The following is a 72,089-nucleotide window of genomic DNA, read 5'->3' on the forward strand; positions in this document are numbered from 1 at the left end:
GTCAACTGAGTTATTTTTTAATCTGGAGATCATTGCAACTGTTAAGAAACAGTACCACTGTGTAGCGTACATGCCATCTTTTGTAATAAATTTAAATCTATATTTAAGCATTTATTGCTTTAATCAGTTCACACAATCTGCTAGTTTTTGTGCAAAAAGATTACCCACGTAGATTTTTAATATTTTGTTTAGAATATGATTTATAAAAACTGTACATAAATGTTACAACCTTGAGACCATGACCCATCATTGGTTAAGTACTAATCTTCCTTTTGTCTTATCCTACCCGTGTTTTCCCAATATATTGCCTTTTTCACCAAATAACGACTTGCATTGAGTTAACTATACATTACTCAAGGCCACCTGAGTATGTCCTACAGGAGAAACTCTCTTTGGCTGGCCATTCATATTATAAATAACTAATGGGGTTATTTTCTTTTTCTTTTCAATCCGTTATATATAGTTTTTTTTTCCTCTTCTCAAAAGAGGATGGTATTGCCGATATCTGTCAAAGTTCTCCATACTTGTATTTGAAATTGGGATCACATCCATGATTTTAGTACAGGAGACAAGTGGAGTTTGAATGATTTTAGTATTTATATATTATTATATAAATACTATATATAATAATATTATATATTTATATGATTTTAGTAGTAATTTGATGCAGTAATTAAAATGGAGCTATTAATACAGAAAAGTCAAGAAGAATAAATAAGAAAAATATAATGCTTTATATAGTGCCAGCCACAACCCTCAAAAGCTTCCTTGTGTTGCATATAAACGTAATACTACCCACATGCCAGAAATGCTGAAGCCATACTGGAGTTATTGTGTACTTTTCATTAACGATTAAACAAACGTAGCCAATTCATTGCGTTTTTGTCTTGGCGTTATACTGCTTTTTGGACGGTGTGTCTCATGCTACAGAACGTGGCCTGCCGTTCGTTTTCCTCGCAGTAAATACTAAACGGCGCAGGAGACCACTGTTCCGCTTTCATAGCTTTCTGGAGAGATGCTGGAGGAACCTTTGTTAAAATTATTACATATAGAAGAGATATTTTTGGCACTTAAAGCACAATGATACTTTCTCGCACTTTGAGGACATACCCAGGTAATGTCAGTCACAAAACAGTTACTAGAAGGCATGTGGTGGAGATACCACTGAGACCAGCATTTTGATACTTTAGCTGCCTGTGCCCCTTAGAACGTTCAACGTACCGGAAACACACACAGGTTGGGGTAAAAAAACACGTGTGCCATGGTGCCGTAATCGTTATGCTCCCGCTCAATTGGATTTCACGCCATGTAACTACCTCCTTAACTTTTTGCCTGCTCTGAACATCACAAAGTTCTGACCTCCACAATGGATAAAACATATTCTGTGGAAGACTTTCGTACAAAACACCTCGGTAACACTTGTATAATAGACGGTTGTTAGATGTCCTCCCCTCTTTTGTGTATTCTGCTGTTTGATAATCCTGTTCTCCTTTTTATCAATTTACACATTACGTATAAAGAAATATTAACTACAAATATTGTCGGAGCATGTAGTGATAGATACTTATAGGTGCATCTGTTTTTTTTATTTTTTGCTTTTGTTCTATTCTAGTTTCATTCTTAATTTGTTATTCCTCGTTGTATGGCTGGAATCCAAAGCCTACCGTTCATGCATTTACCATATGCATTCTTCTTCTTCTCCAGGAGTCCAATTCCAAGTCCCACAAAGTCAGCAAAGTTTTGTTTCTGGGAACCATGAAAAGGCTGCTATCCACGGGGACGTCCAGATGGAATAATAGACAGATTGCCCTCTGGGATCAAGTATGTATAAAAATGAGAATATGTAATGAATATGTTCTTTAAGTCAGGAGACACTGGCTAATCACCTTTATAATAACGTGATTGCAATTGGGATTCTATGTACACCAAGCAGCTAGGTTCAAAGTGTTGTGGTATTAAATGTGTCAAGAGTTTTCCAGAAAGGAGCAACTTGCAGAGGTTCTGACATCAGTTTCCAGACACCCTGGGCCATGTTGGCTCATCAACCATAATACCTCCAGATCAAAAAAGTCCCTCTTGGTTATATTCCCTGAGCACATAGCGTTTTGTCGATTTAACTCTATTACTGATTGACAACGATGTAAAATCGCACTGTCCCTTCCTAGTAATCTTGTGACTTGTATAACACATTTCCCTGCAACATTAGTTTTAAAGTAAAAAAAAAAAAAAAAAAGGCAAATTATAGACACACATCTTTATTGTGTCCAAGAATTTATGGTTTCGTTTAGTTGGTCACTTTAATCAGATCATTTGCAGTTTTCAGGTCTATTTTTAGCGCATTTTTTTTGCTAATATGCACTTAACTTCATTTGATAGCTGTGTGGCCCCTATTTTTGGCAAACAGATCTCCATGCGCATGATATACTTACCGCCAGTCAACAAAAGGGGTCTATTTGCTAAAAGAAGAGCTGGCAAGAATGTTTTGATTTCCACTCCAGGCCAATAATATGAACTAAGAATTTCTTTTTATATAAATTGTACCAGCATTCAGTCATTTCTTATGTATGTATTTTTATGCGTTCCAGGATAATCTCTCTGTGCCTTTACATCAAGAGGATTTGGATGGATCCTCGGGTCTGCTCTTCCCATTTTTTGACACTGACACAAATATGCTGTACGTGGTAGGAAAGGTAAGTTCGGGTTTATGTATGTTTTCTTATAAAGTACTAGTTGTGCCAGGCTTCATACTGGAGGTGAGATCTCCCTAGTATGGATTGTACTTTTCTAAATGAAGGGTTTGTTTTTGCTGTGAGTGCCTCTAAATTGTATGCATATATTATAATTTTGGCAGGTGTGTGATGTTGACTCTTAAAGAGTCAATAGATACTTTAATTTTGGTCCCCATACTTGCTTAAATATATTTTTGGTATAAGCAAGAGTTCTTGGGTACATTCTGAAGCAGTCCAACAGATCATAATCATGTCTAGAAGTTCTAAGATATGTAGGTTCAATATGTGTGTTGGTAAATTGCTGATAACTTTCCCGTAGGGAGATGGTAATATTCGATATTATGAAATCAGCACTCAGAAGCCTTATTTGCACTACTTAAATGAATACCGATCCTATCTGCCTCAAAAAGGAATTGGTGAGTGTTTAATTTATTTTTTATAGGTATATATAAAAAAATTATATATGTCTATGTCTATATGTCTATCTCAAAGAAAGACATGTTTCTGTAAGATTCAGCCATATAGTATGGCCTAGAAATGTGATTCTTGTAAAGAAAGCAGTCTTATCACCATAGCAACCAGTAGAGTGATCCAGTTAGGAGGAACATTTTATTCCTGGTTATAGTCGATACTCTTTTTCAAATATGGCACCGATATCAACTTTTATATATCATCCCCAATGAGTATATAAAAAAATGCACAAATCTTAATAGCAATAACCATGATTACCACATAACCACTGTGATGAAAACATTGTCAGGAGATATCGGTGGTTGATGGTCCATGATTGGTAGTTTAGGTTACTTCACTATGGGGGGGACAGTGTTTTTTACACCAGTAATTGTTGATTTCTTGAACCTAAAGGCTAGCTGTATGTGATAATTGTTGTAACCAAACAGCAGGTTGTCTCTCCACATTTATATACCTGTAAATATCTCTAATTGAGGTTGGGTACTGTACGGTCCATAACGCCTATTGTTTAATGGCTGGCATGTATAAGTCATTTTGTAGCCATGGCTTTTTAAACTTCAGAAAAAAAGTGCCCTAAATGTTTTTGTTCTAGGTGTTATGCCAAAGAGGGGCGTTGATGTATCGTCCTGTGAAGTCTTTAGATTCTACAAGCTAGTAACAATTAAAGGCCTGATCGAGCCTGTTTCTATGATTGTGCCTAGACGGGTAAGTGCTTGAAATATTCAGTAACATTATTTTGCTTTTAATTAATATACATTTCCTGTAGATTTTTTTTATATGCTTTTACATCGATAGCTCATTGAAAATGGTAAAACACTGATGTGCCTTTGATGTCTTTTATATTTTGCAGTCAGAATCATACCAGGATGACATTTACCCAATGACAGCTGGAACCCAGCCATCTCTCACTGCACATGAATGGCTGAATGGAATTAACAGAGGTCAGACAGGGCACTTATCCAAGCACTTAACTTTCTTATTTTCTTTTTGCCTTTTACGTAAAAAAGATGTCTCATTTTTAAATAGTTATCAAAAAGGATATGAAACCAAGGAAATGGATGAAGAAGACTAGCGCTAAGCTTTGTAACTTATATTCCACACACTGCTGAACATCAGAAAAGGGGATTAGTTAAAAGAAAGCATTTAGATACTTTGAGTAAAGAAACTACATGTTCAACGAATGAGACGGAATTCTGAATGCGGCACCTAATGGAGCATGTCATTTATCGATACTGAGTGGAACTCTACCATTGAATGCACACATAGAATCTTGTGGGTTAAATTTCCAGCCGAAACGGCTGATTCGTAACATAAAACCCATCTGTGTGTTTGTATTAGTAATAACTAGTACTTTATTTGCATCTGTGAAACCCATTGTTTTAAGTAACATTCTAACGGTAACAACAAGGGGCTTTAAAAAGTATATAAAATACTAAAGCTAAGCCCCTGAACGGTACATGCTCACCACTCACAGCACTTCTTTTGCTACGTGGGCCCAATAAAAGGTATTAACTTAAACTAAAGGCTCCACGCTCTCTTGGGATAATGCTGCATTCTTCATCTTTCCTCATCTTATGACAGCCCTTAATTGGGCGAGGAAAGAGGACTGCCCATAACACATATGCGTCTTGTAGCATCACTAAGAAAATGGCTTTCTAGGAAAGAGTTTTCCCCAAAAGAACAAGTATAGGTTTGGGAAGATGTGACAGATCTGCTTTACCGAATCCAGCTGGGAAATGGTTAGAGGGGGTTGTAATGGTTGTTTTTCTAGCTTGTGATGAAAAACACATCCCAGCATTCCAAGTGGTGAAAGAGGGACGCTTTTTTGGGAGGGTGGTTAGAAGCGTAGCTGGGATGTAGCTTTACCAACACTGTTTATGGGGGACCGGTTGAAAGCGGTTTCAGAAAGGCCAACATGTCATTAAAAGTTTCCACACCATTACTATGCCTTGTAGGGCTGTAGAAAAGTGTAGTTTGAAAACTCCTAGAAAGGGGTTCCTGTGTGATCTGCACATTTCAGAGATACATAGGTTCATTTAATAGCATTCAGTTTGAGGAAGAAGGGGAATTGAGATACAGGAATACAAGCAGCTTGTGGCGTGTTAAAGTGTACCTGCATGATCGCATCCTTCACTGAAGCAAGAGGCGGTAAAAGTAAGGGCAAGAAAAAGTCATTGGTTCTCTTTCAGTGTGATCTCGGTGTGGCCGATTCTGTCCACATTACATTAACGGTGCATGTGGGAAAAAATCATGAGTCTGACTTTCAGGCTTGGGTACTTTGTTTCGTTATTGACCTTTGGTGGCCCTTTAACCCCTTAACGACAATTGCCGGTCCTGGCACGACACGGAAAAGCATGTGCTTTACGACAATTGACGTGCCAGGACCGGCACGTCTTTAAACGGGTGCAGAAAGCGATCTGTTTTCGCTTTCTGCACCCAAAAAACGTTGCTGAATGCCTCGACCTCGAGGCATTCAGCAACGCCGCTATCGGAACAAAGGGGCCATCTCTGGCCCCTCCACGGGGCGTCAACATCCGCCATACTTTGTATGGCGGCGGACGCCCGTATTAAAAGCGTTTAGGAGGCGATCGACGATCGCCTCCTAAACTTAAATGGTGTCGCTGGAATGCCTCGATCAGGAGGCATCCAGCGACACCAAACACTTACCTTTCGATGGGCTGTGACCGCTCCGGAGAGCGGTCACAGCCGCAGCTGCCGATGATCTTCGCCATCAAGCAAGATGGCCGCTGCCCTGTAACAGGAACAAACAAATTTTAAAAGTTCGCTAGACGGTCCAGACCATCTAGAGAACTTTGGCTCCACTTGCAGGTTGAATACAGGTACTGCATTCACCATGCAAGTCAATGGAAGCCAGCTTTCTAATCACAGTGTGATTAGTAAAAATAAATTAAAAAATAAAATAAAATTTATAATAATTAGAAAAAAAATAGTAAAAAACTAGTAAAATGTAAAAATCATTTCCCACTGATGTCACTATCAGGGGAACCTCCAAGTTGAAAAAAAAATGTTAAAATTTTTTTTTTAAAAAGACAAAAAAAATATATATATATATAAAAAATATATTTTTGTGAGCAAGTCCTAAAATTAGCATATTAGCTTAAAACAATTCTCGCATGGAAAGAGTTAAAATACTGGCATATTAAATGCCCGTGGGGTGTCTACTTTTAAAAAAGGTATGATTTGATGGGGTAAATTGAATTGGCCAGGTTCAACAACGTCCCAATTAACACCGGGGGAAGGATGGCCACACACCTAATTTCCAATTCGAAAAATGCACACGTACCAAATGTGGCCTTTTAGTTCCCACAAAAATGACACACCCATGCATGTGGGATATCACTGCACTCAGGAGATGTTGCTGAACACATTATGGGGTGTCGTGTGACAGCGGCATATACCAGGAGCTGTAAATTCATACATAAAGTAGGTGTGTGTGGGAAAAATACACACACAAAAATACTACTGCAAACTTTGAAAACATGCTGGTGGTAAAATGTGTGCATGCAAAGAGTTAAAATACCCTGTGGTGTCTAGTTTTGAAAAATATATGGTTTTGTTGGGCACACTGAAATGGCCCGGCTCAAAGATGTACCAAATAGGGCATGGGCAGTGGATCCCCAAATGCCAAAGTTCAACATTGAAAAATGCGCATGCCCCAAATGTGGCCCTTTTGCCCCCAAACGGCCAGGCAAAATCCTTCATGTGAGGTATCGCTGTACTCAGGAGATGTTGCTGAACACATATTGGGGTGTTTTGTGATAGTGACATATACGAGAACTTTTTAATTCATACCTGAAGTAAAATGTGTGTGGAAAACCAAATGCAAAAAAATGACTACCACAAAGTTTGACAAAGACTGGTGGTAGATATGGTGCATGGAAAGAGTTAAAATACTAGCATTTGAAATACCCTGGGGTGTCTAGTTTTCAAAAATATATGGGTTTATTGGGCACACTGAAATGGCCCGGCTCAAAGATGTACCAAATGGGGCATGGGCAGTGGATCCCCAAATGCCAAAGTTCAACATTGAAAAATGCGCATGCCCCAAATGTGGCCCTTTTGCCCCCAAACAGCCAGGCAAAATCATTCATGTGAGGTATCGCTGTACTCAGGAGATGTTGCTGAACACATATTGGGGTGTTTTGTGATAGTGACATAAACGAGAACCTTTTAATTCATACCTGAAGTAAAATGTGTGTGACAAAACAAATGCAAAAAAATGACTACCACAAAGTTTGACAAAAACTGGTGGTAGATATGGTGCATGGAAAGAGTTAAAATACTAGCATTTGGAATACCCTGGGCTGTCTAGTTTTCAAAAATATATGATTTGATGGGGTAAATTGCATTGGCCGGGTTCAAAGATACCCGAAATGGCACATGAGGGGAAGAATTACCAGATTTGGAAAAAATGGCTTTGAAATAGCAAAACGCTACCTGTACTTATTGCCCCATAATGGGTAGAAAAAAGCAAAAAAACATAAAAACATTGGGTATTTCTAAACTCAGGACAAATAGTAGAATCCATTTAGCAGGTTTTTTCATTACCTTTTATAGATGAGTAAAAGATTTTTCAACTAAAAATTCTAAATTTCTAAATTTTTCACCATATTTTATACTTTTTTTAGTAGTAAATAATATGATACAATCAAAACAATGTCATCTAAAGAAAGCCCTTCTTGTCCTGAAAAAAACAATATCTAATGTGTGTGGGTTCAGTAAACAGGAAAGAAGAAAATTACAACTAAACACGAGCAGCGCAGAAATGTTAAAACGGCCATTGTCACGAAGGGTACAAAAAGTAAAATCAGCCTTTGTCACGAAGGGGTTAAAACAAGCTGTTCTCCCATACCGTTCATTGTTTACAATAAAACGACTGTTAATGCTTTCTAAGCCGCCCATAAACATTCTATTTTGATCCAGGCTGATTCAGTGAATGTTCTGCTGGAGCATAGTGCCTCTTAAATGACATGGATAATGTTCAGAAATTAAAAAGAAATTAAAAAATTGATGTGCTTATTTTTAACATGCTGTTTATTTTCGTAAATATGGGGGGGGGGAGAGAGAAATCATTGCACTTCTGTGCTTCTAAAGGTACTGACCGTTCCTCGCCTATCAACAATAGGACCCTGAAATTGAGTTATGCGTACAGTAGTCAATTATTCTGAATGTAATCAATTTAATTCCAAAAATGATTGAAACATTTAAAAATTGGGAAAAATGTGGCACAGCATTTGGTTTATCAGCCGTACATGAGCCTTGCGCGAGGTGGCAGCAGGCCTGGGCCTGTACATTTTTCTTTTTCAAGGCACCCATAAACAAAAGGATTACCCCTGGGTAGAATTTAATCTGGGACCAGCTAAAAATGCCTCACATAGACTCAATGGTCCTGTCTAGCCTGCTCATTTTTTTCTTGCTGTAAAGACTAAATGTGGTCCTTGGTCTGGTCTTATATTCAGGAAAGTCTTAATAGAAACATAGAATATAGCCTGTACCTATCTAATATTAAGACTGACTTTTCTCTTGCGCGGTATGTGAAAAAGACTTAATATTAATGCACTTTATTTTTTATTTTTTTTTGTTAGGTCCCGTGTTGATATCTTTAAGGCCAGGATCAAAATTCACTACTTCCCAAGTGGAGAAAACTAAAGAACCACCAACAATGCCTGCTAAAGAGTCAAAAAAAGAAGAAAAGATGCTCGGAAAGGCAGTGGTGGAGATTGAATACAAAACGGAGATCTTTAGGGAAGATCAGGGAAGAAAAAGACCAACAGGAAGAATCCAAGAAACCAGAGATTCTGTGATATCCAATGGCTTTGAGTGTCCACCACCCAAGACCGAAAACGAGGTACGTTTCATTTAAGACGCTTGGCTGATTTTGCACAGCTGAGCTTCATAGAATCTGGACAGCGGATACGCTTCCTAAATAGTCTTTAAAATTACACATGAAATCCTCAACCTCCCCGGCTCCATGAGGAACCAGCCTAGTTAGCATTAATGCCGTGACATACCAAGCTATGTGTATGTACATAATCACGTAAGGTAACGTAAGGTACGTTTTCTTATTGCTTGATATTCCTGCTTTTAGACAAATATACTAATCTCTGGTTGGGTTAGTGACGTGCTGGACTGGCTAAAGGATGTAAACCTCAAATATCTAAAGTATACATGCTGTTTTTACTATGCCTTTCTAATCTGAGCTAATGAACCCTTTAATGTACACGGCTGTTTGTGTTTTTACGCCTAAGAACCAAAGCATTTTTAGAACTTTTGCAATGTCCTTCAAAGCGATTCCCGTCTCAATCTTTTAATTTTTTTGTTCAGTTTCTTTCCCAATACGCAGTAGAAAAAAAAAAAGCCAATTTTTGGCAAACCACACCACAAAAGTATGCTTCTAAAAAAAAAAAAGTACATTTCAGCAAGGCTTCATCCTACCAACAGCCATTTTTTCACTGCCAACCTCATCTACAATGTATGGCAAAAATAAAAACTGATTTTTGTGCAATCTTTGAAAACTTCTTGCACGGGAAAGCCAGTATTCCTTGATTATAGCAACAACTCAAATACATATGGTTTTAGTTTTTGAAGGATATTAAAGGGATATTTAAAAAATATTTTGGGTTGATGGGCAGTTTTATTTTACTGTCTACTGTAAGAGCTGGGGGGGCATTACACCCTATTGTACACTTTTTAAAAAAAATGTATTTTTCACTGCCCTTTCAATTGGCAAATAATTGTGATTAGATATCTCTTGTGGTGTTTGTAGACCTTAGAGATCATCTTATAACTGGAATGTATCCCTACTGGTGTCATAATGACCTCAAAGTGGTGCCTTTTAAGTTTTTATATAAAAAGTGTGTATATATATATATCTATTTGATTTTTTTATTTTTAAGATGGAGAAAGATATCAAGATACCCAGGTAGAAATAAAATAATGGTAACAATCTGCTGATCTCTTGTTTTTTGGGGGGGCGTTTGTTTCTACAGTTGTTGCAGACGTTCTACAAGCAGCAGGAAGAAATCCGTAAATTGCATGAGCTACTGAGCCAAAAAGATGTCCAGATCCGACAACTTGAATTGGAAATCAAAAATGCACGCAACAGTGCAGCCGCTTATTGACTATACTGAACCTACGGCCACCAGAATGTAACACGCTAACTGAAAGCCTCCAGAGAATGTCTATTATGTCTATTTTATTTTTATGTAAAGGAAGAAAGAAGAAAAAAAAAAATAAAAATAAAAAATATACAGAAATGTAGCAAGGCTACATGGTGCACATGCTATTTATCATCTTTTATTATCTGTATTTTTAACTTAATTTTTTAATTGTAATTGTGGCTTGTTAACCCTTGGGGGATCTAACTTTAAAATGACGGATGTACAAATAAAATATCACTTGCCTTAAGTGAGCCAAAATCGTTCTAAGCAGTTGTAAACTGGAGTGGGCGTCTCGCATATGACTTAAGAAATCTAAAATAATGACTCGAGCAAAGAGGAGCCGGAGCTAGCGAAGGTTTTTCTATCCAGCTACAACCTAGAAAAAACACTGGCTGTGCAGCAAAACGGGTGTTTAAAAGACTTCTGTATGAAATTCAGTCTCTGCCCAACTTTTTACTGCAGCAACCTTTACTTAGTGCCTGCTGTGTTTGATGCAGCCTTACGATATATAGATTTACTGCCTGGCAGAGCGAGGGTCACATCTGTATCCTACAATAACAACCATATTAAAAAATGCAGCTTTAAACAAAGCCTTTCTGGCTTATTGGAACTGGTTGTACAAACGATGTGGCCGTTGACACCGTAAGCCAAAGACTGAATATTATATTCTACTTGTGTATAAAATTTCAACCCCTGTGACCATCCTGCCAAAGTATTCTGTTGATTTTTCAAAAGCTTTGTCTTTCCCTACAGAATGTTTTTGTTCACCTACTTGGCACCCAAATAGTTGTGCAGTCAACAGTGGGGTTTATTTGCTAAACTGTGAGTTTGCAGGCAAGTTGAACATTTACTCCTATCTGATATCGCTACATATTTTAACAGGGCAACCCAAGTGAGCTTCCCTTGCTGTAAATAGAGCGCAGGCCCTATATGATGCATAGTCAAACCAATGAAACGAGGCAGCATTGTCACAGGTTCACATAATTGGTTGGGGCATAGAGAATTGTGCGTTAGAACCAACCATTCAGCAAGATTCCTGAAAAACGCCCAATCAGATATAGATTAACTGTAAGCGTATTTTGTTCATAAACGGTTTTCTTTGCACTGTGTGTGTTTCTCTTTGTTTATATGAAGCAGATCTACTATATCAATCTATATTTCTATATCTGATGTCTTAGATTGGTAGAAGCTGCCAACCAGATATTTTCATGACAAGAAGGGCCTTGGTAAATCCCCATTGTCCTGGAGAACCTAAAGAAGTGTTTATAAGGTGGCTTCTCTGTGTTTTTAGAATAATTGAATTTATTAAAATGGCTGCACAAAGATTTTGTTAATTTTACTGCATTTCAAAATGGCTGCCAATAACCATTTCACTCTGATGCACTGTGTAGTTATTATGGATCCTCACTTGCGCCATCAGCTTCAAATAAAGATAAAGAAATGATAGCCACATTAAAAAAAAAAACCAAACACTATTTATAATCAAGCATGGTCTGTTCACTTTATATATATTTGTCTCTAGAATAATATATTTACATTATTCTTACTCTGCATAAAAAGAAAAGAATGTGTATTTTTTAAGAATTCATCGTGATTGCTTTATCATAAAATCTATGCCTTTATGATACTGAAGTAAAAATAAAAACAATAAGCCAATTATACATGTGCTCAGTTATGTTAATTACTTGAAAAAAAAATTCCATTGTTTTAATATATAACCTTTTTAAGAACAAAGACAATGTAATTCGCACTTGACTATATTTGAGAGATATCTGTGTATACAAACATGCTTTTAGACACGGTTTATGTACGTCCCCTTTTTCCTGTTTATGTTCTGCCTTTTTCAGAATTGCAGTTTGAGTTTCTTAAATTGTTTTTTTTTTTTCTTTTTTTATTTGTACAAAGAGTAAACAAAAATGAGAATAATAAATGACAATACATTTTGTGAACCCTCCTATTGTGAAATTTGTAATCGGCATACACCAGTTTTACGGATTGTGAAAATCTCTTCAACGCACATGTAGTCCAAGAAGCTGAGCTAACTTGTCTAATATACAACATTTTTGGTACACCCCCTTCATCAGACACAAATATTAGCCTGTTATATTAGGGACCCCTTTGTAGGAGGCACTGGCTTAAGCCCTTCTTCCAGTCCATGAAGTAACACAGAGCCACGAACATGTGAAAGCGCTGCTCTTGGTATACCATGCCACTGGTGGCATGGTGGCCACTGGTCAAACCCAAAAGGCTGGATGCGAGAGAGCGCAAGTCATGAAAATATACAGTTTCGGATGCTGTGATTTGCTGATGGTTTAGCTTACATACATTAAACGTTACATTTGACGGATTTAGCTTGTTATCCATGTAGAATGGCGACAAACTATGTGATCATTTAGTTCTAAGCAGAGGCCTACATTTAACAAGTAAGGACAGTCTTGAAATAAATGAGAATTATAACTTTGTTTTAGATGGTGAAATATTTCCAGTGCACACAACTTTTAAGGCAAAAGTTAAAGAATCTGTAGAGAAAAGCTTTAAAAATAAGGTCTAAAGTCTGGATCAACATGGCAAATCCCTACTCTAAGCAACTAAAATTTATCCACCACCACCCGTCTGCAAAGAGATACCACTGGGCGCAATTTATGAAACAAATTAGTAGCCAACAGCAGGGATTCACGTACTTTTGCATCATAGGTAGAAGTCAAGATATTCAGGCAAGGCCGTCCGTACCTGAGGATAGAAGAGGTAGGCAACCCAGGAGGAAATAATGATGAGCGGAACAATAAGATTCAGTAGTAGTCATGTACTGAGTCAAGTGCAAGAAGGTCAGGTCAACTAATCTAGGCTCTAAGTCTGAGCTTATATAGAACCGAAGAGGATGCCAAAGTGGAAAACACGACTAGTAACATATAGGCTTTAGGATGGCAAAAGATGAAATTGTGCTACTGAATGAGGCTGTCTAGTCACTAACACCAAACAATCTGATGCGCTTGTCTTTTGGTGGATATTATAACTGGGTGGGAGTGCAATAATGCATGGTTACCCCACTACCTCCAAAGTACCAGTTGGATGAAAGCTCAATAGTTTTTGGATGGGGCTTGGGAAGATCTACAGTATAACTGATCTAGTAAGAGGAGGTGCCATTCAACGTAGCCCTATTATATCAGAAAACACAAAGGCTGTTTAGGAATTCTGTCCACTTGTTGCATACTTGATCGATGATTAAACTTTTTTTTTTTTCTTCTATTTAACAATCTATATGGTTTTTACATTTAAATCTGCATAGTACATTTGTGTTGCAAAAAAAGTGTTCCAGACTTAAAAAATACATTACTGGTTTAATTTTTCTACCTGTGGTATTTTTGTTTGTTAAAACATGAACGTTATCAACCTGGAGCAATGATCTAAATTTCATGACAAACTAACACACAAGTCCCTTCTCTTGTAATCAAAGTTCACACCAGGGAACAAACACACAACATACAGGCTTACTAGCAACCTACACAAACACATGTTGCACGAAGGGCCATCCTCTTACAATCAGTTGATCTCTGCCCTACCACCTCCTCCTTCTGCTCTGAGTCCACCCGCAGCAAGGCGCAGCTGTTTGAGCGAGCCAGGCCGGATGATATAAAGGTTATGAGGGCATTTATTTCATGTAAACTTGGGATACCAACTTTTGTCCCTGTCTGCAGGAGGATCCTGATGTGTGCCCCAGCAAGTATTTCAGGCTCACTCATACATATATATATACACTATGGGGCATAGAAAGTTTAAGACTCGGACAAAGTCCTGTGTAAAGTCCCATAGAATCTTAATTCGCCTACAGGATAAGCAGCAACATATATAAGATAGATATATAAACAAAACATATGAAGATATATGAACTGAAGCTGTGGCTTAAACGTCAGCCAAAGTGTTGAATTGGTATATTGAAATAAAGCAAATGAGAGCATACAGAAACCATACTGACTCGGTAAACTGATCGATGGAGGGAATCTTCATGGTGTGGTCATCGGGCATCACATTCCTGCCAGTTGATGGTAGCAGGACTTATATGTGACACCACCCTGTGACCCTGATCTGAAGGGACATCCAATGTCTTGAAGCTTGGATGGATCTAAGTCTTGTTTCATGAATATGCCAATTAAAGGGACACTCCAGCCAAGGTTTCCTGCCAATAATTGTCTGCTTCAACACTTGCAAGGAATATAGGACCACAAAAAGGGGCTGTGCGCAGCAGCTTCTCCTAAACATAAATCAGTTTTTGTTTTTTTTTGTTTTTTTAAGGTTGAAGAACGCATATTAAAGATCTTGCAGCTGATGATGAGGCTCCACTGGGGTGACTTTTTTGGTATCAGTAACATCTTCTGAGACTAATGAAGCAATACCTATTTTTGTGGCCTTACCCATTCCAACAATGCATAAGAATTGGGCTGTCCGGTGCAAATGTTAGGCCACAGGATGGGTAGAGATAAATGATGTGCCAAGTTAGGGATCCATGAAATTGGCGGGCAGGGACATTATCTTGTTCTTGAGCTGCGTCCAGCATACTTTCCCAGATTTGCTAAATGGAAGTTATCCAAGTAATTCTGAACAAATTATTTAAGTCCATTTTGCTGCTGACCTACTGAACACTGTAAGTTGGCTCTATTGGATATCCAAATGAAAAGATTAGTTGGGACCTGAAAAACCTCAGAGGGAAGCTAGAAACCAGGTGCATTTGAATAAAACCTCGGTTAGATAGGATTCAAGGAAGCAGGGGTTAACTGTGTCAGGCGTTGTCGCTAGCAGCATGCCAGTGAGGCAAATGTGAAAAGGGGTATAAAAGACAGGTAACCATAGTTGCAGCTATCTGGATGTCAAGGGCTACCTTGGCGATCTAGGGCTAAGCTACGATTCCCAAACAATGTGCCACCGTACGGTGTTAGTATCAGCATGTGTCGGAGGGGAGTCTATGGTTTGCTGCATCTGGGAAAAGAGAGGGTTAGTTTGTGTGTATGGTTTTTGAGTGAGTGCGTGGGTTTACCATAAAGGGGAACTGGGCGCACCAATCTGCTCTCCTTCCAGCTGTACACGACAGAGCCAGGGACACCTGGGTAAACCTGCGACCTGCCCATGATACAAGAAGAACCACTCTGATATGAGGAGGCAAGCCACAAAGCATGCTAGCTGAAAAGCAGCTGGGTAAATGTACGAAGAGCTTAGGAAATAGTGCCGTTTTTATTTTAGCTAGCATAACTTTATATCCAAACAATAATGATACTAAATGTGAAAGATAACGCATATATATATATATATATATATATATATATATATATATATATTACATATACATCAGTCGCCAAAAAGATTGGCACGCTGCACAAAGCACAGCACCTGTTACAATTACTATTGGGACTTCTACCACAAGATATTAAAGGGATTAAAAAAAACCAAAAACTGAGTATAATTCTAATTGTGGCAACCAACTTTGGGTGCCATCTTAATTTATACTGAACTCTATGGCTTGATACATTCAGCATACATCTCCCCAGCCCTGATATTAAACTACAGGGGCAATATGTGGACGAAAGCCAATCTGATATTGTAGACTAATAATCAAAATATCAATATGAAGATGGCTATTGAAATATTTTATGGGGAAGCACCATAAGACACAATGCACTTGGGTGGCAGTTTTTGGTTGTTTGTCTCCAAAACTAAGGTTACATTTATTTTTTGTAGTACAAAAAAAATAAAAATATTTCATCGGCTTTCCAATTGAAAGATGTATACCACAGAGAAATTTAATTTTCATTCAGAAATGTAAACATACAACTAGGGTTTACCAAATAGTAACATGTTTATTTCACTCAGGTTCTTTAAAAATACTTTTTAATCTGCAGTTGTTGCAAAAACATCCTACTGTAAAAAATATTCAACTGTTAGAAAAAAAAAAAAAAAAAAGGAAAAAAAGCAGAGCATGAAAAACAGACCAAAAATGTTAAGATTTTATTTACAAAGGTTTTTTTTTTTTCTTTTTCTATTTTTCCGTTGTTGTACAGAAAGTAAAAATGGTGCTCCAACCTCAGCTTAACGGGTAGCCATTGACATTCATGACTCACTATTCACACCCTCAGCGTTCTAACTTGAAAAACCCTTGAGAACCCCACCAGAACAGCAAGAGCACTGTCCCGGTCTGTTTAGCTGAAAGCTTTGTATATACTTTATCCATATACATATATATATATATTTTTAAATTTTTTTTTTGCCTTTTTGAAACTTAAGTATAAATCATGTTGTAAGCTTCCAGAGGGGGTTATTGGCTGTAGGAATGTCACAGTAACAACTCTTTGGCTCTTTGGGTGTTCAGGGATGGGGGCCTGTTATGTTTTAATTGCTACGACGCTTGCAATCTGCGTGTCAACTTGCTTATCAGAAATCCATGGGTGGGTCAGTTCAATCAATACTGTATTATCCATTAAGGTCCTTTTTTTCTTTTTTCTTTTTTTTTTAATCTCCTTTTGTCCATCTTATTCATCCTCTTCATCACCATCATCATCTGTGTCTCTCTTTCTTTTCTCTCCCTTTCCAGTTTCTTCATCTTCTGTAGATGAGAAAGAAAAAAAAATTGGGAGGTTTTTCATATTACCCCACGTTAAATGTGCATGCTTTAAAATTTGGCACTAATACAACCTTGAATACCCTTCAGGTGAACACTAGGTGGCACTGTAAATACAATGTTACGCAAAACAAAGCAAAAATATATAAAGGCAAATAATTTACCTAAAGAAAACCTTAAGCCACTCTAAGGTGAATAAATCACTAGAACAATGTATAATAATGTATTAAAAAGACAACTAAGTATTGAAGCACACATACTATGTATGTATATGCAAAAAAACCCCTCCTAATTATTGGGTTTAGGCATTTCAGACGCAGCCAAAACAACGCAAAAAGGCAGCCATCGCCATAGACAAAAATTGGCAGTAGAAGAGCTCAGTGACTTTCAACGTGGCACTGTCATAGGATGCCACCTTTGCCAATTGCATGAGTGGGATCACCATGCGCGTTCCTGTCTGTATATGACATTTCACACAAGGACTACCGGTGACCAGTACAGTAGAGCATTAGGCACAAAAAGTATCAGCAGCAACAGAGGACAAGAGGGCAATTAGCAGCAAAGTTTGGGCAAAGTTCATCCCAGACCCCTGCCCCACCGAAAACAGGAGGGCATATCAGATTTAATATGGAAGTGGATCATTCTTGTTAACCCACTGCGCACCGAGCAGATTCACAAATCACAGGTAAGATTAATTTCCGTGTTATCCGATGTCGCTTGCTGGCATTTATTGTGCGCGGGGCTCATATTGGAGATTTATGATGAATGTAATCACACATCCAATAACATTACAAGAAATTAAAGAATATTTATACATGACATTAATTCAGGTGTCCTGATGGATATTTTCACAGCAAAGGAATATTTGTTTGTCTTATAAACAAATCACAAGTGTGCCCCTTATATCCGTTAATGGTTAAACTTTAAGTAAATGAAAATAAAAACCTGATTAGAGGGAAAAAAACGACTCCTAGACCCCAACTACATTTGTTTCCCACTATTCTGGTGGTCACACTGTCAGCAGAAAGAACATCTTCATGTTATGATTCTACTATGGAAACTTGTCATGCAAATGCCTGGTCCTTGTAAGATTTTATGGTAACCAAGACATGACATCTGCTATTCTTTAAAGATGCCCTGCTCGGGGTGCTCTTTGGAATCCATTGATTATTATACAACGGGGTATGGCCAGGTTTTCAGATAACATTTACGGCATTTTGCATGACACAGGCCTTCTCATCAGTGCCTGACCTCACAAATGCTCTTTTGGCTGAATGGGCCCAAATTACCATAGACACACTCCACAATCTTGTGGAAAGACTTCTTTAACTTTTTAGCTTTTATAGCTCGAATGGGAGGTCTATATATTTATATACCATTTTTTCTTAAACCCCAGGAGTCTGTCATTAGGAAGGTGTGCCCTGAAAATGACTAATAATAACGCACACACATATACACATATATATATACACACATATATATATATATATATATATATTTGTCTTCTGTAGCCCTGCATTTCTAAACTCCGTGTGATGAGCTGCAAATTGATCTTTTCCGTCATCCCTGGTGGATTGCTGCTATGCAGCACTTCTCTGCCTCTCCCCTACTCACAGAGAAGACGGACAGAAGTTAAGACTAATATTGAAATTCAATACTTACCAAAACACATCACTACTATGAACATGCAAACCCCTTAGTGTGAACCAAAACTCCCAGGTTCTTAGGATATATCCGTCTATATGGTGGATATAAGTCAACCACCAACGAATAACATTCGTACTGCAGTAAATGTACTAAAAGTGCACAGAGGAGGACTATATACTGTGAATACAATCTGTTCAAATCTGTATTATATATCATTTCTGTTGTATACTTTCTATAGCTACCTTCATCATCGTCCTCCTCTTCTTCATCTTCGTCTTCTTCATCTACTTCTCCATCATGACCAAAATCCTCTTCCTAAGAAAGAAAAATAACAGTTCATGCACCTATTGCCTGAAATACATTCAATGCCTGCTTCCAACATACTCTTCCTCTACTGCCACCTGTTACTAAAAGATCACAAACACTCCATGTCACAAAGTTTAGTGTGATACACGGATATTTTCAGCCACTTTGCGGGTTCACAATAGCAAATTTAAAGTGACAGGCCACCAACAAAACATTACTATCCTGTAATAAGTATAATCCCGAGGAGATGTATTCACCAACACTACAGATGCTATTGTTTAACACAAAAACAAATTTAAAAAAATATATATATAAATTGAGAGATTTCTAAAATTGTTAGATTTGATTTGCGTTGCAGAGCTTGTAGTCTCGAACCAATGGGTCAACATTTTATTCAAAGGTGAAGTATTCTTAAATAAAGCATATTTTAAAAATTGGATTTATTTGATGGGGAAATTTACTGAATTGAATCTTATCAGGTAGGGGTTCTTTTTCAAAATGTCCAAACAACAGCATTAAAATCTTAGTTCCACCAACCTCATCTCCACTGGCATCCTCTTCATCATCTTCTTCCCCAACCTCCTCCTCATCGTCATCTTCATCTTCTTCCTCATCTACGTCTTCTTCCTCTTCACCCTCCTCTTCTTCGTCTTCCTCGTCCTCCTCCTCCCCCTCTGTAAATAGAACAAAAAAAACAACAAACTAATCTGCAAAGGCTGTGTAATGCCACAAGGGAGGTACACCTGTATAGCTTGCATAAGTGAAAACCCACTAGTGGGCACGCATACAGCAAATAAGTAGCGTAAAGTGGTCGGATCTTGGGTGAGACTTAATACCAACAGGCGTAAAAAGGGGGATCATTATATTGAGGAATATTAGGGGTTAGTCAAACACTGAAGAGCTGATTGGTTCCATCCCTTTTTATGCATTGAGAACTTGCATTTACAAGATAGTAAAATTAAAAAAAACTACATGTGTGGGTACATATATACATACACATATTATAAACCATGAAGTACCTTCATCTTCCTCCTCTTCATCGACACCATCTCCATCAGCCTCTGCATCAGAGTCTGGGGCCTCCTTGTCTTCTTGGTCATATCCATCCAGGTAAGTGAGTTGCGGAAGGAGTTTAAACACACTTTCTCTGTAGTCGTTCAGGTTTGTTACTTCACAGTTAAACAGGTCGAGGCTCTTCAGATTCTCTAGCTTTTTCTGAAACAGAGGTTAACAATATGTGAATCCCAAGTTTAACAGAATCTACAAAGATATGCACAGAACACAAACAAAAAAAAACAACATACCTTCTGAACAAAAAGGGCAAGAGGGAGAATTGTAGGGACTGAATTGGGAAGAGATTAAGGGCGCACTTAACTGGGGGCAGCAACTATGTCTTTACATTTTTTAAGGACATGTATTTAGGCTAATATCAAATCAAGAGCACGCGGTGAATAGATAAAACCCTCAAGATCCTGAACGTTGCCGTTTTATTTTTATTTTTTTCATTATTTAAATAAAACCGTTGTAGACAATAAACAGTGAAGTGACAACATTCCCAGTAAGTATTACTTCAGAAAGGTAGAACATGAAGAACGTTCAGCAAAAACATCTTACAAAAAAGGTATATTCTGCCACATACGCCGATCAGTCATGACATTATGACCACCTAATAGCGTGTAGGTCCCCCTTGTGCCGCTAAAACAGCCCTGACCCATCGAGGCATGGACTCCACTAGACCTCTGAAGGTGTGCTGTGGTATCTGCACCAAGACGTTAGCAGCAGGTCCTTTGAGTCCTGTAAGTTGTGAGGTGGGGGCTCCAGGTAAGCGACACACAATCACCCGGCCATCTTTTTCAATCGCTCCATGGTCCAGTTCCTACGCGGATGTGCCCATTGTAGGCGCTTACGGCAGTGGGCAGGGGTCAGCGTGGGCCTCCTGACAGGACTGCGGCTATGCAGCCCCACATACGCATCAAACTGTGATGCACTGTGTGATCTGACACATTTCTATAAGAACCAGCATTAACTTTTTAAGCAATTTGAACTACATTACCTCGTCTGCTGGATTTGACCACACGGGTCACCCTTCAACCCCCAATGAGCCTTGGATGCCCATGACCCTGTCACCGGTTCACTGCTTTTCCTTTCCTTTCCTTGGACCACTTTTGATAGGTACTGACCACTGCATACCATGAACACCCCACAAGAGCTGCAGTTTTGGAGATGCTCTTACCCATCAGAATTTGGCCCTTGCCAAAGTACCTCAGATCCTTACGCTTGCCCATTCTTCCTGCTTCTAACACATCAACTTTGAGGATGAAGTGGTCACTTGCTGCCTAATATATCCCACACACTGACCGGTGCTTTGATAACAAGATTATCGGTTTCCCACATCCTAAACCTCTGCCACATATTAGATTGTGTAATTTAAATTATATAAAAAAAAAGGGGATTTGAGAATGAGATCCAAAAATATAACTCAACACCGCATCTCTTCACTGAGAATAACGAGTTCACAAGTCATTAAAACGAAACACGTATCGATTTCAGATTATATGCAAATCAGCAAACACACATCTTTTTGTGCCGTGTTGAGAAATACATAACGTGTTGGCAAGTACATGGCTTCCAACAGAACTACACAAATGCGCCCATCTATAAATAATTGATTCTAGTGCAAATTTTAAAAGTGGTATTATTGAACAGAAAAACCAAAAGGTTCCTTCTGATTGATTTATCCCATGTGAATACCATTTTTTTTTTTCTTTTTTCACACACCAAAACCATCTCTCCTGAACAGACTGTGTTACATACACAAGGGGGTGACCTCAGCTTGTTGAAGTGTGCAATTGTTAAGGTCTTGGTTCTTCCATGCATAGATTTCCAAGATATAGTCTTAATCTATTCATTAAATAAGAATGCCACAAAACACTAACCAGCGGTTCCAAAGTGCTAATGTCTTTTAATTTGTTTCCACTGAGATTTAGATGTGTCAGGTTGGGTAGTTTTTCTGCTAGAACATCCAGACCTCCAGAAATTCTGTTATCACTCAGCTCAAGCTGAAATAAAAAGAAAAAAAACACTAATAAACATCAATGACAACTACTGTTGTATTCATACATATGACACACCACAGCAGCTTCCATCAGTCGTACCCAAATGTTTCATGGCCCTTGTTTGTCGAAACCAAAACAGCATTTCAACAAGAATTTCTGGTGTTGCATACGGTTAAGGCTATACTGGGAGATTGAGCGTGTACATTCTCATTCCCCGACCATTTTCCCCAATTAGGTGTGTTCTGGATTTAATAAAGTGCTGTAACAAGCCTTAAAATGACTGTTTAACAAATCAGTTTTGTTCCTTACCTTTTTTAACTTTGGGAGCTTGGGAAGATTTGAAACAGACATCAATAACACATTTATTAGGCTTAGGAACTCTAGATTGATGAACTCAGCTGTTAGTCCCTCAATTTTGCCTTCATGTGCTCTGCAGTTGTCCAAAACCAACTCTCGTACCTGTTGAAGGCAAACATATAGAAGGAAAAAAATGATGGACCACTGAAATCATAAAAAAAGTACTGTTTTTACGCATTAAGTCTGTTTTGTTCCACATAACCACCAGATGGCAGCACTGAGTTGTCACAAGCCGCTCTTGTGCAGAGGACATCAGGTATGGCTCGGCATGAGCATGTGTTCAAATACCACGGCAAGTTAGAAGGATTCTGACGCCGCTAATAAAATGCAAAGGTGTCCAAATCCAAAGGTTTTAAACAGCCTTATAAAATAGTAACGTCAGGGCTAAGGTACCCAAAGGTCCAGAGAAAAAGTGTGCCTCACTAATCTAACTGCTAGTTTGGGACCCATTATCAATGAGCAGCAGCACACCATGGAGCTTTCTAAATGAACTCACACCCCAAACAGCACATCAAAACTAGCTATATTCACCACAGGGAGTTTTGTTTTCATCACACTCACTTCACTACTCAAGGGCCGGCACTGCAAGTTTCCATGTTGGCCCTGCATAATGTATAATTAATTGAATGGGTGAGGAGACCAAAAAAAATAAATCTCACTGATTTAACAGGACTATTAAAGATCTTCCAGCGATCTTCCAGCTCTTCATAGTGTGTGGTGAAGCGAGGGAGCTGAAGCCACAATTCTTCTGCAAGTTCTCCCTTTAGTGAACAGACCCAAAATATTCTATTCTGGAGACAAGCTAACAATTCCAATCAAATGCCCCCACGAAGTCTACTACTTCTCAAGAAGCTTCTGGATTCAAGCAACGCCAACCGCAGTAGGACAACAGTGCTTCAAAGCTTTTAATTATGGTAATTGAAAGTGGATATGTCACACGCTTCAAGTTCAAATACATGTGGAACATAAATATAAACATCAAAAAAGGCATTTGATGAAGAAAGAGCAAAGGATCACGTTTGGTCGATGACAGACTGCCAGAATCGCTCTGTAAGGTAGCCACCCAATGTCTTCCTGAGATTGGGATAACCACCATCTTGTTGTTTCCACGATCGTCAACAAAAAATTCGCCAGTGTGTATTTCCAGTATGCTTACAAGCAGGAGTAATGAAATGTGATGCGGCAGGTGCCCTGCCAACTCGTCAAAGCATCACCCAGAAATAAGTGTCAAAAATAAAAATAAAAAAAGGATTTTTTTTATTTAGAAATTGGGCAGGTGAAACCTTGTTGAGCACTCATGACCAATACCCAAATTGATGATGTGTGCCATATCTAGACTATGTCTCTTGGGTACTGTCAACTATGTGGGATTTGTATACAATCTACATGCATATATCACATTTATTAAAGGGGTAGGTCCAAAAAATAATCAGCCTTTTATTTGGCTTGGGATCAACTGGAAAAAGGGGGGGGGGACTTTTTTTCTCTCCAAGTCATGGCAATTGTACTTAAGTATGCTTCCTGCTTTCAGAGGAGGCTGTTGATTGGAGGAATTAAATTTTTGTGCTAATAACTTGATAATGCATGCACCATTCTGCATGCGGTAAAAAACACTTGAGTCCACGCAAAAAGGACTTGGTATGTATTTTACATGAAAAAAGGCCTAGAGCGTTCCTTTAACATTTGGGGAAACAAAGTATGAAATTGTACTAAATGAAGAAGGACATCCTAACCGCAAATCAAAGCTGGTTAAGGTTTTTTATATTTCGGTGTGCAGCCGTGTAAAAAGTCAACATTTAACTTAATTTCTGGAAAATCCTCCCTAGGTGTGAAGGAAAATTCCAGAAAATGGGGGGGGAGGGGTTGGTTGCCATACAAATGTGCTCTGTGGCCAGGGCCGGCCCTACAATGGAGCCGACTGGGGCAATTGCCCCAGGCGGCACTTCAGAAGGGGCGGCACTTTGCTGCCCCAAGCGGGTTTTTTTTGTTTTTTTTTTTGAAGCGGAGGAGAGAGAGAGGGGCACCGAGTGGTTTTCGCTTACCCGCCCGGCGCCCCTCTCTCTCTCCTCTGCGGCGAGTTTCCCTGTTCGGTCTCTGTGCCGGCTTGTGATGCAGAGCGCCGGAAGTGACGTGAATTTCCGGCGCTCAGCATTACAAGCCGGCACCGTGGCAGCACAGGGAGACTCGCCGCAGGACTGTTTAAGGGTAAGTACCGGTGGGGGGGGGGTAGATAATGCTGCCCCCCCCCGGCGTCGGCGGGGGGCGGCATTTTAAACTTCGCCCCAGGCGGCGTTAAGTCTTCGGCCGGCCCTGTCTGTGGCTTTGTCCCTAAAACAACCCCTCATCTCCACGGGCCTTTACTCCTAGTTCTCTCTATGCAGTATCCAGTCACCTTTTTCACTAAACAAAATCTATTCATACCATTACAGGACTACACTTCACCAGCATAGCATATGAAGCGAATATATATATATATATATTTTATAGCTTCTACTGAACAGACAGTTAACATGGTAACCTTAGGAAGAAAATGAAGCTGCTAATCTGTGGCAGGAAATTGCTCCCACTGAAATCAACGGGAGCATGTCCTGCGCATGCGAGTATCAGTCCAGGGATACACATCATGTTAAAATACAAAATGCAGAACCACACATTTGTGATATTTTAAGAAATCAAACACGATTCTGAACCCCAGAAACTCAGTCTCTATGGGTATAATAGAATTCTCACTTCAAGATTGCAAGCTCGTTACAGGGCCCTCCTAACCTTCTGTTTCCAGATTGGTACGTGATGCACCACTTCTGCTGTGTACCTTCCGTAAAGACAAGCAGAACATGATGTCACTATATAACTTAATAAATATTATTCATAATGCGACATTGACTATAATCATAGCTTTCATAATCTGCTCTAGCAATACCAAAATGGCAAAAAAATGTCTACCACCACACTTTTCTCATATGCCGCAAACTGCTCTGGATTACGTAGAAACGTAACATATCACTATTTGGATCAAAGCAGAGCTGCATTCATTGGAATCACACTATTTCTTTTTCACGTATCGAGAGGTTACTTATTATACCTTGTAGGTATGACAGGTGGAGCTTGGAGATGACAGAACATTCAGTCCAGAGTAGACCAAACTCTACATCTATGTTTCAAAACATCCAAACAACTGGACAGCAATGGCTGCCAACAGGGCCTTCCTGCCATCATAACACCACATCGTAATCAATTGTCTAAGCGATTCTCCAGCTAGCATTTAGAAGTGTGAGGGAAACGCTACTCATTTGCAGGTCCAACTATTTTTGGAGGCATAGAGTAGGTTTTTTTTTTTTTCTGTTGGAGACATTTCCACACTGCTCTACCACCAGATTAAAATACCAAGTAATGTATTATTTTTCAATGACTCACAAAACCACAACTGTTGAGTTATGTGAGAATTAGCAGTCAACATTCCATAAGAAGACGGTTACCTGAACTCTGCACATAAGCCATGGAAACTGTGGAAATCAGAACCACTATCGACAATGTGTGCTGAAAACACAGCCTAATCAACATTAAGAATTTTTTTAACCTATGAATTTCCTTCTGCGTGTCGAAAAAACCCTAAATACTCTATATTGTGGATTTATATAGCACCGTCATATGCCACTGCTCTTGTATGATGGACACACAGGACATAAAGTAACGCATCACATAATGTGGACTTAACAGAAACTAAACAACGAGACCAGGAACATTCATTCGGTGTTAAATGCTGTATATGTTTATGTAGAAGGCACCAAAAGATGGCAGAGCACTAGGTTTTATACTAGCGGAAGAATGATTTAAATGCTTCTGTGTAGGTCTTGTTAAGCTTTCAGAACTAAAGCTGATAACCTAACATCTGAATCTGGGTTAGAGAGCAAATCCACTGAAGATTCTAACATATTCAGACTCACCGCCTAAAAGCTAGTGTTACACGTCAATATTTCTCTGAAACCCATTTTATAGGCCATTCAATTCCTTATTTCAAATAGCTACAAAGGTTTAACCGACTCATACACTAAAAACCCCACGTTTAGAAAACTTTGAAAGAAAGCGATATCATTCGCAAGGGAGCTTTATATTATACCCAAGGTCGTGCATTATGTCATTGCATTAGCAGATCTGCCAACACAACTTTAGGCCCTTCTGGTTCTCCCTCTGTTTTTTTTTCTGGTTAAATTGCAGCTTTTTTAAGGAGAAAACGTCAAGCAAATATTGATTAGATCCCGGTAGTTTTGCCACCATATGCCACAGATTTTTGTGTGCTCCTCCCATGACCCCGTACGGTCTTCCAGGTGCATACAGTAACTCATTCCTGGGTTCCAAAATGAGAAAAGTTAACAGCAGCCTTCACATTATCCCAGATATTGAAACATTTTTTAATAAGAGCAAACAAAAGAGGATAAGTGGCATGACCCGACCTCACTGGAAGATACAGTGCCCAGGGACAGTGAGCAGGTAGCGCCAAGTAGGAAACAGGTCTTAGAGAAACTACTTGTAAACTGTTAATCCTTTCACACTCTAGGGGGTTGTATAATAAAAACAGGGAATACATCCGACATTCAGTTTTTCCTAGTATTAACTAATCATTTGCATATAAACAGTGACGCATTTATCTTGAGCGATGCACTCGGCCTGCCCTATGGCAGCCCCCAGCCAACACCTCTACATCAGTCGTCCTCACTGTGGAAAGCCCCACGGTGTAAACGGGCCTTCTGGGGAGATTAAAGATCTGCCTTGTAAGGGGCCCGTTGAGCGGCAGGACACCGGGGGGCTGTTTTTGTCAGCATAGGCTACAATACATTGTTGCAAACAAGTGCTCTACAAAAAAACGTTTCAACCGGTTGCATCTTTGAGGACAAAACAGTTATTTTAAATCCTATCAACAATTATTTTAACCACCGGTTGGTTACAATGATACATTTTCTTCAAACTAATCAGAATGGTTTACGTAACCTCCACTGTGCCATCACGGCCTTGTGGCAAAAGGAATACCATTTCTGAATTACAGCAGTGCGGGAGACGTAGTGCTCACATCCAATGTGCCCACTACTTCTGCACAGGACTCCTTCAGCAGAAATAGCACAAGGAAGAGAAAAAAAAAGTGCAAGAACTACTAGGTTTTATCCAAAAATGACACTTTGTAGCCACCTGGTTTAAAAAGAAGCAATATCACTTGTGTATCAGACATTTTACAGCCCGATGTGTACCTCGTATGCAATAGTAATATAATGGAATTAGGGCTGCAACTAACGATTATTTTCATAATCAATTAGTTGGCCGATTATTTTTTCGATTAATCGGATAAAAAAAATAAATGTAAATTTTTCATTTATTTAAAATAATGTAATAAACAAATGATGTTAAATACAAACAGCAGAATAAAAAAAAAGAAACTTTGATAAAATGCATTTCTTGTCTTTATTTCGCAACCAGCCCCCCAATTTATGCACATTTGAGCACAGGCTTGCCACGCTGCCTCCCACATGTCACTCCACGCTGCCTCCCAAACATGCCACGCTGCCTCCCACATATACCACTCCGCGCTGCTTCCCACATATGCCACTCCACGCTGCCTCCCACATATGCCACTCCACGCTGCCTCCCACATATGCCACTCCACGCTGCCCCCCACATATGCCACTCCACGCTGCCCCCCACATATGCCACTCCACACCCGCATATGCCACTGTGCCTAATACACCCTATACCCCCTGATACACCACTCCATCCTCCCCAGACATGCCACACTGCCCTCTCCACATATGCCTTATATATACTGTATATGCCTTTTACCCCCAGATATGCCTTATACCCCCCCCATATCTCATAGTCCCCTCATAGAGTCACAGACCCATTCGCATCACACTGACACCATACTTTTATAAATAAGTACTGGGTTAATCTTCACTGCCCCCAGGATTTAGATTCCCCTTAGTTTGCCCCCCTTTATCTCTAACTGCACCTTAAGTTAACTTTATTAAATTAATTAAATTAACCCTCAGTCCTCATTAAATTAACCCTAAACACCCCATTAACCATAACTGCCCCTAAATTAACCCTAAAGACCCCATCAACCACAGCATTCCCTAAATTAACCCTAAAGACCCCATCAACCACAACAGCCCCTAAATTAACCCTAAACATACCATTAACCAAAACTGCCTCAAATTAACCCCAAACACCCCATTAACCACAGCTGCTCCTAAATTAACCCTAAACACCCCATTAACCATAACTGCCCCTAAATTAACCCTAAACACCCCATTAACCATAACTGCCCCTAAATTAACCCTAAACACCCCATTAACCATAACTGCCCCTAAATTAACTCCCACCTCCCCTAACTTTCAGTAGCCCAAATATTAATTTTATACTTAGTTAGATGAGTGTCACAGCCATGTGGTTCTGTAGAAGGAAGGGGCGGGGCCAGTTGTCACAGTGATTACAGGGAGGGACTGGTAAGTAGCTGTGAGTCACTGAAACGGATTATATAATGAGGGGTATTTTTCCGAGCGTTTGCTCTGAAAAAACACTCATTTTATAATCGATAAAAATCGATTCAACTAATAGATAATGAAATTCGTTGGCAACGATTTTCATTATCGATTATATCGATTAGTTGTTGCAGCCCTAAATGGAATTATTATATCGGGTCATTGCTGGTAATTAATCCTATATTGCATGTATTGGTTTGAGCCAGACAGCATAACCCTCACAGTTTTCTAAATTATTCATTTGCATTTCTTCATATAAAAATAATTTTATAGTAGTCTAGTATTTGGTCAGGAGTAGAATAGCAATGTTAGAGGGACACTTCAGCCATCAAATGCACTTTAACGGATAGGATAGATGTGCGGTCCCTTTAAATGTTTGTGTTTTCAGTTTTGCAATATTCCCCCAAAATGCATTTGCCCCTTTCCACACCCAGCTAAATGCTCTACAGGAGGCATGTTTGGCCATGCTGTGATATACCCGCCTCCACTTACGGTGAGGCCGGGGGCAATTTCAATGGGAGCACTTTGCTGCTACTCAGGCCCAGACTGGCCATCGGGCAGGGCCGGGTTAACTTAGGGGCTGATGGAGCTGCAGCTCCAGGCCCCTACCTTAAAATAGGCCCAGCCAGGACCAGACTGACTGGGCCTATGCGGCCGCATTAACGCAGGGCATAAGGGGCACCTGCCCCTTAAGCCCGCCGCAACTGCGACCGGGTCCGCCACTCTAAGGGGCCGGGAAGCCCACACCAGGGCCAGCCTTACGGGTGTGCGGCCGCACAGGGTTTAAATTAAAACATCGGGGGTTTTTTTTTTTTGGTTAACTTTATTTAACATCCTCCATGTTAAATAAAGTTAAAAAAACCCCCGATGTTTTAATTTAAGCCCTGTGCGGCCGCAGAACCCCCAAGTCCGGCCCTGGTGGGGGCTTCCCGGCCCCTTAGAGTGGCGGACCCGGTCGCAGTTGCGGCGGGTTTAAGGGGCCCTACGTTAACGCGGCCGCATAGGCCCAGTCAGTCCGTTCCTGACTGGGCCTATTTTAAGCTAGGGGCCTGGAGCTGCAGCTCCATCAGCCTCTAAGTCAATCCGGCCCTGCCGCGGGCCCGGTCGCAGTTGCTGCTTGCTCCGGCAACAAGGTAAGTAGGGTGAGGGAGCGGGATGCAGTGAGAAGGGGCAGGAGGGGGGTTAGATAGTGAGAAATGGGGAGAGGGGGATAGATCGTGAGAGGGGGTACATATTGAGAAGTGGGGAAGGGGGTACATAGTGCAAAGGGGGAACATAGTGAGAAGGGGCAGATAAGATGGGGGAGAGGGGTTAGTGTGAATGCATACGAGAATGAATGAATTCATGTGTGGATGAATTGCTTGAATGATTTGTGAGACTGCATTAATGAATGTGTTAATGATTTGTGTGAATGAGTGAGTAAATGCAAAGATGGTACATAAAGGGTAGGCTTTAACAATAAATAAATAAATAATAATGGGCTGCTCAGGCTTAAATGCCCGGGCCTATTTTTTGTCCCAGTCCAGGCCTGCTGCTACTGATTGGCTGCCAACCAGGGGCAATAATTGTCAGACCAGCCGATGAAAGAAAACTGCCTGTTCTGTGTCAGGTATTTTTATGGAAAATGCATATTTAGGCACTCACAGAGTACATTAGCATGCATTGCTCTTTACACGGTGGTGTCAGTGACATTAGACTGTCCCTTCAATGAAGGTAATACGTCTTTGTTTTAACTCAATACTGTACATCAAACATTCAGTATTATTTTTTGTATTACAAACATAGTCAAAAAATACATAAAAACTGATAAGGAAACGAGTTCTTATTTCTCTCTTCTATGAGTTTTTGAGCACTAAGTACATCCAACAGTTCAGTCCACAGGAAAGAGTCCAGTGAATCTGAAGTGATTTTTATTTAGTTCCCAACTTATGCTCAAGGAAGGAAAAAAAAAAATACTGCTATAGATTATTTGCTTTTCAAAATAAATAAATATCAACTCGTATTTTAAACCCCTTAAAGACCACAGCTTTTTACACTACAGGAACAGAGCAGTTTTCATGCTTTTGCCATGTCGCCCCTCTCTCAGGGCTATCTACAGAAATTGAAGTACGTGATTGTAACTTATTTTAAAGGTTTTTATTATTATTATTTTTTTTTTTAACTCTAACCTTAACAAATTGCCTACACCAAGAAAGCGTATGATATTAACCCCTTAGGGTCAAGCAAAAAATAATTTAAAACATTCCTATAAAATTTGGACTTGGCACACAAGGAAGCACGGTTTTATCACTGTTCTCTAGCCCTATCCAGCTCACGATCCGAGTGAAGAGGTAGAGGACAGAGACAAAGGCAGGGTTTACCAGCATTGCCTCTTTCATCCGACTGTATCAGTGCATGTGATTGGCTGTAGACTTTTAGACGAATATGTAACGGGTAGGTCACAGGTCCTGTAGGACTTTTTTTTTTTTTTTTTACACACCCGGTATATCATCGGTCGCAAAGGAGTTAAATGTTACAAAAGCTACCCAGTCTTCTGCTTGCCACCAGTGATTTGGTCACACAGTAACTCATTGCTCCTGCAGCCACTGACTGTTATGACCTACGCCAACAGAGGAGATCTTAAGCAAATCTCAGAAGATTCACCTAAGTTTCTAGAAATTCCTGCAAATGAATCGTGAATTAACAACAGCTTTGGCTTCTACCACTGAATGCCTCTTTATAAGGAAGAATAATTAGCCATTCAGGAAACAGAAGTCAATTACATCTTTAGAAATATCTTCTCGGCATAAAGTAAGCAAATATCTTAACCTATTAAAAAGTTTTATTTAAAAAAAAAAAAAAAGTTTTCAGACAAGTAGAGCATAATAAAAAAATAAGGAGATGTGTATTATTTAAACTAACTCAGTGGGCCAGGATTTACTTTGTAAACCATGAGTTTGCAGGCAACTTGAAACATTCTTACTCGTCAACTCTGTTATGCAGTAAGCTAGACCAACTCAATAATTGTAGCGAGAAAAACTAGCGGGAGCTGGCCCAACACATAATGAAGTCAACGAGTTGAAATAAAACAGCTCGCTTGCAGACTGTTTTGAAAATATATATATTTTTTTACTACATATAAAATTGATCATTGATCTTATGTTTTTTTGAAAAGAATGAAAATTTCCTGTTCCTCCTGTTAAATGAGGTTTCATAAAATCTAGCAATTCAATTTATATTTAATATATTTCCATCTGACTGATGAAGTGCCGATAGCTATCTTAGGTTAGATTTAGATGACTCACTAAGTATCTTCAGCTCTATTTGAGGTTTTTGACCTTCTATGTTTCCTAGTGAACGCAAAAAAGAGAAAATGGTCAGCTAGTGGTTGTTCTTGGCTCATTTTGAATAAACCATTAAGTTACCAAAGTCAAAACATGGAGGCTTTTCATCCATTGGTTGTAGGAGTTTGCGATTTATATTCATTTCCACATAATAAATAAAAATGAATAGCCTTGCCAAAGTAAATTTTTTATTGGTTAGAACAAACACAGCGGAGTGATTTATAATAGAGTTGCAAGTTCTAATTTCTGTCAAAGTAGCACTTGCAGCAAGTTCTAACACTAAAATCCCATCATGCAACCACCTGCTTAACCTGATGGACTTTTAAGCTAGCCTAGCTTTGCTTCAACAAGTGAGACTTTTGAAGCAACATATACTTGATATATTTGAATCTGGCATTTGTTCCTACAGGTACCATCGCAGGCAACCCTCCCAGGCCTGATCATTTGTGGTTAAACTGCTTTGTAAAGCAAGCAACAAATAACCTCAATAAAACTAATCTTAAAAATACTATGTATGTTTCTGTATTCCAATGGTAGAAATCAAACTGGAGATTATTATATTATTGATTTATATAGTGGCATCATATTCCGCAGAGCTTTACAATGTGTAAACAGGACACAGGCCTAATCACTTGGGTCATTCATGAAACAACCAATATGTCATGAGCTGAACTTGGTAGAATACATGAGCACTTGAAATTAAAATTGACACTGACCAGATAAACCTTGGAGACGTGTCCTCCAAAAGTATTGTGGCAAGTTGAGCCATGACAGTTGGACTGGGACCCAAAAAATCTGGAGGTGCAGGTCCTTCAAATTATTTTTGTGCTCCTCACATTGTACAAAGAAAAACAAGTACCCAGTGTTACCGATTGCCACCAGAGAATATATTGGTCTACAACTGGCCCATCAACAAAAATGGATAGAGCTGTATTAGCCCAAAAGAATATGGAAGGAGGGGTCTCTGCAGACACTTAAGTTTCTTATCTCTAGACTTTTTTCTTTGGGCCCAACAAACCACCAAGTTCAGTCAAAAATACCATGAAGTTACGATGTTGTGGTGCACTCATAATATGAGGCCAGTGTTTCTATTACAGTTAGGACACACAATAGGTCTTTTGCGCCATGCAACCTTGATACCACCTACATAAAGCTGGGCAAGTGAGAAAGTTATTGACACGTTTGCTTTTGGACACCATGTACACATGACTAGCTCCTCCAGCGTATCTGTAAAAAAGGAAACTATGCACATTTTAAACAGCGCTTGTCATTTCAAACCAAGTGTGAGGGTGGGGAAATATAATCCATTATTTATACTACAAATAACACTAGGCTTTCTTATCAAGCACCAGCTTTCCACGTGGATCTGGTTATCAACTCACTGAGAGGTCCTGTTCGAAAACGTATATTAAATTGAAAACAGTGCCATTAAGAGGCTGAAGGGACATAGTTCACAAAGGTAATTACACAATATAAACAAAACCCATGCAACGGGGTTGAGGTATTATTTTCTTGTTTATTTTTTATATATGTAAACAAAGAAAATTATATATCAAAAATGAAAGGTCTGGGAGATAAAAAAAAACAACAAAAAACCTCTCAATTGAAAGAATATCAAATGCCTCAAAAAAACCGAAAAAAAAGCAGTGTTATAGATTAGAAATATAAGTAAAAGAAATGTTATGAAACAGTTATATTAGGTTTTAATGGCTGTACAGTAGGTGTGTAAAATATTTGAAGGTTCTGAGGAGATTTTGTGTAGCCATCAGACAAAGAGACAGATACACAGAGAGGAGGGGGATGGGGGTTGATGGGAGGAGGAGAAGGCAGCCGCAAAGCCGAGGAAGACAGGGATGCGAACAGCCTGCTGAACAAATACCCCCAGCGCCATGCCGGGCACACACCGAACTGGGGCAAAATGGAGGGTGGGAGGCGGGCACTGCAGCTGTCACAAGAGGAGGAGAGCACGGAGAGCCCAGGCACGTCCAACATGGAGAGTTGAGAGGAACACAAGGACGACAACATGGCGATGTCTCCTCCTCTGACATTGCACATCGATTGGGTGGGGGAAAATAACGCTGGACATGGCCTTCGCGTTAACGCACATTGACAATAGCGTGTCTGGGTGATGTTTACCAAGCGCGTAATAACCATTTCTGCGTTTACAGACCACGGTGTGTATGTCAGGCGGGGAGGAGGCTGTCCCCCTCCCCGCTCAGCGCTTTCCCGCCCGACCAACAAGGGAGGAAGAGGAGGAGGAAGAAGATGTCGCCCACAAGCCGTTTACTCTACAGATAATATGGACTGTACTTCGTAGCAGAGAAATGCTAGTTACGTAACATCGACTGTGTTTATCGTTAGTACGTCACAGCGCGATGCCGCGGACAATGAAGCTCCCGCCAGCGTATAGGACTCGTATTAAAACGCGAGTTTCTCTCTTTAACTGGTACGAGCTATGCCCGTGAAATAACAGCATGCCGGACACGCAGCGCGTTTATACAGTGTATGTGCGAGCGAACACAGTAACGGGGCCACGCTGTGTGGTATGGACGCTATGGCGCACAATGGGAGCGCCCTGTGTGCACTGCACCCTGAGGTGACACATAGCTGGGGGAGGGGGCTGCTTATTGGGGTCAGTCTTGTACACATAGCCTTCCATTACACAGACAGGGCTTGCGTACATAACACCCCACTCTGTGCAACGCACTGCTCTCTTGGCTACACACGTTGCAACTGTTTCCATGTACACAAATGTACATGACGTGTGGCTCCATTATGTGGGCAAATTACACACATTTAGCTGCATTTTATTAATGTATTTTTTTTTTCCACACTAACTTTGGTGTTGACTTTCTGCCTGTCCATAAGCTAATGAACCTCCACGTCCTGATGCAACTATGTATACTGTAGTTAAATAAATAAAATTAAAAAAAGACACATCTGCATGTTTCGGGTGTCTTCTAAAGCACTAGACGGGCACAAAATGTAAACGTACAATGTGCTAGTCTGACACACATTGGGAATTCAGCCCCGATCTGCCAAACTGCCGCTAACAAGCACAAGGGAAAGGTTAAATACAAAATGATAAAGCGTTCAGCGCGCCTGCCCCTTAGACAAATCAACATGACAAATCACCTTAAAAACCACACCATGGAATAAAAAAGCGGCTACCATTCCCAGACTATCCGATCTCTCCCCAACTAGGACAAACAGGAGAAAAGATGTGCATTTTAACAGCCCAAACACTCTGCATGGTGCCTGAGACTGCAAGGGTGGAAACAAGAGCAAAACTAAGCACAAAGCTTTGCTACAAATGCACGATCATTCAAAGAAAAGAAAAGTATCATCATATATCAGAAACATGGCTACCATCCTGCATGCTAAAAAAAACCCAAAAACCATATAAAATAACTTCAAACTCTGAAAACCATGCTGGTAAATTAAATTTTCCACAACGCCATCCATCCCCACCTCCTCTTTTCATACAGGCAACAAACTCACACTTTGAATGATTTGCCCTCCTCGTATAGATCTCTCTCCCCCCCCCCCCCTTTTACAAAAAAATAAATAAAACAGGCTGCGAGTCAAGTTTTCAACATTTCATTCTGGAGTCCAGCAAGTGTTATAGAAAGGCAGGCACAGTGGGGCCATACACCGCTTTATCATGATATCACATTCTAAAAGAATTCTCCGAATTATTCAAGCAAAAATCTGGGGGACACGTAAAGTCATGGCTCGGAAATAGTGTGTGTGCGTGCATTATATATATATATGTATGTATGTATATGTGCTCCAACAGTCACTATTCTTTTAAACTACATAGGTAATAACACTAACTGGACTGAAAGGGTGGGCGAGCAGAAAAGAAAAACACCCATGTGGTTACATGGTACTTAAAACCAGAAGTGAAGTGAAAGCCATCACCCGAGCCCTTTGCCCGGTTAGTTTAGCTGGAAGGCAATAAACAGCATGATCATGGAAAGCATGCACTTCCCAGGGATATGCGACGGGAGCCCACGAATATCATTAAATACACATATAGAAATATACATAGAAATGGAAGTGCGAGCTTACATCAGACGGCGTCCTGTTCCTCAGCTCCAGGTGAATTCTTTTTTTCATGTCCATCTTCTTGGTGTTTCTTTTTTTTTTTTTTGTCGTGCTTTCTCCCCACGGTCTCTCCGTGTACCGGTCTATGTAAGATTTCTTCCCCCCCCTCCTGGATTGCTTTTTAATTCCCCCCCTCCACTCTCTAGGTTATCTAGCAGAGAAATAAAAGTTTGCAAGGGAGGGGGTTGGAGCTTACACAGTGCTCTGCTTGCAAAAAGAGCAGCCCGAGGTGTCCTTAACGGAGGGAGACAATCTGAGCGCTCTCTCTGTATAAGAAACGTGTGGTAGCTGCTCAGACCTAACGCCAAGTTACTCGCAAGAGCGAGGAGGAGAAACCATGGAGGGGAAAAAAAAAAAGCCACTGAAATATTAAAAAAAAAAAAAAAATTCTCATTGACACTGCCTCTGGTGGCCGCAGGGCGTCACTGCAACTAAAACAAGCAAACGCTGCAGCAAAAGAAGCAGAAAGCAATACCGGGCAGGGAAAAAAAACTTGCATAAGAAAGCAAGGGGAGTAAGGATTATTTTATACAGCAGCTAATATGAACTTTCGGTTGCTTCCCGTCGTATCTCGTAGTCTGGTTTAGGTTTTATAAATAAACACCAGGAAAACTGGATAGAAATATGGAAACTGAAATGAGCGCATTAGTTTTTACATGTATGGGGGGGGCGGTTTCCCTCAAACAGTTAATTATTGTGTGTGCACAGACAACGTATAGTAATATATGTCTCTACACAATTGTAATATTTTCTTTCTACTTCAAAAAGAAGTGCACCACCGTCTTATACTTTTTATATGCTTTTCATTTTTAAGGAAATGTTTTGTCTTTGCGCATTCTATTTTAGAATAAATTCTGGTAACAAAACAAAAAACAACTTTTTATACCAATTTGGTATGTTACAACAACAGTGGTCCGTGAACCCAACATGAGAAAAAGTTGTATACTAGTAACTTACAGAAGTTGCATTCTGTCAACATATTAACCCCCCATGACATAGGGCATTTCAAAACCCAAGGACAGGGTTCTTTTGGCATATGTTTATTCAACAATTTTTTGGATTTAGTGTACTTACATAAATTACATAGTATTGTTTTTTATCTGGACAAGCAAGGCCATACACACCCACCAATTAGGAATGCTTATTAAAGTACTTTGCAAGTATTGTAATATACATTCTTTATCTGTAAAAACATAGACTTACCTTATTAACATAATGATACTCCAGCGGTGCCCATCTGCTTCCAGTTTGGTGCCAGTTTTGGCAGCTTGAAGGTCGGTATACCAAGCATGGGCGCTGGTAAGCAGGAGATGCTTTTGGCCAAACACATTTCCTGCAAGCCGAGGAGGTTCCAGGCAGTAACACAGTTTGCATAGAAGGGGATTCGGATGAATCGCTCCATGTTTTTGTATTGTAAAAATGTTAATTTAAAAAGGACACTCCGCTATCATATGTATTAAAATGCCTCTTTAATACATCTAAAACAAAATATATTAATATCAACACGTAAAACAATCAACTAGGCTAAAGAATTATAAAAATTATTTTGCTGTTTTGTTTAGAATTACTTGTACAGCATAGGTGTCACTGCGGAAAAATAGTAGGTGTCAGCTAATTTATGTTCAGCAACATTCCCAATTTACAGTAGTACTCCATATGCTTAGGTTTATAATGTTTCAGAGTGTCACATTGCTCCTTTAAATAGTACCCTATTTTTATTTTTAATACTTGTGGGTTTGTGACAATAGAGTTTTTATTTCATTTTTCTAGTGGTAGCAGCATTAAGCATTGGGACACATTTTAATGTTGTTTTTTATTTTTTACTTTTTTCTATATTTATTTATTATTTATTTTTGCCCTGCTCCCAATGCAGCATGACCAGAAATCTCCTTGGATAACTTTGTATGTTGCAGATACCAATAATTTCATGGTGACATTGCTCCTTTACATAGAACATGTTTTCATAATAAAAAAGTTCTGGTTTTGGGGCAGTGAAGATTTTTATTTTTTATTCCTAGTGGTAGGGTATGAAGAAGCCGAACACATTTTTTTCTCTCCTTTTTATTTATTATTCCAACTTTTATGATTTGTGTGTTCCCAGTGCAACATGCCCAGACATCCCCTTGGTAATATCTCTTGTATCTCTGTAGCCCTTCATTTTTTATCACAATATGTGCAATCAGCCAACAGGGGGCTCTTTAGAGTTCCTAACAGGCTTGGGACACCATATTAGCCCTCCAGTCCTCCACTGCTGGAAGGGAATGTCCAATCAATGATGGGCATTCAAAGAGTAAAGGCACACCATTACATTGTCATCTCAGAGCCAGTAATGTTGATTGGAATTTTTAAGAAATGATCTTGCCATTGGCAGATCCAATAATTGGTGTGTCTATCTTCTTACCCTGATGACTGTTTTACATAGTGATATACTGATTTAGACTGGGGAAAAAAACACACAAAGTCCATCAAGTTCAACCTTGTTGTTTATCCAGAAGAAAGCAACAAAAAAAAATTGAAGTGGTCAACTCCAAAACTCATTGGATGAAGTAGCATAACTATTCCTGTCCTGTCCCAATGGCTGCAAGGTTTTCGGGTCCCGCGGCTGCAAAGCAAGCCCAAAACATCACCCCATCCACCACCGTGCTTGATAGTTGTTATGAGGTGTTTATTATGCTGATATGCTGTGTTTTGTTTTTGCCAAACGTGACGCTGTGCATTATGGCCAAACATCTCAACTTTGGTCTCGTCTGTTCAAAGGACATTGTTCCAGAAGTCTTGTGGTTTGTTCAGATGCAACTTTGCAAACCTAAGCCATGCTGCCATTTTTTTCTGAGATAAGAGGCTTTCTTCTGGCAACCCTTCCTAACAAACCACACTGGTTCAGTCTTTTTCTAATTGTACTGTCATTAACTTTAACATTTAACATGCTAAAGGCCTGTAGAGTATGAGGTGTAACTCTTGGTTTTTTTTAAAATTTCTGTGAGCATTACACAGTCTAACCTTGAGGTGAATTTGCTGGGATATCCACTTCTGGGGAGACTGGAAACTGTCTTGAATGTTTTCCACTTTTGAATAATCTATCTCACTGTAGAATGATGGACTTTAAATTGTTTGGAAATGTCCTTCCTCAATTGATGGGCAGCAATAATTTCTTCTCTAATTTCTGCTGATGTTTTTCCTCCCTGGCATTGTGTTAACACACGCCTGAATGACCAGACCAGCAAATTGCTAAAACTTCGGCTTTTATAGAAGTGGTTACACTTGCTGATGATTAATTAATCAAGGGTATTTGATTAGCAGCACCTACCTGCTACTCAGCATGTTAATTCCTAACGAAGCAGTAAGGGTGTGTAAGGGTTTTTCACACATGGCGTCCCCATTTTGGCTTTATTTTTGTTGAACAAATCATGACACGATGTAATATGTCATGTGTTGTTGTTTATGTTGTTGATGTTTGTATTAACATAATATTTAGATCTGTGCAAATGGGCCAAAAAGAAATTGAAAAATGTGTCAATTCATTTTCAAGCAACAAATTTTGTTCCCCGCAACACATTCATTCTAACACACTCTATCTCACCCCATTTACCCAAACCATTACACATCTATGCTCTCACACATACACACAGAATTACACATCCATGCTCACACACACACACACACATAATTACACATCCATGCTTACACACAAAATGAGGTAACGAGACCCCCATACATTCCTGACTCCCAGCGGAAGTTCAAAATAGTTTAGAAAGGGCCCTTTCAACCTGGACCGCACTGGTAAAGGGGCCCACTCTGTACAATTTTAAAGTGGTACCAGGAGACAGGAACAAGGGTCACACTGGACCCCCTAGAGGCACTGGCCCCGTCACAGCTGCGACCACTGCGACCCCCTGTAGTTACGCCAGTCTTGCCTGGTGTCCACATTTACACTCTTATTCTCATTGACTCTTGCTCTCTAAATGTTTCCCTACCTTCTCTGCCGACCATTTCCGCTTCCTCATCTTCTCTGTGGACATAAAATATAAGACAAGGTTTTTTTTCAGAGCAAATGCTCGGAAAAATACCCATCATCTTATATTCGAGGTCGTCTCATAATCAGACCTTAAATAGAGGTCTGACAACAAGACTAAGATCCAGATCCCCACAGAGCTGCATGAGACCTGCATCCTCCTCTCTGGCAGCAGCTGGACATCTGCCGGTCATAGAAGCCCCGGAGGAAGAGCCGATAGCAGCGAAGGTTGTCTACGTGGATCCCGCAGAGGTTCACCGGCTGCCTCCACTAGACACCAGAGAGTCTGAAGCACAAGTTGACAAGTCTGGGAATGCATTGGTAAATCCAGGGGGCGGGGCAGAGTGGCATATAGGGGGATATAAATCATATCTGGGGGGCAGAGTGGCAAATAAAAGGGAATCAAAAACAAGAAATGCATTTTTCTCAATCATAGTTTTTATTAAGTATGAAAAAATAGTGAATTACTATTTACTAGTAAAAAAAAATTCCTACAGGGTAGTCTAATATTCAGGCTTTTTCTTGAGCTAATATAGTAATACCAGGCAAAATACTTATAAATGCCTTATTATTTTTATTGGTAGAATGCATATACACTATATGGACAAAAGTATCGGGACACCTGACCATTACACCAACAGGGACCTTCATGACATTGCATTCTGAATACATAGATATTAATATGTAGTTGGTCACCTCTTTGCAGCTATAATAGCGTCTACTCTTCTGGGAAGATTTTGGAGCGTTTCTATTGGAATTTCCAATTCATCCAGTAAAGCATTTGTGAGTTCAGGCACTTATGTTTGATGAAAAGGTCTGGCTCGCATTCTCAGTTCCAGTTCAATGGTTTTCCATTTCCCAAAGGTGTTTAATGGGGTTCAGGTCAGGGCTCTGTGTGGGCCAGTCAAGTTCTTCCATACCGAACTCATCCAACCATGTCTTTATGGACATGACTTTTTGCACTGGGGAATAATTATGCTGTAATAGAAACGGGCTTGGTTTATCCCCTTTAGCATACTAAAACATTTTGGCTGTTGGTGTATAGTCAGGTGTGCCAATACTTTTGTCCATATAGTGTATATATATATATATAAATGCTACATCCCCAAAAGTATGTGGACACCTGACTATCTTACCTATATGAGCTTGCTGGACATCCCACTCCAAACATCAGAGCTTTAAGCGTAACCAAATTCACTAAATGAATCTACCAATATCTTGCATTTCTATTTTTTGCCAGTTGTGTAGTTCAGATGGACAAAGACGATCCACAGCAGCCTATGGCAGAGCCAGTATTATCGGTATAGTATTAACACATTTCTTCTCCATACATTTTCTCATCTTCTCTTCTCCGCATCACAGCCATCAGGACCACTATTACAGATGTACGTGCATGGGGCCACAAGCACTCATGTTCTTTGAGACCACATCTCTTTTCGGCCCCCTATTTCCATTTTTCTGTCCACACTTTGTCCACCACTGTCCTCACACATCTGCGCCCTGTGTTCATACTACTCTGTGTCTGGCTGGGGTCTCTTTCCACTTTGACAATGAATAAACAGAATGCAGTGATGGTACAAGGTCTCCTCCCTTAAGTGTCCGTCTCTTTCCCCTACTCAGTTTCCATACCCATCCACATTTTTCCTTGTGTCCAAACTAACCTGCTTCCATATCCACCTCCATGTCCATACCCCTCTGCCTCCCTTCCTCAAGTGTCCATACCCTTCTGCTACCTCAGTGTTCATGCTCCTCTACCCCCTCATTGTCCACACCCCTATGGCTGCCACACAGCATCCACATCTCTGTCGTCTACCCCCCTTGGTGCCTATACCCTTCATCCCTCCTCAGACCCCACAACATGACATTAGTTTGCAAATTTCATCATTTATCCATTAGATCACAAATGTCCATTGGTGCTCCATAACTCAAGTGCCTCACTTTCCAGTAGCATATATAAACCATTTTTGTACCAGTTAGGTATCAACCTGGCCCAATCAGTATTACAAATATAATTTATTTATATAGCACCAACAGATTCCACTACACTGTAAAAAGACGTTATATGCACAATAACATATTAAAACAGGGAAAGGAGATGCAGAAGGCCTGTTGTATTTTGTGTCTTTCTGGTATGCAGTATATATCTAAACTTTCTATTTCAAAATAGTTTAGGACAGCTGAATTTCTAAATATGATTGCCAATGTAACTATAACACCATGTGATAAAATTAATTGAATTGAATTCCTATATCCTTCTAGACAGTTGTCATGAACCAAATACACCATAGGAAAACATTAGCATAGATACAATATAACAATCTACAGATTTATCAGATTAATAAAAGGCACAGTTACACAGGACAGAGAATTTGAGGTTGATAATCCGTCAAACAGACACCAGCTGAAAGGTGAATGCATTCCATCAAGCTTCGGTTGTGGCCTTGGACCTGCTGCTAGCGTTGACTAGGCGGCTTTGGCAAGCTTTTATCTGCTTCAGCCTAAACTAGATTAGGTTTTCCTGGTAAATCCTCTGAGGTCGAGAAAGGGTGGAATAAATGTAGTGGCCAGTAGGCTTTCCTGTATGGGTACGGTAATGTATAACATTTGCTATTTACTTCTACTTTATTAACAAAAAAAATATAAGGCTTCACCCAAGTTTCAGTCCAGCATAGGTCTCAGTGTAAATTTTTGATTGGGTTGGCTTTGGCTAGTACACGTTCTGTTGTTTATGAGTCTGGATGCTTATTATTATTGTTCAATTCGTTATCAAAGTAAGAGACAAGAACATTACGAATAACAACGTAAAATAGGCTTTCCAAATAAAACACTAGAATAATAAACAGAAATGAGATGGATCCTTTTTTTATAATCTCTCAGAGATGTGTCAGACCAGGAGTCTTGAATGATATGAGGTTTCAACAGAGTTCGTGGATTTTACTAGAACCTGTTTGCATTTAACATAACTGAATGGTGTGAAAATCCTCATGCATGGAAAATGCCAAAGTCACCATTGAACCAGTGCCAAAACATCTGCCTAGTCAGAAAAAAGTATTCAGCATGCAGAGTCATGCTGACATGCTGCAGGTCAATGGGTGGTGTATTACAGATCACTAAACATTTTGGAAAAATGACACTCAAGAGGCTGTGTTTTTCACTTCACACGTAACATCTCATTAACATTCTGCACAGCCTTTGTATTGCAGAGACATCTACCCCTAGGATACTATCTTAACCTTTCTCTTATCTTCTTGCGTCAGAAGGTCCTAAACACAAATATTCTGCCTTTCCCTCTTATGTTCTACATTGAACCTTTTTGTCTCTAGATCACCCTTAAAGCTTTTTCTCCTTGCTGTGCACTGACTGCATTTGATCACTCATCACATTCCGATGATATTACCTTAAAAAATTGATTAGCTTTAAAAAAAAATATCTTATTTACAGTTAAGCCAGTAAAGGTATGAAGGTTTCTCATTTTTGAAGTATGCGTCTTAGTAAGACTTCCGTGTTTATGTATCCCTTTCACATCTAATAGTTTCTAATCAACTTAAGTAGACTTCCTTCACATGCTCAGTAGCACTCCTATTTTAGTACACTGATGTTCAACTAGCATACATGTAATTGGCTTTGGCTTTTAAGGAAGTGCTGCAGTGCATGAAGTATATGTAAGTATGGTTCCAGCTTACGCTTCTGGGTTTCCATTGAGACACCTGGAGAAAGCTACATAATGCATATATATTGATTAACGCATAGCATCAACATGTATATTTAAGTTGTGTCATTTAATAGAATATATAACTAAAGACAAATTCTGAACCTGACAATCTGCCTTCTCACTGGATCAATAAGTATGGTTAGACTACCTCAAATTATTGTGAAACAAATGCACACGTTAAATGAATATGACTGTACTTCTAATGTTGCATGTACCCTGCATCCCTCCATTGAAGCCCTGAAGAAAAATTAAGAATAAGAATAATAAAAACTTCTTAGGGTACTCAATAAGTCATTGACACATATTACATCATTGTCTAATGTATGCTATCCGAGCCTCTATGTGGGTCACATTTAATAAAGTAATAATTTTCACCTGTGGCCGGCTTCGTCTGTCTTTGATAGGACTGAGTCTGTGGGGAACAATGATTCCCTGTGTTCTCTCCACAGAATTGGCAATGCCTGATTGAGCATCAATGCATTCAAAGACACAGATGCCTACTGCATTGCTATAACGGGCAACATATTTTATAAGGCTAATGCTTGATGCAATAGTTTCTAAATGATGATTTCTTCGGTATTGTTTTTTTTTTTGGTATTGTTCATATTCAAAGGATATTTTGCAAGAACGACTACGAAAGCTTAAGTTATGGAAGATATTCTGTGGAAATGTCTGAAGCCATGTCATCCAAAAATTTGACACTATTATAGGCAACCTGTTCTCACACCTCTGATGATGCTGTGCATCTGGATGACAAAATACATATAGATGTGCATTTTTCATTTAGAAAGCTGATCCATTGGAATTTTGACTATAATTTCCATGTAAGGGAACACTGATATATTGCTTCTTATTTTTGGGAAAGCTTTGCTGCACACACAGCATATTAGGCAATAGGTATTAACACTTTATAGTAAGACCAAGACACTGATTTTGGAAAGGATTCCCTATCACATTTGTCGATTATTCGGATCTGAGAAAACTTGTTTAACAGACATACAATGATTTTTTCCCCCTATATAGAGAACCAAACCCAGAAATAAACAATATAGGGTATGAGAAAAAGTAATATGTATTAAGAAAACTTAAAGGATTTAAGTTTTAAAGGATTACCTTGGTGCCAATACTTGTGTGAGTCTGAGCACTGGGATATGACATTATGTTTCTCAGATGAAGGCAGCAAGAGAGAACCACCAGGGAGCACCAAAACAGAGGTGTATGCAGATACCGGCACAGACCTCTCACACCAGCTGCTGGAAAACCAGGGATGAGCCACATAGGAGGTCTTAAATGTGTGTGAGGCTGGGCGCTCCAGCTGGATATGCCCAGCTGCATGCCACCTGAGCATAAAACCAGTCAGATCACATTGAGAAGACAGACTGGACAAAAAAGTTCCAAACAAATTGACTGTGCGGGTATAAGTCACGGGTGGACACTTTAAGTGGCATGGAATTGACACAAAACGGAGCAAACACATGAACCGATGCATCCAGTAAACCGGACAGAAGGAAGGTGGCACTAACTTGACGTACAGGACTGGATTCATCTGACAATTGTAACCATGGTGTTGAGTTGCAGTTTAATAGAATCCTTGTCTAGAAAAGAAGATTACAGAAAGGTGAACATACATGATATTAGGGAAGAAATAAAGTGCAATGAAGGGTAAACTATATAGAACTTTACATTAGAATCATAGGCAATAATAAGGTATATTTACGTTTCACAATGTCGTATTACAGCTAAATATGATGAATGAAATAATGAAAATACATATATTGCCTAAATATGCCACAATCACTTATTTTTCACTAATTACACATTTAATAGAATCAACAAGTAAAGAGTACATTATTAGGCCGTCTTTATTCATTGAATTCATACATTTTTTTTAAAAAATGATTGTATAAATGAATAGATTTGCCCTTTATATACTTTAGTTAAAAAAAATCATCAATTTGTTATTGTGTGAATTCAAAATTTGAAGGGCCCAATCTCAAGTACAGTTGATAAAATGGATAGTTATATTTGAATGAAGGGACGTAATATGTATTATATGTTTTTTAATGAACAAGATACATTATGGTGATATAAATGTAAAAAGGAATATGTGCCTTGGCCCTCCCAAACTCTGGTAGGCGAAAGGGGTCCGATAGCAGTAGTGCAAACTGCTTTCATAGGAGTGCTGTCCCTGTGTGAATTAATTGTTGACAAACTCATATTCCAACAACAAGCACTCACTGAGACACTTGGAAAAAGTGCTGGGAATTGCAGCCGTACTGGCTGTACCGCCTCATGGTGGCCCTGCAAAACAGAACTATATTAATATTTATTTCAGATATGAAAAGGGGCCACCTGAAGAAGCTTATCACTTTTTTGCATGATCATGTGGTTTTTGTACAGATTATGATTCCAAAAACTATGTTAACTGGACACAGGTATATATATGGAGATTTGGTCTACATGTATGAATACTAGCATTCAGATATCATTCTGCTGTTTCCAATTATGCGTTTTTAAGTCCTTTCCATGAGCCTAATATTGAGTATCCAGGGCTTCCACCAGTATTCCACCACTGGAATGGCTCAAGTGACCATTTTTCTTTACAGATGGCACCTAGAGAGTGGCTGGATGGATCTCATCCCACCTACCAACCAAAGATGATTGTACTAATTTTAACCCCCCTCACTCCAATGGGCAGAGGGTTAGGTTGGTTAAAATAAATGCAATCCCCTTTAGGGCATTTTAAAAAATATGTTAACCCACTGTGTACAGGACGGTGAGAGGTTGCAAAGCACGGCTGGGAGTATATGCCTGCTTTGTGGGTTTTTAAAATGTATTTTAATCTCAATTAGGAGACATGAGAGAGGGGTATAAAGGGCATATCCCCCCCCATTTATTTAATTATCCCCATTTCACCACAGATGGGTGGCGGGGAGGGACAATCGTCTACCTCCCCTTGGTTAATATGTGCTCCAGGATTCTCCAATTTCTTTTGTTTTAAATTATTTTTAGTCTTGTTTCTTTTTTATTCTTCTAACATAGCAAGGAGAGAGTTGTAATTTTGCAAGTTACACTCCACTGGGCTTGAGTCAGTCAAGTTAACCATTAACTCAGGTGACCACTCAACTTCTTGAAAAAAACTAAAGTGTAATGTCACAGTCACATGAGAAAAGCATCTAATAGTAATACTTTCTTAGGTCTTTCGAAAACATACATATGCAAGTTGCCACACTCATTGTGTAATTAAATATCCAAAGTTGGAAAAATATATATAATATTATAATAATATAACTGGCATGGGAACTATATCTGAGGATGTAATTTTAAAGTAAATGTAAACATGTATTTGCTTCAGTGTATGTGTATGAATACATCATAAATGGCATCATATTCTATTATCTCTAAACATCTTACTTTGTAATGTTCAGCCTATGTACTTTTTTAGTATTTAGTAAACAATATTAACATTCTTTTTTTCAGAACTAGAAAAATCAGGCCAGTAAATGTAATGCATATATTAATATTGCAGTGCATCATGTGGTTATTTTATTCCTTTCCACATATTAGGTGTCTATATAGTCACCCTAGATGGTTGCTGATAGATTCTCACCTATGTTTGCAAGCAAATGCATGATGGTGGGGTACCAAACAGACAGTTCACCTAATAATGCTCTATAGTGCATACTTGAACTGGTAAGTTACATTTGAAACATTACTGTATATGCATCATGTGGGGTCACCAGGGTAGGCTCCTCAGAAAAAGGGTTTATTTTGCAAGATGAAGTTCACCTGCAATTCTTGAAGGTTGTTAATACTACGTGATGAATAAACTCTTTATGGTTTAAAAGAACATCAGTGTTTGTAATCGTATATATGTAAAAATCAACACCAAACTGTTTACATAAAATATTTTAATTAATAAAGATCACATAATTTAATAATAGCACCTTAAGTCCTTGTCATATATTTGGGATAAACAGGAGAAACTAGTAAGGAGAACTTTATTGGAAGTAGACATATATTTAAAGTTAAACCACAAGGGGGTGCTATTGTTTAAAACAGAATGCATGCATGTGAATGCTCGAAGTGTGATGATTTTAAAATGCTTTGAGAAATGAAAGCTGCCGTGCTGTTGTTAGCAACATATTCTTAGGAACCAATTTAGCCAATTAAGATTGTGAGGTCTGGTTACATGACAGTATTATTGACAAATTAGCCTGTCTCATGAAGAGGTAGGACTGATTTTGGCCCATCACTCATAATTGTCTAAGACAGGGGTGGGGAACCTTTTTTTTTTTTTTTTTGCAAAGAGCCATTTGCATAGTTATAACATAATTTGCGGGCCATACAAAATTATCAACCTAAACATTACCCTCAAATTGCATATTTATGCCCCCAGCCAGCCCCACATTGTATATTTATCCCACCAGAGAGCCCTTCCTTTAGTATTGATTTATGTGATGCCTTATCCAGCACCACCTTAATGCCCCCACATCCTTGCATATTTCCCAAGCCAGCCCCACATTATGTATTTATGCCACCCAACCAGCCCTCCCCCTTTAGTATCATGTCAGCCCTGGCACCCAGATTGCATCCACAGGACCTGCCTAGCAGCCAGACTGGAAGACTTGCTATCTTTGCCCCCAAACAACCTCTCTGTGGCCTCCTTGCCTCAAACAGCCTCCCTGTGTCATGCCCCTCACTTACACATCCATGCTATCACACAAATATTAATTCACTCATTTACAGATGCTCATTCATTCACCCATTCATTCCCTTATCCACAGGTACTCATTCACAAATATGTCCTCATTCACATACTCATTCATACGCCCACCTCCATACCTGAACTGCAGGTTCCAGCATTTCCTTGGAGGTACAAGAGACGTGCTCGCACAGGTAAGCAGAGGGCATTTAACTCCAAGGCTGCAGTCTATCATGCTAAGCACTAAGATATGATGTCATACCCTGACGCACTTGATGTTCAAAGTAAGGTTACTATGGAGGCACAGTGGACCATAGTCTGTATGGGCAGGTTACATTGGTGATCTCCCCAATATGGCAATCTGGTTATGCGCAGAGTGGCTATGGTCCCACCCAGAACTGCCCACTGCCAGCAACCCTGCTAAAACACAGCAATTGCAAAATTACATTTAAAAATACTCTAATAGCATATAGTATAGTAATAACAGGAGAAGGACAAATGTCTATAAAGCAACATGCTTTAGCAGATCAATAACAACAAATCAAGTGTTAAAACGAGTGATACTGAATTCCTCAAACCTGAATACTATTTTAATCTGTTGTTGAAGCTATATAAGTGATGTGCATTAATTAAAACATCTTTTCAAAAATAGTAGAACAAACTGGAGGTGAAAAGTTACCATAAACTTCAAGAAAAATGAATTTAATTAAACTGTTCATGTGACATAAAACAAAACAACACATGCGAGAATGTGCTACTGTTCCTAACTGTACACCTAATGGTACAGAGTGATAAGGCAAGAATATGAACAAGACAATGACTACTTTTAAAGTGGACCATACACCCCAAAAGTGTAATTAATATATTGGCTGGTATAAGATTTGTTATTGCCTATTCTATCAGCACTGCAAGAACAATCTTGAGCCATAACAAACTGTTAAGTGAAATCTGGTAAATAAGGAGGTAATTGCCAGGAAGGATTGAAAGAGTGGATGGGAAAATTATATTGAATTTGTGCCAGATGTGTCTTAAAATGTATTCCTGGTACCTCAGGGGCCACACTGCTGTGACAAATGTGAGCATGTTGCCTGCTTGAAATCTAAGATACTGGATCTAAGGAGGCAGGAGGCAACATTACGGGACACTGACAACATGGGAAGGGGGTTACTGCTTACTAAGCAGGCACTGGATGGGGTCAGTGTCGAAGAGGTGAGGGATGCAATAAAGGACATATCTACTAGGCACAGTGCTAGGTAAGTAGGGGTAATAGAGGTAGGGAGGCAACATGTTTACCGGTTTGTGTAAAGATGCTGAGGTAAGTTCAGCTCTGTCATTGCTGGAGCAGGCTGATTTGTGTAGCAGCTAGACTTGTGCATTCGTCTTCGGGCGAACATGAAAACGAACACGAAGAGTGCGTTTTCGTGTTCGTTCCGAAGACATGAAGAAGAGAAGACAGTGCCGGTAAAACGTAGGCGAAGACGAAGACTCACACGCGAAGAATCTTCGCCTTCGTCTACTATTCTCCCCGGTCCCTTCCCCATCTAACTTACCTTATCTTCACAGCATCGCGGGAGTTGACTGAAGTGGAAATCCGCAGGTTCGTCGTCAGGGGTTATAGGGCAGTGTGAGTGAGCCTATTGGTCACCTGCAGGGTCTTCCTCTGGCATCAACCAATTGGTTGATGCCAGAGGAAGACCCTGCAGGTGACCAATAGGGCTCACTCGCACGGCCTTTTTAACTCCTGATTTCCGCTCCCGTTAACCCCTGCGATGCTGCTGTTGGATAACGGGAGCAGAAATCCGTAGGGTAAAGGGCTGTGCAAGCGACCAATAGGCTCACTCGCACGGCCCTTTACCACTAGTTGCTAGGCAGAAAAAAAAAATCAACCTGGGACCCTGCTGCAACAGTTAAAAGTCCGTGCCAGCGACCAACAAAGTCGCTGGTACGGACATTTAACTGACACAGCAGGGACACCAGTGGTCTCCCCGCTGTGTCAGTTAAATGTCAGTGCCAGCGACCAACAAAGTCGCCTGTACGGACATTTAACTTAGCATAAATAACTTACTATAACTTCGGACACAATGCTGCCCTCTGTTGGTTTTACATTAAGTAGCATATGCTTGAAATCCAAAGTTATTATGCTACTCAGTGTAAAACCAACAGAGGGCAGCATTCTGTCCAAAGATATATTAGCCATATGTGGCAGTGTGTTCATTTTCATTTATTAATTATTTAAATAAAATATATCCCCATGATCTGCTGGTCTCCCCGCTGCAACAGTTAAATGTCCGCACTCGCGGACATTAATTCTGTCGAACTTGAAAACTCTTTTTTTCTATTTTTTGGGGGGTTTTTTTGTATTAAACTATTAGACAAAAGCATCATGGGAATGTATTTTATTTGAATAAATGCAAATGAGCTCACTGCCACAGATGGCTAATATATGTTCGGACAGAATGCTGCCCTCTGTTGGTTTTACATTAAGTTGCATAATAACTTTGGATTTCTTTCAAGCATATGGAACAATGCTACTTAATGTAAAACCAACAGAGGGCAGCATTCTGTCTGAACATATATTAGCCATATATGTTCGGACAGAATGCTGCCCTCTGTTGGTTTTACATTAAGTAGCATTGTTCCATATGCTTGAAATCCAGTTATTTATTATGCTACTTAATGTAAAACCAACAGAAGGCAGCATTCTGTCCAAAGACATATGGCTAATATATGTTCGGACAGAATGCTGCCCTCTGTTGGTTTTACATTAAGTAGCATTGTTCCATATGCTTGAAATCCAGTTATTTATTATGCTACTTAATGTAAAACCAACAGAGGGCAGCATTCTGTCCGAAGACATATGGCTAATTTATGTTCGGACAGAATGCTGCCCTCTGTTGGTTTTACATTAAGTAGCATTGTTCCATATGCTTGAAAGAAATCCAGTTATTATGCTACTTAATGTAAAACCAACAGAGGGCAGCATTCTGTCCGAACATATATTAGCCATATGTGGCAGTGTGCTCATTTGCATTTATTCAAATAAAATATATTCCCATGATCCTTTCGTGTAATGGTTTAATACAAAAAACCCCCCAAAATAAATAGAAAAAAAGAGTTTGCAAGTTCGACAGAATTAATGTCTGCGAGTGCAGACATTTAACTGTTGCAGCGGTGAGACCAGCGGATCATGGGGATATATTTTTTTAAATAATTAATAGATGAAAATGAACACACTGCCACATATGGCTAATATATCTTCGGACAGAATGCTGCCCTCTGTTGGTTTTACTCTGAGTAGCATAATATTCTGCCCGAGAATATATTAGCTATATATGGTAGTGAGCTCATTGGTCCCCAGCAGGAGGCCCCCTGCTGGCGACCAATAGAGTTGCAGCAGAGCTGCTGCGGTACGCGTTAACCCCGTATTAACCCCTTAACCGGAAAAAACGAAGAAAAAACTAATATTCGCCCGAAGAGAAGACAGGAACGGGCGAATATTCGCGGAATACGAAGATTTTTTTTTTGACGAAGACGAGCACGAAGACGAAGACAAAGAGCCCCCTGGTGCCCAAGTCTAGTAGCAGCCAGGTGAGTTTCATCTCCAGTACAGGGGGTCTAGTACACATTGGTACTAATGACAAAATTAATAAAATAGAGGGATCATCAAAAATATTTCAATGCACTAGGTGGCAAGCTTAGGACAAGTGAATCCATGGTAATATTTTCTAAAATATTACCCATACCAAGCACTACACCGGGGAGGCAGCGGGAGATTAGGGTGATTAAGTAGGAAGGAGGGGTTGGGTTTTTTAGAGAACTGGGCATACTTTGGAGTCGGCTACAGACTCTACAGAAGACATGTGCTGCACCTCAATGATAAGGGGACAGCTGTACTGTGGGAGAATATGGTTAAAGGGAAGCCGTAGAGTTTAAACTAAGATGTGGATGGAGAGTGAAGATAGAGTTAAAGGGGCAGCTAGGGTAGAATCAAGTCACGGCTTAGCTTTGAAAAACGGTGGAGGCAGTGGCAGGATCAACACAGATAAGGAGGCAGCTAACTTAACACACGTTGAAAGTTGTTAAAGACAAGCTGAATTACCAAAGACTGGTAGTAGCCTGACATGTACAAAAAAAAAGCAAAAGCAAGAAGCTTGTCAAATAAAATGGAGGAGCTTGTTGGCAAGTGATGAAAAGTATGACCGAATCACAGAAACGTGTTTGGGTGCTTTATGACTGGGCTGGTTTTTTTTAGGAGAGACAGGGCAAATAAGAAAGGGAGAGGGTGTAGATTTATATTAAACCTGAATTATGGCCTAGTATTAAGGAAATAGTATATGCTGATAATATCGTGGATTCATGTCTCAATTAGTGGCGGTACCAAGTAGAAGAGAAACCTAAATAGATCTGATAATAACTAACAATTTAGAGCGTCTTTCAAATATTATAAGTAATGGAGCATTTGAGGAATAGTGGCCATAACATGAAAACACCTGAGAATAATATACAAAAGCAAACTAGTAGAGGCTCCACCAAAATGATAAATTTACAGAGACCAACTTAGTAACATAGTTCATAACATAGTTCATAAGGTTGAAAAAAGACCAAAGTCCATCAAGTTCAACCTATATACATATTGTGTCCCTACTGTGTTGATCCAGAGGAAGGCAAAAAAACCCTTATGAAGCAGATGCCAATTGCCCCATACCAGGGGGAAAATTCCTTCCCGACTCCAAATATGGCAATCAGAATAAATCCCTGGATCAACGTTCTGTCCCTATTAATCTAATATCCATAACTTGTAATATTATTGCTTTCAAGAAACACGTCCAGGCTCCTTTTGAACTCTTTTATTGAGTTTGCCATAACCACTTCCTCTGGCAGAGAGTTCCATAATCTCACCGCTCTTACTGTAAAGAACCCCCGTCTGTGCTGGTGTAGAAACCTTCTTTCCTCCAACCGTAGAGGATGTCCCCTTGTTATAGATACAGTCCTGGGTATAAATAGGTCCTGGGAGTGATCTCTGTACTGTCCCCTTATATATTTATACATAGTTATTAAATCCCCCCTAAGCCGTCTTTTTTCCAAACTAAATAACCCTAATTCTGATAATCTTTCTGGGTACTGTAGTCCTCCCATTCCCCTTATTACTCTGGTTGCCCGTCTTTGAACCCTCTCCAGCTCCACTATATCTTTCTTGTACACTGGTGCCCAGTACTGTACACAGTATTCCATGTGTGGTCTGACTAGTGACTTGTACAGTGGTAGAATTATTTCCTTGTCGTGGGCATCTATGCCCCTTTTGATGCACCCCATGATTTTATTTGCCTTAGCAGCAGCTGCCTGACACTGGTTGCTACAGGTAAATTTACTGTTAACTAAAACTCCTAAGTCCTTTTCCATGTCAGTCGTCCCCAGTGTTTTCCCATTTAATACATATTCCCAACCTGGATTTTTCTTCCCCATGTGCATAACCTTACATTTATCTGTGTTGAACCTCATCTGCCACATCCCAGCCCAAGCCTCCAACCTATGCAGATCCATTTGTAATCGTGCACTGTCCTCTATTGTGTTAACCACGTTACAGAGCTTAGTATCGTCTGCAAAGATTGATACTTTACTATACAATCCCTCTACAAGGTCATTAATAAATATATTAAAAAGAATAGGACCCAAAACTGACCTCTGTGGTACCCCACTAGCAACAGTAACCCACTCAGAGTATGTACCATTAATAACCACCCTCTGTTTCCTATCACTGAGCCAGTTACTTACCCACATACACACATTCTCCCCCAGCCCAAGCATTCTCATTTTATGTACCAGCCTTTTATGTGGCACCGTATCAAATGCTTTGGAAAAATCAAGATATACGACATCCAGCGATTCACCCCGATCCAGTCTTGAGCTCACCTCCTCATAAAAGCTGATCAGGTTAGTTTGACAGGACCGATCCCTTGTAAACCCATGCTGATATGGAGTCATACATTTATTTTCATTGAGATACTCCAAAATAGCATCTCTTAGGAAACCCTCAAACAGTTTACACACAACAGAAGTTAAACTAACAGGCCTATAATTCCCCGGGTCACTTTTTGTCACTTGAGCAGGCTAAGGACATTTCTGGATCTCACTGACAAGGACGAAACAATAAGTGGAATATTTTCAAACACTAAAGAGACACTACAGCCATCTTATGCATTTTATTTCATATGAACTCTGAGAAGTCCTTTTAAATTTGTACAGCTTGCAGCAAATTTGAGATTGGCTAACACACGAGAAAATGTTAAACTGCTAAATTAAGTTAAAATAGATTAAGCCCCAGGGCCAGATGTTATCCATCCTCAGGTACCTTAACTTATTTGCTTTCTTCTCTGGCATTGTGTTTCATGATTTTGCAGTAGGCATTAAAAGCCACATCTCTGTGTTTGTAGATGACACAAACTAGGTAAGGTAAATCTGAATTGGATATTATTTCTCTGCAAAGAAATTTAGCCAAACTGAATGGCTGGGTAGCCTAGCAGTAAATTAACTTTTCTTTTTTTATTTGCATTTTATAAAACATACAACATATACATCATTGTAATAAGGCATGCCATCAATGTTCACATACATGCATCATAGCGGTAAATGAACTTTGATTCTAGCAAATGCAAAGTTATGCATTTTGGAAAAATCCAAAACAAATGTGCATATTATACCTTAAATGGGCTGCATTAAGCAAATCATTAAACACAAATTATTTGGAAGTAATGGTAGAGAGTAAGATGTCAACATGCATAAAAAAGGGGTATTAATTCAACAGGATAATATGATTTTTCCTACTACATATAAATCAATGCCTACTATGTATAAATCAATGTTAAGACCCCACTTTGAATAATCAGTGCAAATCAGAGCAGAGTACCTGTTGTTAAAAAGGGTGTTGTTCTGGATGTTGTTAAAGTGCAGAGGTGGGCTACAATATGAATCCCTTAAGGACTGGACTGCTTAATTGCGGTACCCTTCGTGACCACAAACTTTGACAAAGGTTGGTGGTAAAATTAATGCATGGAAAGTATTAAAATACTACAATTTGAAATACCCTGGGGTGTCTAGTTTTTAAAAAATATATATGATTAGGGTCAATTGAATTGGCCCACTTCACACATGTCCCAAATAGAACATGGGTGCATGGTGTCAAAATTCCAAATTGAAAAACTGAAATACACACCTGAAATTTGAGCATAGAGCCTTTCAATATGGTAAATATAATCGCACTGGAGAGCGATCACATGACGCCCTATCTTTGATTGTTAATAAGGGGGATGAAACACCTTATTTATAAAGTTACTATTTCCAAACATGAAATTTTCACACTTTATTAGGCCTGTGTCGCATTTGGGACTGTTTAGCACCTCCTGATTAAATGCACTTATCCCAATATTCCTGTCACCAGAAGCCAGCATCATTGGCTCTGGGTTCACAGATTAATTGTAAAGGCACTTGGCGTGAGTGCCAGTTATACTTAAATAATGGAGATTGCCCAAACTTCCCTTCGGCCATTCTCTACTGGCAGAGGTTGTTGAACACAAGGTTTTAGGGTTTTCCACCAGTGGCACCTAACTTGTGATAAACAAATTAATATATAGATATACATTATATATATATATATATATATATATATATATAAATTGTGTGGATACAGAAAACATAAAAGGGGGGGGGATTATTAAACAAACATATGGTTAAAATGGGAAAAAAACCCAAAAAACTTTGGTTACTGGGGAGGGGTCAAGTAGATTTAACTAACAAAAATACTTACATGCCCATAGGTTTATATACAGAGATTATGGCCAAATATATGGAAAATTAAATTTACATGGCTCTTTAGTTGCCATCATTTGACATTATTGTGCTGTATACTGAAAACGTCAAGGCACAGTTAACGTCACAGTTAATGTATTTTTAGACGCTGTGCCGATAAACTTGTGCTGACTTTGCACCAACTGTCTGTCCCCCACTTGTGGAGACATTGGATGGCCTTGTTATCTCTCCACTGTCCGATGTCATCTGGAAATATTTTAGCCAAGTCACATCACCGTGCATTTATCACCCATGTGCAGGTCTATGCAGGCCTTAAACACGTACCACTGTATCAGAAAAACATATACAATGAATAAAAACTTGGCAAAGGTATGCAAGATATACAGCACAAGCACAATATTGGGCATACAGTATATGATGAAACACCAAACAAGTGAGGGAGTTATACAAATAAAATATATTTGTTAGCCAGAGGCTCTTTTGCATACAAGATCCACAGCATGAGCAAAGATAAGCTAAGATATAACAATAATTACTATAATCCCCTGCCACCGCACACACATCTTATACACATACTGTATAATTACTATGCTCAAAACCCTTATGTGCACTCTATCCCATAAATACACATTGGAAATTTCACTTTTTTTATCACATTTAATACTCATTACAACACTAATGCTCAAGGGGATGTCATGAATAGGTGGATTGGGTCTAGTCTCCAGAGATGTCTTCCAAATTCCTACAATTGTCAGTGAGATGTGCTAATGTGCCCTGGCTTTAGTGTGGGGTGCATAACAACCTTAAATTCTTTTAATGTTCTTGACACTTAGAAAAAAATAAAAAAACACGTCTGCTGTATTGGACCCTAAGGTCTGGCATGTCTCTGGATATCAGAGCAGAATCATCCCTCACCAATAATTGTGTTTTTATTGCCCCTGTTGTCTAGCAGGAGTTACAAGAGAAACTTCTTTTTTTCTTCTGTGGCATGCATACTGTGACAGTACCAAAATACAGTATGCCATATAATAATTGATCACTAATAGGGGAATCTGGTACGCATTGTAGCAGGAGATGGATCATTGCCAGAAGAGCACCAATCCCAATACAGGAATGAGGTCTCAGAGGCTGTAGAGCTAATGGACCCATTTGAGAAAATCAGTTTCATTGGGACCCTGGTTGTATTCTTTTGGACTACTTTGGTCTTCCTTGTCTATATCTGTAGGTGTGTAATCCTTTTAAATTCAGTGTCACACTCTGTCTGATTTGCAAAGTGCCAATACACCACTGTCCTCCTCAAGGTTGGCTGGAAGACCTGAGGAAGACCATGGGGCCCTCTGTATATCTTTCAGTAAAATGTAATGCAACTATTACTTTTTTTGTGTAGTGATTCAAAGTCACAGTTTATTAAATAATAGTAGAGGTGCACTAAAGAATCAACAGGCACAGGAGCTGGGCTCCATCAGGACCCTTAATAACAAATAAACAGACAAAGGCTCAGCACTTCAAGTTGTGAAGTGTTTTAATGTCCACACACAAACAGTGGCAACGTTTCGACCCCTAGAGTTCTTTATCAAGCCATGGCCACTGCACCTTTCAGGTCAGACAACTTATTCGCTCACTACATAGCCATTGAATCAATCTTGACTTTAAAGAGACTCAGACACATAGAGGGACCCTCGGTCTTGTCCGCCGCCAATGGGACACCAAACCGTGGCTTGATAGAGACCTCTAGGGGTCGAAACGTTGCCACTGTTTGTGTGTGGACCTCACAACTTGTGCTGAGCCTTCGTCTGTTTATTAGTTTGTCAAGCAAAGACCAAATATTCAATTATTTTTAGTATGCAGTGATCTATTTTGGCAACATTAAAATATTTTAAACAAAACGAGATAAAGAGGGCAGTGGCAAAAGTAAGCTAGGATATACAGTACCCACTTTGAAAGATGTATTGGATTTTGCCCATGTGACAACTGTAGTAAATACCAACATGTGTACTGTAGTAAATACCAACCTGTATACTTGAATGGGAAAATAAAATCACAAGTGGGTGTGTGTAATCAGAATTCTGCAATACAATTAGTGACACAAATTATATAACAAAAAAAGATATATAATCAAAAAGGATATTTTAAAAGACCTCCCTAAGGGCTTATACCACATTCAAGTTGTGAGTGCATTATAAGCATTATGTATCCGCATTTGCGAGACATACTAGACTTTCATTGTGGTTTCCAGCCAGTCGGTACAGCCTAGCGCACTCTCCTCTGGCACTCATCAGGTTAACTGTGGTTTCTGTACTGCTTACTGTAACACCCTACAATCTGGCACTGTGTAGTTGTATAGAAACTTGTATAGTTAAGGTATCCAAACAGCATAGCTTAAGAAAGTAATGAGACACACACCTATCCAGTGATAAGAAAATCTCGATTAACATTCTGTTATGGTCAAAGCAGATAAGACCATATGGGCGGGAAGGGACGTTTGGTGAGACACTCCTTTCTCATAATGCAAACCTATGTTGAAATGACTATACAAAGTTGCTTGTAGCTATTGACATAGGGGAGCAGAAAGACAAATTAGTAAATTATGGAAGGCTTTGGAAAAGATCATCATTATTCAGAAGTGGCTGAAAACCCTGTTCAAACAAGTGAGCACCGCGAGGAAAAGCAAGATGTCTCAGGTAAATGAAACCAAAGGCTCCTTAAACCTTGCTAGACATGTCGGAAGGAAAGTACTAATAGAAGAATTCTTCACCCTACAGCGAGAGGACCTTTTTAATGTATACGTTAAGCCTTGCGTTGTACATAAAAAGATAGGGTACACTAACTTAGGGTTTTCACATCAGTTCATTAGTTAGGATAACATATACGCAGATTTAGATGTTTAGGACCGCAATGGTGGATGTAGGGTAGATGCTTATTTGAGTGTGGGAGACTTATTTGTTATTTTACTGTTATTATTTTTATTAAACAAATGTGATTATAATTACGGCATCCCCTTGTGTATGCATAAACTATGCTTTTTATTGCTTGTGTTAAGAATGAGGCCATGTTGCTTTCGCATAGTGATCCCCTGAGAAATCCAGAACCACCCCTACATACTTTGAGAACATCTGAAATATAGACCTTGGAAGTACCATAATTAGATGGAGTATTTTATGAGTACAGTCATGGTTATACTTAATTCTGGCCAATATCACCTTATGGTTATACTAATTAACCCCTCCTGATACTAACTGTAAATGTATGTTTTGTATTCCTAACCACCTATTGCAGACAATCAAACTATTGGTTTTGTATAAGCGTTAGGCTTAACTTAATTAGCTATTGGTGCAGTGTTATTGTATGGGGTTTATACACCTCAAAGTGTTAAAATATCCCGACAAGCATTATCCACTTTAGAAGTTGTAAGTGAAATACTTCATTATTAGAATTTATCACATAGCTAACATCTAACAAAGCATTCTCTCATATTCAAAATCTAGAGACTGGGGACTGGGCCAGTAAATGGCATGTGGTGGCCACTTGCTGAATACACACATGGTCGCACGGAGCACTCTTATGTATTTGCATAAAGCAGTCTTGTGTATCCAGCCGATGGCTGCACATCAAAAAGACTGAATGAGCTCCATGAGAGGCAATAGAGATACCTGGGAGCAGGTACCAGCCCACCAGGCATTTGCCCAGGGTGTCGATTTCCTGTCTATGCCTGTTTACAGCCTTCATATAAAGGTCATGAAGTAAATTCCACAAGAACCTAGATTAAAAGTATAAAAACTTCAAAAGAAAAAAAAAATGGGTAATAATTTTTGTAAAGTGACTATGCTCCAAGTTTAAGCAAGTGGTTGGGGGACATTTTCAGATTCAGTTACAAACGAGGAAATTTACAAAGAGAATTCCTTAAGTTCTACATGTTTAATTACACTAATTATACTATGTGCAAATGGGGAATTAAAATATATATTTTTTAAAATGGTGGAGTCTTGGCATTGCTGACAGACTGCATATGTGTTATACAGATATACTATCTTGTTATACCAGACACACAAATAGATGGGTAAGCAATGGCACCCCCCACCCCTTCACTCAATGGCCTATTTCATCTCTAAGTAACCCTTTGTATGCCTGTATCTCATTGACCACTTATAACTCACAATCTGTCAAGAAGCAGCTCCATAGGTCCACAGAAAAGCGCCTTTATATCCCAGGAGAGACACACAATTGTCAATATGATGTGTTAACGTCCCTTGACTACAGGTCTTCTCCGTATAGTGACATATTTGACCATTAAAACTTGGCCTATGGCTTTGGTTTTCAACTCCAGGCATCAAGGGCCACAAACAGAAATTCAATATATCCTTGCCTGAAAACAATTAACTTAATATGTTTTTTTTAATGAGATGCTCAAGCTGGGATATCAAAAATGTTTGGCCTGCTTGTTGTGGCCCTTAGAGTCCTAGAATTGGAAACCACTGGCCTATGATCTCATAGCTTTACCTGAAATATTATTTGTTAGACTATCATTTAAACAATTAAATAACTCACTGTCCCTTTAATGAGAAGTGGTTACTTGTAACATTTCCTCATTGTATGTGTTCCAGAGTGTACTAAATACCTTGTAATTATTAAGGAGAACGAGAAGGCTATCACCTAGAATGCTAAATTTACTAGCAAGCTAGTCTTTAAATATGATACATATGATGTACTAGAGCAAAGCAACTTTTTAATCAAAATTAACAGGTAGTATTTTCAGAAATATTACCTGTGCCACGCGCAACAGTAGAAAGGCAGCGGGAGATCAGGGAGGAAGGAGAATGTGGTTCCTATTTTCAAAAAGGGTTCAAACTCTGTGCCCGGAAATTATAGACCTGTGAGCTTAACTTCCGTGGCTGGGAAAGTATTTGAAGGGCTGTTTAGGGCTAATATTCAAGAATTCTTTGGGAAGAACAGTATTATTAGCAAAAATCAGCATGGTTTTATGAAACATAGGTCCTGTCAAACTAATTTAATTGCATTTTATGAAGAAGTAAGTAGAAGTGTCGATCAGGGGGTTGCAGTGGATGTAATCTACTTGGATTTTGCCAAGGCGTTTGACGCAGTTCCACACAATAGGTTAGTATTTAAACTGAAGGAAATTGGTCTAGATGCAAATTCTTGTTCTTGGGTAGAACATTGGCTTAGAGATAGAGAACACAGAGTTGTTATAAATGGTAAATTTTCAAGCTGGTCAAAAGTGGTAAGTGGTGTCCCTCAGGGTTCTGTTCTGGGACCAATTTTATTCAACGTATTTATAAATGACCTGGCAGTAGGTGTTGAAAGTCATGTTTCTGTGTTTGCAGATGACACTAAACTAGGTAAAGTTATACAGGGCGAGCAGGATATTACTGTGCTGCAGAGGGATCTAGATGGACTGGGGGACTGGGCACACAAATGGCAGATGAAATTCAATGTAGACAAATGTAAAGTTATGCACTTCGGGGTAGCGAATGCACAAGCAACCTACACCTTAAACTGTAGTGAATTAGGGGTAACGACAAATGAGAAGGATTTGGGAATTGGTATAGACAACAAACTAGGCAACAATGTGCAATGTCAGTCTGCGGTTGCTAAGGCCAGAAAGGTATTGTCGTGTAAAAAAGGGGCATCAAGTCGCGGGATAAAGATATAATTTTGCCTCTGTATAAATCAATGGTAAGGCCGCACCTTGAATATGCTGTGCAATTTTGGGCACCTATTCTAAAGAAGGATATCATAGCACTAAAAAGGGTGCAGAGGCGGACTACAAAATTAATAAAAGGAATGGAGCACTATAGTTATGAAGAAAGGTTACCTAATTTAAATCTGTTTAGTTTAGAAAAACGTCGACTCAGAGAGGATATGATAGCATTATATAAATATATTCGGGGCCAATACAAACCATTGTGTGGAAATCTATTCATAAACAGGACTATGCATAGGACACGTGGTCATGCGTTCAGACTGGAAGAAAGGAGATTTAGACTAAAGCAGAGGAAAGGGTTTTTTACAGTAAGGACAATAAGGATGTGGAATTCTCTGCCTGCAGAGGTAGTTTTATCGGAGTCTGTACAGACGTTTAAACTGCAACTGGATGGATACCTGGAAAAACATAATATTCAGGGATATAATCTTTAATTATGGGGAAACGGCTTATTGATCCAAGGAGAAATCTGACTGCCATTTTGGGGTCAAGAAGGATTTTTTTTCCCTGGTTAGTGCAAAATTGGAAAGAGCGAAACCAGGGTTTTTTTTGCCTTCTTTTGGATCAACAGCAACAAATTAACAGATATAGGAAAGGCTGAACTTGATGGACGCATGTCTTTTTTCAGCCTATGTAACTATGTAACTATGTAACATTATGCATGTATTCCCACCACCAGGGGGTAGCTGTAGGTGTTTGAGGCCCCAAGAGAAATTATTTAGGTGGGTCCCATCTTACGTACAATTGATGAAAATGGATAATTAGACATAAAAAGAGGAACATAATGAATAAGATACATTATAGTGTTAAAAGTTTAAGAGGAATACCTCACCCTCCACATAGGGTGTCACTTTTAATTAGTTTTTCCCCAGTGCAAAAATATGGAGGGATTCATCTGAATCTCCTTCTAGGCATTTGCACTTTGTCCCCAGCCCCCAGCTCCTTGGCTTGCATAGATACATTATGCTGAAATTGGTGGCAAGATTTGTCGGACCACAGACAAAGAAGACTGCAGCTTCTACCTTAGGCAACTTTTTTTTTGGTGAGGCTGTCAGGGACAGTAAACTGTTCTTTTAAAATGGATTCTTTGTTAGTGGAACTGTACGAGGCAGTGGCACAAGTCCTATCAGAGATTTCCAAACCAAATCAGGACGGTTGTAACGTATGGAATCCCTTATGAGAAAAACATGTCCACAGCTTGCTTTTTATCATGCACTAATGAATTTCTTCTCAATAGCAATTAATGTGCTCTAGAAAGAATGCCCAGATACCTTGAGTTTTGAGAGTGGCCATATCAATATATATTGGTATAATTTAAACTGATGGTTTAAATGTGACAAAAATAAACCCTTGAGAGAATCAATGACATCATTATGTCACACAAGGAATGTGAAAACAAATTTTACGATGATAATTGTATTTTAAGGCAGCAATTATATAAACTCATAAAAACGTTATTGTTATTCACACCTGCAATTACATTAATTACATGTGTCATTTCTTTTCTGAGAATATAGTTAACACAGGTATAGCAAACTACTGTAATACATGATATATTCCTTGCAATGAAGTTGTTGCACATCATGCATAATGTTTTTATAATGGAAATAAATCTATGACTTGGGTAGACATAAAGCACGAGTAGACTGTGTCATTGTTAATATCAGCCTTTGTCAAGATAGGAAGGATTCCTGCAAAGGCTGAGTTAAGAGGTATGGGAAAGTATAGTCTAGTGGCATTAGGATATTTTATCAGGCCCCGATTGGCCATCTGGCTCATAGCACTGGACCAGTAGGCGACAGCACTCCATAGTCACTGAATCTGCTGCTCCAGAGGCACATCAGGTTCTGTAGTGTGACCACCGGCTGTATGACTTTAAAGTGCCAGACTCGCCTCAACATCCCCAGTCCTGCCCAGATATATGATGTCATATCTTCTTATACTTAGAGCAGGGAAACTCTTTTTCCACCCAGGGCAAGCAGGAACCTGGGAGGGAAAAGATTTTTCTAGTACAGTATGCAGGCTCCACAGCGGTAAACTGCAGGCCGCGTTAAGCGGCTGTTGGGCCGCATAGACATCTGAGCAGCCCCAGTGCTGCTTGGCCAGCCCCCAGCCCACTGGTAGGCCAGTCTGGCCCTGGGTGCACACCCCATGCCGGCCTGGTGGCCCCCGAGGTGGACCACCCCCCCTAGGTATGATACAGAAGAAACAAGTAAGTGAAATCTGTTCAATGAAAGTACCGATCTGTTCCCTTAGGGCTAGATGGGCACCAGGCATTGTTGCCTACAGGACATTTTCGGAAATATCCACCGCCTACAGCTGTATTGGGGATCCAGAAACATACTGCCGTTTGATACCAACCACACCCGGGAATCATTATGTGCACCTTCGTTTCTGTACATATTTTGATAGTTGGATTCTTATTCCAGGGATTATTTTAGTAATGGAGGTGGTGTTTGTTTGGAAGGGTTGCTTTTTGAATGCACAAGTACCGGAGCAGTTGGGTAGCACTTACTTTCCTTGATTGTATTGATTCTATTGTTATTCTATTTTCCCAAGAGGATATTATGACTGCTTTATTTAATATAAATCAAAAAGTAACTAAATTTTTTTATTTTTTTTTACCAGTGGTTACAACACGACGCCTTCGAGACCGAGAACTTCTAAAAAGGAAAAAGGAAGAAGCACAAGAAAAAGATACTTTCCAGTGGGTTTGGGGTAATTTTTTCTGGGGCAATTAAAACTAGAGTATGGCATTTAACTAGAGTAAGATATTTACAAATATAGTATGTGTTTAAAGAGATAATGTGTCTGGCTTCTGATATAAATGGTTTCCATCATAATAGTGTAAGTGCCTTTTTTAATAACATTTGTTATTCTCCAGGGCCACCATCAGGAGCTGTACTGGCTCTAACCCTCTGTGACTATTTTTTTTGTTTGTCGTGTGTAAATAGGGATTTTTGATTATTTGTGGGGGTTAGTGGTGGGGGAACACCTGGCATTTCACAATGTCTGAACCCAGCTTGTAAACCGATATCAGATGATTCTGTCTGCATGTTGACAAACCGATCAAACAGATCATCTGACAGCATGATTGTTTATTAGTGTGAACGCTTGTGCGTATATTAGTTACTGAGGAGGGGCAAAGGCCCAGTGGGGTTTGCTGTACATGCCCTACAGGCCAGAAGGTATAGCCTTCCTCTGTTTGCAGCCTAGGCCCAATTTGCCAACAACAGGGGTGATACTCTAGGGGTTAAATCATTTTATGAGAATTTGAATCAAAACCAGTAGATGGACTTGAGTAAATGTATATTTACTAGCTAATCTTAAGGAAAAAATTCCACCACTATGTTTTCCTGATTTTTTCCATATCTAATGCATTTGTGGAAGTATATTGTAATGGTGAAATAAAAGCCACAGGAACAGTTCACTTGAGATATATTTTATGGTTGTTTCATTATATTAAATAAATAAATTGCAGTATTTAATAGTACTTAATGGCTGTAATGATTTACACAGGGAAGAATCTAGGAGCAAACGTCAGCGGAAGGGGACTGGTCGAGGAAGGAGGAAGCAGCAAGTAAAAGAGCCTGAGCCACAACCGGAGCCAGAACCAGAACCTCAAGTACATCTAGAACCCAAGAATCCAGAGGAGCACACAGAGGTGGATCAGGAACAATTGGAGCATCATGAAGACCCTGTAACATCAGCAGGTGGGGATGTGACGTTGTTAATATACGAGGAGGAAGGAGGACATATTCCAAACACCAGTATCTCTTCTCTAACAGGTAAGAGGTCTTCTACTTCAACAGAAGCGGACAGGATTTTTTTAAATAAAATCTGGGGACATGTTTGAAAAAGATATATACAAAAATTATATTAATTCATTAATATTATTCACTAGTAATGTTTAATAAAATAGCTTGTAGAAACAAGAAAAATACCACAGCAGTCTCATTGACTATAGTGACCTTTTATTGCAGAGTGCAACATTGCCACCCAAATTATTCTTTTTATGCAGTTGATTGTGACACCCTTAGTGAACCTAAAGAATTGTTTTTGTATGAAATCAGGGCCTGACCATAAATCATTGATAAGGATATTTTGTTCTCATCTGTATTTTTGCCATACTGTTTTATAGTTGAAAAAGAAGAGGTGCCAGAGTCAGAACCTGTGGCAGTCGCTGAAGTACCTGAAGGTCTAACATTCCATGTGGATGCAGGAAACGAGGAGCAACAATATTATACTCCATTGCTTTAAAGCGTATTATGTATATATGAATTCCCTTACAAAAATGCATACAGATACTGCATGAATTATGTATAAAGATCATGTTATAATGAATAAAGTATGAAGGGCTACGAATTCTGTGATGTTACAAAGGCTGTTTAATATAATGTAAGCCTGAATTTTAATAGAATTACATTTTATATGTAGTATAACATTAACAATTAAGTGATCTATCTGTCTTTCTGTCTGCGTTTCTTGTGACTTTGTACAGAATGCCTTATTATTTCATGCAAAGTATGAAATACATTATTTTATACTTTGGACCAGGGCCGGACTGGTGATGACTAGATGGCTCTGGCACTTTAAGGCCAGCTGCTGCCTCATGACTTTGGTGAGGCAGACGGCTGGATATGTGCGGCTGCACACAACGTTTTTATGTTTACATAGTTGTGGCCGCACTCTGCAGCACCAGATCTGCTGCTGAAGTATGGGCACTGAGTGCCAGCGGCACACTGGGCAAATGGTTGCCAGTCCGGGCCTGCTTTGGACAGGTATTTTAGGAAAATGACATCTGCTAAAAATTATGCATAAATACAACTGTGGTAAGACTGTATAAGATCATTTTAACCAAATAGAGAAAAAATGTAGCTAGTCAAGATTCCATTTTTATGATACTTTTATGATACATTACAAACTCTATTAATGAATATGCCATGGATATGGCCAGTCATATTGAAACATTGCTAAAAGAGTCTTTAAATAAAAAAGTAAAATATTGATGTTTATTAATTAAATGTTATAAATGTCTTTTTATTGTGTCATTACTGATTCAATGCACTAACACTATAGTTAACATGAGAGGTGTACTATATAGGGTTGTGATTTATTGTGAACATAGAAATGTAAGAGTCCCCTCCCATAACTTTCAACATAGCTAGTATTGAATCTACAAGAGGAAATGAGTACCTGAGTTAGTACATTTTAGTAAATCTTCATTTTAGTGATCTAGTTATGCCAACTCAGTAAGTGTACCCCAAAGAAAATACTTTTATGAACCTAAGAGTACACAAAGATGAAAGCTCTGACATGACAGGTTGTTGTTATGTAGTCAAGTGTTGGCAGAAGATGTGTTTTTTCCCAGTTTTCGCTGTTGAAATGATGTAGCGATTAAAGATCGCATGCAAGGTCATTTCTTTAACAAAACTGACCATGACCTAAGGTTGGGAACATAATATGATGTATTTTCAGAGTTGATTTATATCTCGGTTTACATTTCCTTGGATCCTAACCAGATGTGTGAAGCCTGCCTGTACGTTGAATATAGTTGCCTTTCTAGCACTTTTAGTTACTCGATTATACTAACATAGGGTTGTATTTGATCACTTGATCCATACACAGAGATTGCACACTGTAAGGCACATCCTTAATATTTAATTTGTTTTTTTCTGTCCAGTCTTTTGAAACAACAAGACAGCTTACGATATGTTCTCATAAACTAGTGCACAAAACACCATATTTGTTACTTCTGTACATAAAATAATTCCTAAATATAGATGGGCCAGAGTGTCAACCTCTGAAAAAGATGTTTGTCTCTGGATTCTGTGAATTCTGCCTCTTCTGCACTCTTGTTCGTCACTCTACAGTCTTGCATGGCTTTGAGAATAACACTTTCAGTAGTGATTGTCTCATATTTGAAGATAAGGTATATGCCCTTAAAACCAAATAATCTGTATTCTTGATTTATGTATCATGAACCGTTGCAAATTATGTCTATGATGCATTGGTATGTGGCACTCTTACTCCATTAGGCAGCATTAGCAAGTTGATGCTTTAGGTTCTGTAGGTTTCACTCAGAAACATCAATTTGTGGGGAAATTGTGTCAATATGCAGTCAGCTGCATAACAAAAATTGCTGCCCCCCCCCACAAACTCCTCCTACCCACAGGTCTTCAGCCCAGCGATATGCTTGGCCTGGGGTAGGGAGAGGTTGGGCAGGGCTGTGCTGGCATTGGGGGCACCTCTGGACTGGCCCCCTCAATACGGGGCCTCCATTACACCAGTGCATGCAGTGGTAGATGCAGTTCTAATACCACTAGTATGTGTTACATACAGTAATTACTGCTGCAATGCCATTGTTGTAGTGCCTTATTCAGTAAAGCACCTGGGATCTCAGGGATCCAGGGCATACCTCCCAAGTGTCCTGGTTTTGCACTGTCCCACGCAGCTGCCCCACTGTTCCTCTTTTCTGTGCAGTGAGGATAAAAGATCCTTTGATCTCCTGACCAGCCCAGGTAGCTGTAACATCAATGGAAGCCTGGGCTCCACTGCATCTCTCGTGTTTTTGAACCTGCCCACTACCACATCTGGCCTCTATCCTGCGCACGTCTGCCTCTATCCACACCTCAAAACTGGCTTCCCGATTTGGATCCCTGAAAATGTGTTGGTTATGTCGAGTCATATGCCTAATGGATAAACTGGCATTGCTCGGATTTAGGCCCTGGGTACTGACCTGTGATCTTACCCATAGTACTTTCCTGAGGCAACATGTATCGGGTTCACCAAGAGAGCTGTAGTAACTCCCAGAGATCACCCAGTATCCTCCTTTTGTCTCCGGAATAACTTCCAGCACCAGTCAGTGTGCACACCTTGGAACCCTGCTATGTGTACCCAATAAGTAGACACAACTACCTTGAATTGAGTACAGCAGGGATGAACAGTTTATTGTTCTAAAAACATACTCATTTATCCACAGAACTTCATTAACATAAATTAACATTCATAAACAGGTAGACAACCCAACCTTTAATCCCCTTTAGTTACTGAATCTCCCCCTGGCAGCAATCCTGTTAATGGGAATAGTTAAACAATGGAGTTCCCACCTGTGCTATCTTTGTTTGACAGCCAGGCTGGAGCCATCTCTGACTACCTTGGGGCCTTGTATGACAGGTCATTCTGTCACACAACATATGAAGACAATCCAATTAAGCCCTTTTTAATTCATGAACTTCAGTTGAGGCTATACAGGGCCGGCCCGACAATGGAGCCGAGTGGGGCAACCGCTCCAGGCGGCACTTTTGAAGGGACACTTTGCCGCCCCAAGCCCATTTTTTTTTTAAGCGAAAGAGAGAGAAAGGGGCGCCGAGTGGTTTTCGCTTACCAAGCTCTCTCTCTCTCCTCTGCGGCGAGTCTCCCTGTTCGGTCTCGGTGCCGGCTTGTAATGCTGAGTGCCGGAAGGTTACCTCATTTCCGGCGCTCAGCATTACAAGCTGGCACCGAGACCAAACAGGGAGACTCGCCGCAGGACTGCTGAAAGGTAAGTACAAGGGGGGGGTAAGGGTAGATAATGGGGGGGCGGCAAGGACGGAGGGAGAGGAAGGGTAGATAAAGGGGGGGGCGGCATTTTAAAATCCGCCCCAGGCGGCATTTTGCCTTGGGCCGGCCCTGAGGCTATATATTTCTGATTCACAATGCCCATCAGTTTCACAATCAGAATTAAAGATTCACAGACCAGCCACCCAACAGTGAAGATACAAAACACAGTGTTGTCTTATATCTAAAGACATGTTCATCTTAAGCTTTTGAGTAAGCTACACCTGGCCTAAGGCCGTTGGGTTTTTCAAAGACTATGGAAATGCAAGCCAAAGTATATATAGCTGTCTAGAGAGTGTGATTTACTGTGCTTTGCAAATTACACACATTAATCTTCCCTAATTTGTCCAATTGTTTCTACTTTTTCATGTGGAACTCACAAATAAACACACACTGGCATCATCATTACTCTTGATGATGGGAGTAATTGCAGATTTAACCCACAAAATGTATCTTGTTTTATAAACTATAGTTAATGTCTCTAAACATATATATATATATATATATATATATATTGTGACAGTTTAAACCTCAGGGAGATGCTTAGTGTGGCATTTGGGTACAGGTGCTATCCAGATCATAAATATGGGTCCCTGGGGTGGAGCAATTGGAGAGCAGGGTGGGCCAATGCTCCATTTCCCCATGCTGTGGAAATTCCATGCCGGGTTTTCCAGGAGGCAAGAAATCTGCAGGATCCGGTCCGGGATTCCTATGGGGCCGGCATCAGGCACAGGTGCTGGACATTAAAAACCCCTGGAGCTTGATACTCAGAGGAGGTTCCCTGTGCTCCCAGGGCAAGGAGAGGCCCTGAAGAAGACAATCCCTGAGCCAAGTGAGGCAATACCTGCCTGGACATTTTGTGTGTTGTCTGGGGGAGGTTTTCCAGAGCCTGGCGTAGCTGGGTCTGGCTGGGAGGTTGAGGTAGTGGGTGATTAGGCTGGTCAGTCTGGACCAGCATAGTTCGGTTAGAGAGGGCTCCAATTGGGAGCTAGGTTTTCTTTTTATGATTTGGTTTTTTGGGGTTTAAGCGGTTAAAATAAAGCGCTGTTTTGTTCAAAGCTGCTGTTCCTGACTCTGATTGCCCTAGAGGACTGTGCTTAGGACCCCTAAAAGTGACATGTATGGCCCTCATGCTACAGGGTTTGTCACAATATATATATATATATATATATATATATATATATTGTAGAACTGCAGTAAAATAAATAATTCACAGAAGCATGCAATAACGGAAAATGGCACTAGCCTTTAAAATATTAAATAAAACCCAAACCCCCTTCCAGGATGGAGTGAACAAACATATTAAAAAGCCCATCGTGTCACACAGTGCATGCTACTTTAAGCTTCCCATGACCGGTTTGGCGTAAACAATATTATGCAGTAAAAATATAGTTTAAAAAGCCCAAGGTTTCTGTAAGTATCTCATCAAATCTTACCTTTTTTATACTGAGCCTAAATGAAAGCTACTTTTGTTTCAAGCTAGGCAACAAACTACCAACCAAGTGCACTTTAAATACAGTGTTCTATACAGTAATGTATTTTAGAATTGAAGGAAACTTGGTATTACCGTATTTGATCGAGAAGACCATGATTATAAGACGTCAACCTAAAATTTTAATATTACTTCAGGAAAAAAAGAGACTTTAAAAAACCTTTACTAGTAAATATTAATTCACAATGTTTTCATATTTAATAAAAACAATTTGCCAATCTGCCCCCAGTTATGCATAGCTGCCCCCCAGATATGCCTTATACCCCCTAATATGCCATTCTGCCCGGTGGACATCTGCACGATGGCAGCAGCAGACAACCTCAAGGACCAGGCTGTTTTTTATTTTTTTGTGCCCTTTGTGACCAAGGCTGTTTTAACACTTTTGCGGTGCTCGTGTTTAGCTGTAATTTTCTCCTCTCCAATTTAGTGGACCCACGAAAGTTATATATTGTTTTTTTCAGGACAAGCAGGGCTTTCTTCAGATACTATTTCTTTTTTATCATATCCTCTGATTTCCTATACAATAAAAAAAAAAAAATGATGAAAAATTGAAAAAAACATTTTCTCACTTTTATTTGAAAAATCTCATAAAAAAAAAAACTAATGAAAAAAGCTGCTAAATAGATTGTACTATTTGGCCTGGGTTTAGAAATACCCAATGCTTTTATGTTTATTGGGGAATAAGTACAAGAAGCCTTTTGCCATGATTAGAAAACTGGGCTCCGTTGAGTTGCAT

General features: G+C 39.5%; 2 protein-coding genes across 5 annotated transcripts; one reads left to right on the forward strand and one right to left on the reverse strand.

Moving 5' to 3' along the window:
- The first annotated feature begins 1,080 nt into the window (after positions 1–1,080).
- LOC149274844 (coronin-2A-like) lies at positions 1,081–10,342 on the forward strand. Its single transcript, XM_089505202.1, has 8 exons — positions 1,081–1,114; positions 1,613–1,821; positions 2,586–2,690; positions 3,049–3,145; positions 3,793–3,905; positions 4,051–4,141; positions 8,807–9,069; positions 10,211–10,342. The coding sequence occupies exons 1-8, from the start codon at positions 1,081–1,083 to the stop codon at positions 10,340–10,342; spliced, it is 1,044 nt and encodes a 347-aa protein (XP_089361328.1).
- A 6,554-nt stretch (positions 10,343–16,896) lies between these two features.
- LOC149274845 (acidic leucine-rich nuclear phosphoprotein 32 family member D-like) lies at positions 16,897–36,329 on the reverse strand. 4 transcript variants are annotated; one of them, XM_089505199.1, is made up of 7 exons: positions 36,276–36,329; positions 22,304–22,453; positions 21,875–21,997; positions 19,983–20,153; positions 19,476–19,604; positions 18,875–18,947; positions 16,897–16,967 (listed from the first exon to the last, which is right to left on the reverse strand). In XM_089505199.1, exons 1-7 carry the CDS (start codon positions 36,327–36,329, stop codon positions 16,897–16,899), a joined length of 771 nt encoding a protein of 256 aa, XP_089361325.1. The 4 variants fall into 4 exon arrangements, with proteins under 4 accessions (XP_089361325.1, XP_089361323.1, XP_089361324.1 ...); XM_089505197.1 differs by having other exon boundaries at positions 16,897–16,970; positions 19,476–19,588; positions 19,958–20,153; XM_089505198.1 differs by having other exon boundaries at positions 16,897–16,961; positions 19,476–19,612; positions 19,958–20,153.
- Between the last annotated feature and the right edge of the window lie 35,760 nt (positions 36,330–72,089).

Source organism: Sceloporus occidentalis, unplaced genomic scaffold (assembly GCF_023333645.1).
Source record: "Sceloporus occidentalis isolate IW3139 unplaced genomic scaffold, rSceOcc1.0.p SCAF_317, whole genome shotgun sequence".
Classification (NCBI taxonomy): domain Eukaryota; kingdom Metazoa; phylum Chordata; class Lepidosauria; order Squamata; family Phrynosomatidae; genus Sceloporus; species Sceloporus occidentalis.

Excerpts from the sequence above, each read along its gene's own strand:
- LOC149274844 (XM_089505202.1), top strand. The coding sequence starts at position 1,081 with ATGATACTTTCTCGCACTTTGAGGACATACCCAG. Across the intron at positions 1,115-1,612 it reads CACTTTGAGGACATACCCAG|TTTCATTCTTAATTTGTTAT; the intron begins GTAATGTCAGTC and ends GTTCTATTCTAG. Across the intron at positions 3,906-4,050 it reads CTATGATTGTGCCTAGACGG|TCAGAATCATACCAGGATGA; the intron begins GTAAGTGCTTGA and ends TATATTTTGCAG.
- LOC149274845 (XM_089505198.1), bottom strand. The coding sequence starts at position 36,329 with ATGGACATGAAAAAAAGAATTCACCTGGAGCTGAGGAACAGGACGCCG. Across the intron at positions 19,613-19,957 it reads TGAAGAGGAGGAAGATGAAG|AGGGGGAGGAGGAGGACGAG; the intron begins GTACTTCATGGT and ends TTCTATTTACAG. Across the intron at positions 18,948-19,475 it reads AGGATGCCAGTGGAGATGAG|GAAGAGGATTTTGGTCATGA; the intron begins GTTGGTGGAACT and ends TTTCTTTCTTAG.